Raw genomic sequence first — 72,089 nt, 5'->3', positions numbered from 1 at the left:
CAGAGCGCTCCTAATTGCGTGGAATAATTTTGGGGAACTGCACATTTTACGAAGCAATTCCTTCAGGTGTTAAAAAGAGAAGAAGAGATAAGTTTAATGAAAAGAACGGCAAAGAGGTCGGCCGGAAAGATGGATATGTGTTCTCTGCACTGGGGAAGGGGAAGAGGAGAAGAAAGAGGGTCGTGATTGGTGAAAATGTGGTCAGAAGACAGGTGAGAATACGTGCACGCACATTTGACGGCAATACAAACGTGAGTCAAGGCGCGTGTGGACAAGGCTTCCTGGCGGAAGACGAAACGTCCAACATTTTGACAGCAACCTTTGGTCGGCGCTCCTTTTTCTTTCAGCTTGAGCCTACTACCCGACCAGACGAGATGTCGTCAAACCTTAGACTGCATCGTCTGGTCGTGGTTGCATGCACGTATCATCCTTTGAAGCACGCATGTGCGCCCGCCTCCTCAAACGTACCGTACGGCTGTGTGTGATCTCGTTCCGCTCCACCTGGGCAGTGGGTAAATGCACAGATGTACACGCTCAGCTCTTGTTGTCTATAGGTATGAAAGGCAGGAGTAGCTTATCTTTCATGACCCATCGTCACAAACTTACCGACGGTTTCGAGGTGGTCGTCGTCAGTCGCTAAGAGATAAGAAAAGTGGAAAAGATGCGTCTATTGGTTCCGTAGCTAAATGGGTAAAAGTAGTTTCATTCTGTCACAAGTTAAAAATAAAAGTTTCACCATATTTGCGGCACAAACTACAGACTACTCTTGGCAAAAGTGAACGTCTATAAATAAAGCAACTGAAGTTAGCTGTTAAATCTAAATGCTGTGTTAGCTGTTAAATCAGCGCAAAGAATAATTTTAAAAAAGGAGCTGAAAAGGCACCTGCCTACAGCCAGAATATAACACAAGTATTCTGCAAATATTCTGTCTAACCTGGAATAAATGTTCAAAGAAAGAGATTAATAAGAGCAAGAAGTCGAGAGGAGAATACTCTCTGAACAGGAATGCGGCGTATGGGCGTAAAAAGGGAGTAAGCTGTCCTCTTGTGCACTCCCAATTACTCCCTTTTTACTCTGTTCTGTTTCGAGTGTACGCACGCATGTTGAGCACGAAGAAGCCGACGACACCGATGAGGATGGATACGGTGACGAAGGCACCGGCCAGTGAGGACAGCGGCCACGTGAAGCCCGGGGCGCTGCTGGACGCGCCGAGGTAAGGCCGTGGGTCCATGCCTGCCTCGACCACGCGGGGAAGACCCTGAAACGCAGGACGCGCTGATGTGAACGACAGCATAGACTTGTTGAATTTTAGGCTTTCGAAAGCTGGCTGTATACGAAGGGCATGTCCCCTTCGATTCTTCACTTTCATGTCTTACACATGGGCGGCCTTCGCTGTCAAGCAGTTACACTGTGCCTCTCACATGTCTTAGTACCATCATCTACTGGTAACAGCAATACTGGAGCTCTCACATCGTATGGTCGTTTACTGAACACAGTGACACGTATCATATTAAGGACTATGACAGCAACATAAGGGGATACCAGCCCCATGCGGTTTAAGGAGAAAATGAACACGCCAGGCCGACACTCACTGAAGTCATGCTAACATCTCTTCAGCTGAGGTTTAGATCCGAGATCCTCGGCAGGGGTTCTTTAAGCGCTAATAACACGTTACGTCGTATACTCTCATCAGTCAGACGCTTGCCCTGCTGCTAGTTCCGTGGCACCCTCCCAACACTTCATCACTTCCTGACTGTCCCTCTGCGCGGGGTTATAAGCAATAGCGAAGGGATCCGATCCTTTCATGCAATAAAATGTTTTCAGTCAATTTCACACTGTACACCGTGGTGCTTCAGATAACCAACGATTCCAGTTATGAGGTGAGAGCCCTGGCGCCTAACACGGCTAATCTGGACGTGCCCCCACTCCTCGCAATCGGCAAACGATGGAATAGACGTAAAAGACGCAAAGGAGGCGGCGAAAGAGAGCTGGTGTTTGAACGAAGCCCAGGGAGGTACCAAGGAGAGTTGTTGAGGAGCACTGGAAGGCAAAGCGCTGGCGCAGTACCATGTCTCCCGCTTGCAGCTGTCGCCATATGTCGTGGCGGTGGGCGAAGCGGGTGGCCTGCTTGCGCACGCGGTGCTGCTGCTGCGGCGCTGCAGGTGGGTGGCAGGCAGGAGCAGGCGCAGGTGCAATCACCACCACGGGAGTATCCGGTAATTCTTCAGGACCGAGTCTTTCCTCCTTTCTCTCGACGACGACGACAGCGCCAACCTCACTGTACATGAGAACGAAGAGAAACAAGCTGAGGTAAGACTGCTCTGTCTGCGGCACATAACTCGAACTCTGTCATAGGAAGTGTTCGGTATGATGGTCTGTTGGAGGAGCAAAGCGGACACCAAATGAAGAGGAACGCAGCCTGTGGTGGAAGATGCAGAGAAGAGAGAAGGAAGGCAGGGCTAAATGAGGAGTGTTGTTTTCGAAATGAGCCCAGTTTACCTTGACAGAAACCGAGAAAACCAGAAAAATTTTCTATCCACGCTAACGCATTGGATGCTGTAACGTGCCCTTAGCAACCCCAGGTGGTCGAAATTTCCAGAGCCCTTCACTACAGCGACCTTCATAGCCCGCGTCGCTTCGGGACGTTAAACGCCAATAGACCATAAATCATAACGTGAATGCTTCAGCTTAGTAGTTATTTGGCACATTTAATGTTCACCAGTTTTTGATGGGAAACTCTATGGAGGAACTTACAGCTGAACTTCAGGCTAGGAGACGCTATCCAACTCTCCGCTCTAAATTAACTAAGGAACAAAGTGTAATTTTGCGCCAGCTTCTAACGTACACGCACTGGTGCCCCTATATGCTCAGCAAAATGCACCCAACCGCGTATGTAGGCAGTTGTCCAGCATGCGTGCACACTGTATTACCCTACATGGGCCTGCCAAAGAAATACGGTGGTAGCCAACATACATAATCCTACACTGGAGCAGTGGGGGGATCAGTCAATCCTGAGGCTGCACATGGGCTATGAGACTGCGCAGTGGAGGGTTCCGGATAAATATCGACCACCTGGGGCTCTTTAACATGTGCTGACATTGCGCAGCACAAAAACATCCGTATGTTGTGTACGTTTAAGATCTTGAGGCGGTCGAAATTTACACAGAGCCCTCCACTGCGACACCTCTCTCTGCTTTGTTTTCCTTCCTTCTTCATCCTTCGTCCAGATAGAGTCGGTCACATTTGTCTCATACAGTGCTGCAATTACGGCGCATTTTCCCTTTCCTTATAATACTTGTGCATTTCCTTTTTTTTTCCTGGCGAGAAAAATCTGCCCATCTTTTTTTTTTAGCTTTGGTTTGGTCTGTAGGGGGTTTAATGACTCAAAGCGACTCAGGTTATGAGGGACGCCGTAGTGAAAGGCTCCGGCAATTCCGACCACCCGGGGTTCTTTAACGCGCACTGACATCGCGATCCCGCGCGAATAAACACGACATTACGTTGTTGTTGTAATCCGTTCTTCGACTGAAGGTAGGAAATACAGTGACGTTCGTTAGCGCAACAGAAGTGCGACTTCGGGAAAGAGGACTTTCCTCCGCAAGCTTTAATGCTTAGGCGATCAAGGCTTAAGGGCTTATGTGCTTCGGCGCTGATTGCTTAGGTGTTTGATGCTGAAGGCTCAGGTGCTTCGCTTCTTAAGTGATCAGGGCTTAGGTGCTTAGGTACTGCACTCCCTGCTTACCTGGTGACCCGCTCGCTCGGCTGCCGCACCAACGGTGTCCGAGTAGCGATGCTCGGAGGCCGCGTCTCACGGACGTCTGTGCCACGAGCGGGACGTCGGCCCGCGGCGCTTAATGCAGGACGACGCTCCGTCATTGGCCGGGAAGCTGGCTCTTCTTTGATGCTCCTCGGCTGTGGTGCTTCCTCACGAAAAGCAGATGCTTCGCAAGCAGGGCTGCGACAAGCGGCTGCTCTTCTCCTTCTTCGCCTTCGAAAAGTGAAACTGACGCGAGAAGGATAAGGCTGATGACACGTGACTGGAGGGGTTGGGATACGTATCAGAAATGAACGCCATTTGATTTTCTTATACGGGCAAAAAATTTAGAGTTTAGCTCTTTTAATCATTCTTTTTTTTTTTCTGCGTAGATATTTAAATCATTTTGTTCCATGCACTGTCTCGTTTACGTCAGCATTGCGGACAACAAAGGGTTTGCATCGTCAGTGTAAAATGCATTCTTAATCTTCACTAAGACGGCGAGTTGAGCTGGTTTATGGATAGTTAGAACAATCAGAGAACACTGAGGGAATTATTTAAGAACATTGAGATAAGTTAGGGAACTCTGAAGACAATTCGAAGTTGGCCTGCATCGACAGGGAACGGCATTCTTAACATGAAGGGAGCTCTTTCATAGGAAACGGAGATTTTATAAGCAAGGAAAGGCAAAGAAACGAAATATACGTGTCGCCACCACCGGCAGATTTCGCAAGTAAAATGCATGCATCGACACTGAGCTTTTTCGCGGACATTAGAGGCTACGGTACACCACCACTCACTTTGGGAAATGATGACAACCCTCCCTTTTCGGTAATGACGTCACGTGTTGGTATTGGCCGGCGAGAAGACCTTTAAGTATAATTTTCAACGCCAATAAATGCGTCTTTTGTTGACGGACAAACGTCAGCATAGTCAGAAAGTGAGATTGACTGAAAACAATAATTGGATTGATTTGTTCCTTGTGTTCCTTTACATCGATAGCAAAGGGGTCACCAGTGCGTGGCGTCGTTAGTATCGGCAACAGCTGCTCTTAATTCTTCCTTGACCATGTAGAGACATGTGGTGCAGCGCTGAAGGGAGTGCGCCTATGCTGTTATACCTGCTACACCAAAAACTTGATGTACTGCTTGGAAAGAGGGCATCATACGTTTTCACTTGGATGTGAACTTTCCATTCCGCACGCACGCACGCACGCACGCACACACACACACACACACACACACACACACACACACACACACACACACACACACACACACACACACACACACACACACACACACACACACACACACACACACACGCACGCACACACACGGCCGCCGCGGTGGCTCAGTGGTTACGGGGCTCGGCTGCTGACCCGAAAGACGCGGGTTCGATCCCGGCCGCGGCGGTTGAATTTCTTTGGAGGAGAAATTCTAGACGCCCGTGTACTGTGCGATGTCAGTGCACGTTAAAGAACCCCAGGTGGTCGAAATTTCCGGAGCCCTTCACTACGGCGTCTCTCATAGCCTTAGTCGCTTTGGGACGTTAAACCCCATAAACCAAACCAACCAAACCACACACACACACACACACACACGTACACACACACACACACACACACACACACACACACACACACACACACACACACACACACACACACACACACACACACACACACACACACACACGCACGCACACACACACACACACACACACACACACAAAATGCAGCCGAAAAGGCAAAACTTACTCAACACTACTTGTATTATAATGCAACCTCGATCTGAGGGCCATGAAGGCTCTGTGGGAGAAAATCATAGAACTTTAACTACGGGCGCATAATTCGGTACAGACCAGAGTGAGGACAGTGCTCAAAATTTCAGCAAGACGTGGACTGTGGTGTATGAGTTTCGGAAAGCGTACTAAGCTTTTGCGGTGCATAAGCACACGGATATAATGACATTTTGCAGCTAGGATTTACGTGTAACCACGCAAATCTTTAAGGGATTAGGTGTAACAGAAATATCTTAGGCAGTAGTTCTCAGTCTTCACAAGGGATCAATGAAATGTTTCTCGCTCTCTCTCAAACAAGAAATAGCTACCATTTATCAGCGCCGTTTCTTCTGGAACCATGTAGATAGAGCTGTGTTGGTGGATAATTGTTTTTTCTTATGATATAACAAAGATATTACGCGACAGTGCATGCAGCTCGTTCGGTTGAAAAGCCGTGGGCGTAGCAGTCGTCTCCGCGTGTAGGAAATAATCGGGGGCTGCGTAAAAACAATCGTATTATGCCAACCGTTTGCTACAGAATGTTCCGAATAGTGTCATACGATTCAGCGTTTGTGCAGCATAAACTTACTAGCTAAGTTATAGCCTAGCTCGCGGCAAGGATTCGAACCGGCGACCTATAATCGAGGGCTGCTTAAAAATATTGTATCATGCGCGGTTCGGGTGTAGAGCAAGATAAGCGAGACTGTTACTGGGTCATTTCCTTTCGTAAAAAGAAAAATCGATTTGTACAGCCAACGGGCAATGCGTTGCGCCGAACGGGTGATGGCGTTCCGAGGGCGTTACGTGGACTCCCTGGCAGCGCTGCAACACGCTGTCACGTTCCACTTTTAAAGGCGAAGCTTAAGCATCCTCCTATTGTTGAAGTTTTCCGGCTAACACTGAATGCATGACTGAGAGCATTTTCAAGTCGTTCTTTGTATTAGTAACGTCCCGACGGAGTTATAAAAAAAATTATGGAGAGCACTTAAGACTTCTTACGTGCTTTGGCGATATCATGAATGTTAATTGGTATTTTTTCCTCCCTTTCTAATGGCCCACATACTCATTAACATACAGTTGTAAGGAAACGCATGCACTAGGCTCACCTTTATCAGCCAGAATTAATGCGGTTTTGTGGCGTATGGGTTGCGTGCTCGCCTCGCGATCAGAAGGCCTTGGTTTAATTCTACGCCCCTTGGGAAAAAATTTTCTTTACTGATGACGTCAATGGGGGTCTTGCGGACCACATTTCCTGGACGCCGACAACGACGCCCGGTTCCGTTGTTAATGGGCCATATAAGGCTTTCGCCTTAAAATACGTGGTAATTGCACCCTTTGTAATGTGGTTGGCCAACGTCAGCTGGTTCGAATTCGGGCCTTTGCAAGTATTACATTTGCGTTGAATGCTGCCACACATGACCGTGTCGTCACTGTGTTCCAGTTTCGGGAGGGTTACAACGAGCGCCTTACGATGTGAAAAATGTGTTCGCACGGACTTAACACCTTGTCATGCGGCTCGTTAGCGGGCAGCGTTCCGACAGCGTTCTTCTTCTGTTCTACACGCAGCACGTTTGTGGCTCCGGGCTCCCACTTACGTGCAGCGTTGCGAGCATGACGCTCCACCCCGGCTTGTTAAGATCGGAGGACACGGACCTGGGAAGAATTAGTACCGGACGTGACTCATCGCAAGGAAAAGATGCGGCGAGGGCCGCCGACGGCGGCAGCAGCGGCGGAAGCAGACAAGACGGAGGCGGCGGTAGTGTGGCCGAGTCTGTCCTCGGGTCGCCGGACGGAGTGGTGCTGTGAAAGGTCAAGCGGTTGCTGTTGATTGAAAGGCGGCTGCGTCCTCGACAGAGGTCTCGTGCTTCGGTCATCCGGCGGGGGAGTTCGAGGACGTTCATTCACCTGCTGGGAGACTGCGGGAGACTCCTTTGCCGCGGAGGCAACGCACAAAAGACTTGCTGCAGTGACGCATCAGTGTTTGATGACTCTGTCCTCCCCTTCCCATCGGCCGAGCTGTGAGAAAGCGAGAGAGCCCAGCACCACCCCCTGCCGTGGGTGGTACCACCAGTGTCCACATGCGTCCATCTGATTGGACATCGATCTCCGAACTTTATTTCCTAGTCAGGGATCTGGGGAATCCGAAGCCTATTTAACGGGATGTTGTTTTGTGATCGAAGCTCTGCCTTCTCGACTGTAAATATGTAAAATAAACCTTCTGTACAGTTTCCTGCATAGCGGAGTTCGACACCGACCTTCGGAGCCGGGACCTGCGGGGCAGAACGAGTCAGTCATCTTCAGGGCCCCCTTCGTCACCAAAACTGGTGGCAGCGGTGAGATTGAAGCACAGTCTTCAACACTGGTTGGCAGCAGCTGGGATGGACCGTGCGACATCTGGCTTTCTCTACGGGTGAGCGTTCTGACTTTTGCTATGGGATTCGCCAGGCTTTAGATTCAGAGTATAATCTTGACTGGGAATCAAGTGTATGTCAAATGAGAGGGTTAATCTAAAGACAGTTTTAGACAGCAGAGCCAAAACGAGGAAAGCGTTGTCATGGAACTAATGAAATTGTGGAAGTCGGACTTGCTGTTCGTATGCGAGGAACTGTCGGTAGAAGTGTCTAGCAAAATAACCGAAATTGAACTATGCCAAATCATTCTTAAACACGTCAAGAATAACGATCAGCTTGCAGATACATGGAACTTGGTAGGGGAGGCTAAAGAGAAAGCCGATCAGGAGGAAAAAGCGCGTAAAGGGAAAGCTTGCCTGGAGGAAAAAGCGCGTAAGGAAGAAGCGGATCGGGAGTGGGAAAAAAAAACAACGGCGAAATTGGGAAGCTGAAAATGAAATAAGGGAACTAAAGCAGTTGGAGCTTGAAATCAAAATACGATGAAATGGTGGTAGGGCGAGAGCCGGAGCTCCTGAAAGAGCAAGCGATGCATTTGAAATTGGTCAGGAGAAAGGACCCGCGAAGTGTGACTGTAGACGAGTTGGTAAATCGCGACACCACGAAGGAAGTGGCAGAGAACGCGTTCAGCCAGTACGGTGGTCTAAGGAAAGCCGCAGAATCCGAGACCGTGTCCGGAGTAGTTAGATGAAATGCTACGAGAGAGCATTCAGAGATAGCGTCTAAAAGACAGGAGGGCGAGGATTCTGCTTCGAGTGAGGTAGGAGTGGGAACGGACACCTTTGTCGGGGCTTTAAAGAGCGGGGCCCTTTCAGGAGAGCCGATACAAGCGTCGGAGAGGCAGGGCCGCGAAAAGAGAGATTTTCCTATCGAAAAAGGTTTCCAGGTTTAAAGAAAGAAAACCCTTCAGACAGTAGTGACGGCGGTAAGGGCCAGTTGAGGTGTCACAGTGGCATCAGTGAAAAAGAATCGGGAGAGGCTACCTTTGCAATACTGGCGCGAGAAGAGTGCGAGGCTGCCGAAGAAAAGGAGAGCCGTAAAAGCCAGGCTTGCAGAGAAGAGGACTCAGCTGTAGCTGAGCACTGCAATGTAGAGAATGGCGCGCAGAGCGAGAGGCAAGCGGTAGAGGAGAACCCCCAAAGGAATGAGGCGGGGAACTCGGGAGCAGCTAGCTGTGTGGCGCTGCCACTCTGCTGCAAAGCCTAAGAGGCCAGTTTTGACTTAGAGGAACATTTCCGAGGGGCGACGGAAAAACTAGAGAGAGCTAGTTGAGATCAAGAGACGCACGCAGAACAGTCTAGGCGGAGAAAAAGGGAAAGGGCAAGGACTAAGAGAAAACGAATCAAATTTGAAGCCATAAATTCAATTGCGTGGACAGGTGCGAAAGAAAAGAATGCGATAGAAGGAAAGGCGAAGCCTTCCCGCGTTGCGCCTCGTAAACTTGCAGCTGCAGTTACTGGTCAGGCGGCACGCGCAGGTGAGTCAAAGGCTGACCGCAGTAATGAAAAGGGAAGAGCGCGTCTTCCAAGCAAACCAGGTGCGAAGTGCATCAAGGGGCATCGGCCTGCAGGGAAAACCTAGACCGCGTCGTCCTGACAGAAAGACAGTAAGAAAAAGGGCAAAGCGGCCCGAGAAAACATAAGGCGTCAGGTTGCGCGACCCTGAGCGCATTCGAGTGCAGGGATCGAGCAAGAGGGACCAGGCATGCAGGCATATTCCTCGCTCGCACTTGAGAGGGCTGCGTACTTCACTTTTGGTCCTGCATTCTAGGAAGCGTCGGTTGCATCCAATACATGCAGAGGAAGCCCATAAGATACTATTAATAACCTCAAAATTTGGTGTCTCAACCCCTTTAAGTTGTCTTTTTCCAGATTCGCCACGTCGCACTTTCGAGCCCGTCCCTCTAGAGGACAGTTGCCTCTCAGCGCACACAACCTTTGTCACTTAAAAGTGCTCAGGTCCCGGAATCTGTTAAGTTACCGCCCAACGAAACCGGCTGGAAAACAAGGAGGCACAGAAAAACGTAATGTATCAAGAGATACAGACCCAGCATAATCCGTAGCGGAAATGCATTCGCAAGTACTTTGTCTCGAAGTAATGCAAGAAAAGACCTACTGGGCGCTTGTGCATTCGCACAATTCGCGATAAAGTATCTAAAAGGTGGCTGTTACATTCGTCATAGGAGCTACGTGGCGGTAGTGACAGATGTGCGCTGCATGCGTTTGCACTGACAACGTTGTTGCAGAAAAGCGACACCGGCGTTCATTGTGTTCATTGGCGGTGGCTTTGATAACGTGCCAGACTCCGATGATTTTGAGGAAAGGAAGGGCGCATAACTGGCTCCTTGGTTCAGTGGAAGCCTCTATCGCGCTTTGAGGTACGTGGCGGTGGTAAGAGAGAGATGTGGGCTGCATGCATTAGCGCCGACAACGTTGTGGCAGACACGCGGCACTGCAGCAATACTCCGCAGCGTGATTTCACGCTGGTTATGCAAGCGTGACTTCCGCTTGCATAACCAGGGTTAGCTGAGCTAAGCTGCAGCTATTTTTTATATCAACCACACAAACAGTGATAAAGTACACCAACAAAATTTACGACACAGGTAGCACCCACAAAAACATATCGGCGCCATTGCGCATACATGAAGTAGACGAACTCTACATGAGCACAGCTGTGAGTGTCCAGAGGCAAAATATAAAGTGACACTTACGATATATAGTCCAAGCTGTCACAACGTGCCATGGAGCAATGCTGCTTCACATGCCTTGCGTGGAGTTTCTTAATATAACTCGACGGTAAGCTGGCAGCGTTACATTTCATCCACCATATTTGAAGTGAATGCCGGGAAGACCGGAAGGAATGCCGGGAAGACAAAATTTCTTAATTGGCTTGGGTACTGGGCATAAAATCCCGTAAAAATTCGACTATTCTTCTGGCAAAGCTCAATGAAATGCTGTGAAAATCTCCATACCCGCCTAAAACCGAACTTTCACCAGCTTTAAATCTATTGAATATGCGGCCGTGGTGGCTCAGTGGTTATGGCGCTCCGTTGCTAACCCGAAAGACGCTGGTTCGATCGTGGCCGCGGCAGAATTTCGATGAAGGCGAAATTTTAGAGGCCCTTGTGCTGGGCGATGTCAGTGCATGTTAAAGAACCACAGCTGGTTGAAATTTCCAGAGCCCATCCCTACGACGTCCCTCATAGCCTTCGTCGCTTTGGGACGTTAAACCCCCTAAACCATCAAATCTATTGAAGACGCGAAAAACCTAGTACTGGAATACCCTAACCTGCACACAGAGGAGAGCATCTCGGCGCAGCTACCAACTCTGAGGTACAAACCGCGCTTTCGGCCTAACACTACCCCAGCAAAACACGAAACCCTGTCTTCCCGGCCTTCCCTCCATGGATGTAGCGGTCTTTAAGAAATTCTCATAGGCGGTGGCGCTATTTGTCCCTCTAGGTAATATTTAGAAACACGCTGATACCCTGAGGTCATCGCTTCACTGAGCGCCGAATGCTTCGGATCGTAGTGTACTAGGAAGACACAAAAAGAACTTAGCGCTGGCCACACGCAGAACAAGAAAATGACGCTTCAAGAAAACTCGGAAACAGCGGTCTTAACAAACGACAATGACAAAGAAGCAATCAGAGTTCAAGACAAACACTTCGCAAGCGGTACATTTTAAGTCCTGCGAATTAAATTTATGCTATCCTAGAGAGCACCAGAGCTGATAGGCTTTACAACAGCAATGAACGACTGCCAACTACTTTGTGACAGTGTATTAACTATGGTAGTTTAGACGAACTTCTTGTTGGGCAAATTGGTGCATTGCTTTGAAGGAACCTGTCTGTCTGTCTCCTTGGCTTTTCCTGTGGCTGTCTTTTTTATAGCGCAACTCGGTTCCTTCAAAGTATTAACTATGCTTTGTAAGCGCTGCAACTTCAACAGAAATAATGCCTTCACAGTCGCGCTACCGTACAGACAGTCATTAACGGGGGCGCAATAAGTATGTTAGAAAAAAATGAATAAATTGAGCATATCGTTTACGGTAAAATGCTGTCTCATGAGAGAAAGTATCTTAATATTCAGTCTTGTTTCGTTGGTGGGCTACATTAGAATTAGCAGTTTAATGATATTATTACGAGTGTGTGCCCCCCCCCCCCCCCCCCTGCATCCTGCATGTTCGGCCCTCTTGCAGTTGCTATCCACCGCATTTGGGCCACGCCTTCGGCATCAGTCTTCGTCCGCTTTGAGTCTGGCGCAGAGATCTACCAGAAGACCACGTGATCCCCGGGTCATGACGTCTCCGCGAGGGTGACCCCGAGAAGAAAGGAGAGATTACAAGTTGCCAAATCGCAAAAGCATACAGCAGCTGTGCTGGATAAACACATTGATGGGAAGCATAGTCGTCATGGCAGTTTTTGTTTGATGGTATTTTCAGACAGTACACCGAAAGCAGACCCAAATCCATAACCTTCCAACCCCTTCCGCAAGGATCTGATGAGAACGACGAATGGAGTGCTTCAAATTCATCCATAATCCCATTGAAGTGGAGGGCGCGGGGCGGATGGAGAGCTGACTGTACTGAGACGCAAGGACACAGCACGACACGACTCGGGAAGGACGAGCTGACAATCGATATGGATGGAACGGGTTCCTCAGCTCCATCTTTCACTTTGTGCGCCGCAAGGTATTAATTAAAGTCGATCTTTTATTTATTTTGTACTCTCCTAACATTTTTGTTACTCCGAATCTTATCGTTTGCTATTACTGCAGGGAGCGGCATATGGAGGCAATTCAAGACAAACTCATTCATCTCGTTCCGCCCTCTATGCACAAACCCTACTCCGGCACTTGATCTCTTCCTTTGGGCCTTCACGCAGCCACTGGCACTAACCCCATGCTTTCTCCCACTCGTTCCTCTGTGGAAATGCTCCGCTGGCTGCTAACGCGGAAGGCAAGGCAGCCCTGGTGCACTGAGCCAAGCGGGATGCAGGCTTAAGAGGGCTCCTGAACTGAGGAGCCCTCACAGAACAGAAAGACTCCACTTATTTCCTTCAGTGAAGTTTATATTACTACAACTACTTATATGATACTCGCGTTCAAGAAATATCTCATACGCTCATGTAGTCTAGCTCACTATGATCGGAAGAACAGGAAGACCCTCCCCCTACCACCTCCTTTTTTTTTTATTGAGAAAGTAATGTGTTTGAGAAAAAATTTTCATTTCCCGAACAACTTCGCAGCAGCGTCAGACGTCAGTTACTTTGAAAATCAAGCCCATTAGGAAGCTACTGAACCTTTTTTAATTAGCAAAGTCCGATCACGGAATCGCGAGCTCGTATCCATAGAAAAGACGTCGTTCCCAGAAACGGCAGCCGCGTAGCTGGAGCTGACCATCCGTTTTATTGCAGTGAATGACGCAGCAAAATAAACTGCATGCCGCGATACAGTAGCGCAGACGGTTCGAAATGGGCGCCGTAGGTTTTGCAACACGAAACCAGCGGGCGTTGCGTATGCCCTAAACTCGAGCCTTGTGCAACGCGTGCGCTGCGTTTCGGTTTTGTGCGTAGAAAAGCATCGCAATGTATCGCGTAGGGCTATAGAGAACGAGTTTTTCTTCACTTCCAAAACTTATATGAAATCGTCTCTGCCGCGGCTACGAACTCGGCATTGGCTATAACCGCCAGTCTAATTAAAGTACAGTTAATTCAAGCTGTATTTACATCTAATTAACATTAATATAAAATTACTGACGCCCGCCACGTCTCACAATTTGCTCCTCAAAGGATAATTTGAGCCCCCTTGAAAATTGAATAATGGCTTTTTGAGAAAAGGAAATGACGCAGTAATTGTATAAAATCCCGATGGACTCCCGAACCGCGCTATAAGGGAAGGGAGGCAGGTTGGAGTGAAAGAAGAGGTGCCGCAATGGGGGACTCCGGAATAATTTAGACAACCTGCGGATATTTAACGCGCACTGAAACCGCACAGACCACGTGCGCCTTCGGTTTGCGCCTCCATCGAAACGCGGCCGTCAATGTAGGGTTCGAACCCGCGAACTCCGGCTCAGTAGCCGAGCGCTCTAACCACTCAGCCACCGCGGTGGTTGGACCACATTAATGCTGAGTTTATAAAGAATTGGCCCAGACACAAGGGTACAATTTTTTTTACTTTTATTGTCACACCACGCGAAAGCACACAGTAAAGTACACGAAAGAGAAAATGAACTGACCATTCTGAGACAAAGGTAAAGAAGCAGAAAACACGAAATACAACTTGGCAAAGATATCGCGATAGAGACAAAAAGTGCGAAAAGATACAGCAAAAAAATGTGACACTGAAAATCCGACCTATGTACAAGTGATCGTGACTGCCTCTGTCGCCGGCCCCCCCACAAAAGCCGGCTCCATCAAGATGTGCGCATTGCGTTGCGTGGTCCTCCAGCCCATTTCTCTCTCCTTAAATGTGTCCAAGATACTGTGAGTGTCCATCTTTTGCCGCTGTCCAAAACTCCCTCCGCCCCTCCTTGCCACACACACACACACAAAAAAAATCACTGCCCTGGTCGAGTGCCTCTTCGATGCGTTCGAAGCCGTGCTGTGGTGCCAGAGTTGACAGTGAGCGCCCTTTGCAGAAGCTGCGGTGGCTATGATGACCCCACCGCCCTAGACTGCATTCGGGCGCTCCGCTTTCGCCGCCGCAATCTCCTCTCACGACGTCATTCGCCAGTCCGGATACCGCAGCGAACATTCCTTCGGCAGTGCGCCCCACGGCTTGACACGTTCCTGCTTCCTTCTACGGCCTGTATTCCTCGGTCAAGGACGCCCGCACCGGTGCTGCCTTGGTGGACGTGGGCGTCGGCTGCGCCTCCCGAAACCCCGCCACCAGCCGTCCTGCAGGTTCTCCACGCTCACCCGTCAAGCGATGCAGATGCGCCCTTCCTCTGCGCTCCGCTTCAAATCGGTGTCACAGCTGGAGGAGCGGGAGAGGACGGCTTCCCCAGGATGGAGACAGCGAGCATCCTGCGCAGGTCCTCGGGGCTGATGCGGTGGACGAGGGACGCCGGAAGCCTGACCTGTGTCTCCGCCTCGGACTGCGAGCTGTTCTCGACGACGCCAGCTAGCTCGGACGCACTGGGACGCCATGACGCCGCGTAGAAGGGCGGCTCCGGCAGGAGCTGCGGCAGCCGCCACCACCGCCCCCCGGCTTGGAATGCCGCGTCAGCGCTCCGGCGCAGCGGGGGTTCGGCAATGCGCGTGCCCTCCATTTGTTTCAGCTTCGTCGTCGTCGCTTCCGCTTTGCGATCGACATCTGCAGACCGTGTCGAAGGTCCCCAAGGACGCCTTTTATTGCGCATGTTTCTGGTGTGAACAAGGAGGTCAATAGTCTTCTGTAACTACATGCTAAATTATTTTGCAAAAGGAGCAGCCATTTAGCGGAGCCAGTGGTCGCGCTAAGCTCCATATTTGCTTACTTCTTTTTTGAGGACAACTTAGCCGTTCACCGCCGAAAGGAAGCGTCAGAGTAAAGATGAAGCGTTTCTGCTCGGACGCTGTTCTGAGGCGCTCTGACAAAATCTCGCTGTTGTATCCTCGGCGGCTGTAAAGGCAAACCTTTAGAGCGGTTGGATACACGAAGTTTTCACGAGTACGTGGATACCAGCCACTAAGATGTAAGTCAAGAAACTGGTATTCTTCGACAGTTGGCAGAGGCGCTTGGCCTGACGACATGGAGAGGATCATAGGATACGATCCCAATGAGATGCAAGTTGGGAATCCTCATAAAGGAGATGAGGAAGGAAACCAAGTCCTAGATCCGACTTCGTTTCAGTGGATTGAGGCACATTCCAAGAATTTGGTGCGAAAAGCCAAAGCCGGACCGGCAGGTGTCGGCGCTGGAAAGGAGAGATGTCGTGGAAATTATCAGACCAAGCAGCGGTTTGGACTTGGGAAAATACAGAGCGAGCGTATGGAAAGTTGCAACGGCCGTTGCATCAGCCACTGGCCGGCCGGACATAAAAACCGAGATCAAAGTCGGGCTCAGTTTGGAGCAAATTACGATCGTGGTAGGGACAAAGAATATAGAAGCGGCTCGACTAATCCTCGGAGTGCAAGCGATAATGTTAGGCAGGTGCAAGTATCAAACCTGCGCGTACGCCTAACCCCCCGAGGACACGTGCAAGGGATTACTGAGGGGCATTAATCTGGAGGAAAGTGAAGACGACATTCAAAGAAATATCAGAGCCAAAGCGACGGAAATTCTGGCTGTAAGGAAATTTGGAAAAACGGCCACAGTGGCGGCGACCTTCTCGAGTAGAAGAGTTCCATTTTACGTCGACTGCAACGGAGAGAAAATTCTCTGCTACCTTTACTAGAAAATGATACCGGCAATTTCCTCGCTGGCGTCCCAGAACCCTCCTCGCAGCGCCGCCCCTCCTCCTCCTCTCTTTCTCCCTTCTCTTTTTTTCTTTCACGGCTGTTGCGCTCTTCGGTCTATATTCCTCCGGCGAGTCTGCCTCCGCGCACCGCCGCCGCGAATCTGCGCGTCTTCTGGACCACGCGGTCTGTGTTCTTTAATATTTTTCATGTTTTATAGTTTAATTTCTTTATTATTTTGTTTCTTTTCATATTTGCATTTCTTTATTTGTTTTATTTCACTCACGGAACCCGCGCGTTCACTAGATCTGCCTTTATTCTTGCTCAAACCGTGTTCGTGGCGGAATGGCAGCGACTATGAAGTGCCAAACGCCCTGGCTCGATTCCCATTCTCCAAAGTTTTCTTTTTCTTTGCCGGAACTCGAACACACTTGCTAGCATTCCCTGCTCACGACAGTATGAGGCATTAAAGGCTTTCGCCTTAATAAAGCGGTTGTGCTCGTATTTTCTTTTAGAGCTGTTCTGCTCCTGGCGAGCTTCTAGGGCGGCCGGCTCGCGATTTTCGCGTTGCCCTTCAAGCTATTTGTGTGGCCGGTACGTTCCTCGCGCAAAGAAGGCGACTGCGCACGTACTTAAAATGGCGTTAAAGGGCGATTCACACGACGGTCCGTTCGCCCGCTGCCCGCGCACTACCTGGTCTCCTTCCGTGATATTCTCTCGTATTACCGACCCAAATGAAGGGAATACGCACCCCCCGCTCCGTCCCTCACCATAGCGCAGGCTGCACATTGGCGACAACTACAAACCCGGACTGCTCAATACCCAATACTGCTGCATGCCCGATACCCAGACCAATTCTCGTCATCATGCAAACTTTTGCGGCAAACCAGGCGCCCCTACGAGTTACATCATTGGCAATAAACGTTTCCACCTCCACCTACGTGTTCATGCGTCAGCACATTGAGAGGTGCGCTGACCAGGCCGCGGTCCAGAAGACGCGCAGATTCGCGGCGGCGGTGCGCAGAGGCAGACTCGCCGGAGGAATAGACCGAAGAGCGCAACAGCCGTGAAAGAAAAAAAAGAGGAGAACGGAGAAAGAGAGGAGAGGCGGCGCTGCGAGGAGGGTTCTGGGACGCCAGCGAGGAAATTGCCATGATACCGGCCTGCTACGAGTATGTGGAGGAGGGACACAGGGCCGACGTTTGCCGTAACACTGTGATAACGAGATGTGAACTATGCGGGAGACTGGATCCTGTGGAGGGACATGAATGTGTAGTGCGCTGTTCAGTGTGTAACGGTGAACACAAGACCAACTCGAGCCTTTGTGAGCAGGAATTCAAGGCTCCGTACATTATTAAGAAGAGTTGGGCGGAGAAGCGGCGAGACCCCGGAGATGCAAAGGACATGGAATCAAGGCCCAGCACCAGGTTCGAGGCGGGCGCAGCCGACGGCCAAAGCTCAAGCAGCCACTCGCGTTCGGTCAGTTGTACTTCAATCGACAGAAGCAGACGCGGATCAACGGAGCGATGCAAGGAGAAGACCACGGAGAAAAGAGCAGAAGATGTGAGCTGGGCAGCGCGAGTTACCTCAACTCCGCAGTTGTTGGGAAACAATAATGAATGTAGAGAACTAAAAAAAAAAATAACCGGAAGAGCTTAGGAGAGATAATCTTAAACTTAAGGAGGAAAATAGGAAATTTAAAAAGAACTATGAAAATCGATAGTGCAGGGCCTGTCCCCCAAAGCTCTGAACACAAACAAACGGGGGTTGCCGAAAATAGCCTAAAAAAATCAAGGATATGATCATACAGATGAAAGCAGAATTTAGAGAGGAATTTTTGCAGATGCGTTATAGCTTGGAGCAAATGCAACTCGCCATGCAGCTGTTACAGCTCAACCAACATCAGCTCCACCAGTCGGTAGGCATAGCGCAAAATGAAATAGCGGCCATTGAGATTAAGATGGACAGGACAAATAAGGAAAAAAAAACAACGGTCAAAAGGATCTGGGGCGAGAGTTGGACTGTCAGTAGAGGTATAGACGATGATTTCGATGGGTGTCCCGAACAAGAGGGACAGTCATAATAAAAAAAATCAAATGAATAATTTGGCAATGGAACTGCAGATGATTTGGGAGAAAACAGGCCACATTACAGCAATATGTAAATATCATTGATCTCAAAACCGCGGTAATAGCGCTGCAGGAGACTAATGCTGATGCGGAGCTAATTGTATACAAGATTTTTAGTCTGCACCCAAGCACGTGCATATTAGTACCCAAAGAATACACGGCCTAAATCGTTGGTATGAAATTGCATTGGGTAGAATATACTTGCATAGAAATGTTGCCCCTTCGTAGAGAAACCAAGAGAACTTGGATCGTAAATATCTATAGCAGGCCGAAGGATGCAAGGGGTGTGTTCGAGGAAATTATTAGAAAAGACAAAATTACGTCTAATGGAGGTCCACTTCTAATTGTAGGGGACTTCAACGCCGCAAGCTACCTATGGGGCTACTCGTATGAGATTGCGAAGGGGAAACACTTAGCAGATGCAATCACGAATGAAGAGCTAACAATCCTAACGGACCCAATCGAGCCTACTAGAGTGGGCAATAGTGTCTGTAAGGACACTAGTCCGGATTTAAGCCTAAGAAAAAATCTAAGACATGCCGCCTGGGAGAATTTCAAGGCGAACTTGGGAAGCGATCATTTTATCCTGGAGACTACGGTGGAGTAAAACAAGAGCAGCAGGGATAGGGGCAGCGAGAATTACATACTGGGATACAGTCAAGGAGTGCACGAGAGAAAAGGAGGAGCACCGCATTGACGATTACGAGGCAAGGGCGAAAACACTTATGGAGGACGTGGAAACTCTCACCAAAAAAATTAAGACATCGACTGGCATTGACTGGCATATTGCACCCGTGGGAAGTGAGGAGAGGTCACACAAAGAGGTGGAGAAAGCAGAAGCTCAACAGGAACCTAAAAAAAAAAGAATAGCCGAGCTTAAGAAGCACGCTGAGCAGTGTGCCTCGAATTTGGCTAAGGCTAACTGGCACAACCACTGCGACTCTCTCAATGGCAGACCTAACCTCAAGACAACCTGGTCCATACTGAGATGCCTGATGGACCGAGGAACGAGTAGAACAGAGCGAAAAGCGAATCTCTTGAAAGCCATACACAACTTCAAGGGGAGCGGAAGGGAGCTCATTGCAGGACTCAAAAGGAGATACATACAAACGGAAGGTGTCGGTCTGGACACGGATGAATACACGAACACACAGAATGAGAAAATGAACGAGGCGATCACAACCTGGGAGGTGCGTCCCGCACTCTTGGACATGAGAAGGGATACCTGCACTGGCAGAGATATTGTGATCACCAAACTGCTAGCTAACTTGGACAAGTCGTTGGAGGCTATCACGGAATTCTTCAACAAATGCTGGTTGGAAGGAAAAATTGCTGTTTGGAAGGCAGGAGTTCTGTTTATTCCGAAACCCGGCAAAGAAATCAGTATTGAGAATTTAGGCCTATATCGACCACGTCGTGCCTCGGCAAGTTGATGGAAAAAATTATTCAGAAAAGAATTTACAGACATTTCGATAAAAACAGCTTCTTCCCAAACACTGTGTTCGGGTTTAGACCAAACCTTTCGATACGAGATGTATTTTTACTGCTAAAAGAAGAAATCATCGACAAATCTAGAGGCTGTTGAGATCGGAGCCCACGGGTCTGGGAAGAATTAGCACCAGACGTGACTCATCGCGAAGCAAAGACGCGCCGAGGGCTGGCGACGGCGGCAGAAGCGGCGGAAGCAGCGGCGACGGCGGTAGTGTGGCCGAGTCTGTCCTCGGGTCGCCGGACGGAGTGGTGCTGCTCAAGGTCAAGCGGTTGCTGTTGATTGAAAGGCGGCTGCGTCCTCGACAGAGGTCTTGTGCTTCGGTCATCCGGCGAGGGAGTTCGAGGACGTTCATTCACCTGCCGGGAGATTGCAGTAGACTCCTTTCCTGGGGAGGCAACGCCCAGAAGACTTGCCGCAGTGACGCATCAATGTTTGATGACTCTGTCTTCCCCTTCCCATCGACCGAGCTGCGAGAGAGCGAGAGAGCCTAGCACTGCCCCCTGCCGTGGGTGGTACCACAGTGTCCACATGTGCCCATCTGATTGGACATCGATCTCTGAACTTTATTCCCTAGTCAGGGATCTGGGGAATCCGAAGCCTATTTAACGGGATGTTGTTTTGTGATCTGAGCACTGCCTTCTCGACTGTAAATATGTAAAATAATCCTTCTGTACAGTTTCCTCTATAGCGGAGTTCGACACCGACCTTCGGAGCCGGGACCTGCGGGGCTGAACGAGTCAGTCATCTTCAGGGCCCCTCCGGCTCCAACAGGCTGCATCTATGGCCCTTCCACAACGCGTCTCATGTGCTTCTTCGCCAGTAGCGGCTCTATCATGACTGCTGCGTTTGCTACTGCACAGGAATGCAGAATGCTGCGTCGTCCAGTCACGGCTGATTATCTTGTGATTCGATTGACGCTGTCTCTGACGCCGTCTCGTTGCGATCGCACGCCGAACAGACGAATTACGACGAAGCTGGCGCGAGGCGCCAGCTATGCGCAAGGGGCGGTCGTGTGATCGCGGACGCTGCATCTTAAAGCCGATCTCTACGTGAAGTCGACCCTTTGTTTTAACAGGTAGCGTTGCAAAGGGGTTTGGACGCGGCGTGGCCCCCCTCAAAGTCAAAAATCAAACGTCAAGAGTAAAAAATTAAGGCAAAACATGCAATACACATGATAATAATAAATGAATCAATCGTGTCATAAAACTGATGATGGAACTTGAATACAATAAATACACTGAAAGGAACACTATATTATAAGATTATGAACAATGTTATGGTGAGATGTATGTAAACACAGAGCTCTCAGCGAAGGTAATAAATTTGTCTATGGTGCGCTGGGCTGTGACGGATGTATGCAAGCTATTCCAATCTCGGACAACTTGTGGGTAAAATAATATCGGAAAGTATTACTGTGACAAATATTATTCAAGGGTGAGTGCATGCTTGTGACGTGTTCCTCTTGTAGTGTTTATACGAACAAAGTCTCTTGGAGACACCTTTAATACGTTATTAAGCAGTAAATACAGATACTTTAGGCGGTGTAATTTGGCACGGCCGGACAGCGTGTGAAGCCCTGCCGTGTGTAAACGATATGTGGCTGAAGACATGCGGCCATAGCAGTTGAAGATAAAGCGCAAGGCTTTCCTTTGCACAATTTCAAGTGTTTTAACGTTGTTTTTAGTGTGGGGGAACCAAGCTATGTTAGCGTATTCTATGGCTGTACGGGTAAAGGTGACGTAAGCAAGAAGTTTGTATCAGATGAAGAATGACGAAGGGCCCTTTTAAGGAAAAATAATTTGTTCATTGTTTTGCTAGCTATCCTTTGAACATGCGTAGTGCAGTTTAAGTCAGAAGTGATGACTACACCCAAGTAGCGATGTTCAGTCACAGTACGGACAAAATGTTTGACAGAGTACATGTTACCGTGGTCTTACATTCAAATGCGAGGGTAAGGTCACAGCAGTCGTTGTCGTGTGTGAGCTACGACTGAAAGTGAGTGTTAGAGGTGTCAGCGTCAATTCCTTCGGTGGATTTTGTCTTGCTGCTTGTGCGTTAGGAACTTAGATATCTCCAGGATTTGCTGGGTGCTGTTTTAATGAACCCATCAAGTGTGGTGTTACAATCAGTCAGTTTAGCAATCTTATTTTTCTTTTTAATAAATTAGAGAGTGAAGGCGAGTAAGCTAGTTTCGAACCGGGCGCATTTTGTTTGATTTTCTCAGTCGTTTGATTTTATGCTTGAGGTGAATAGCCTCGCGTGCCATCCATCAATTATTTTTCTTTGTGCATTTGGTTACAGTAGTTGAATTACCCATGTAGACTAAAACTAAAGCTAGCCATGCAGGCGAGGTGCGTGCAGCAGTGGGCGCACAGCTTGCTCAGGTCGTAGTCTTTGGGCGCGGCCCTCAGAAGGCTGGACGAGTTCCAGTAGCACACTACCGCGGTCCGGCCGCCGCTCATACCGGGAACGACCGCGTTGGCGCCCAACCAGCTAGAACCTGCGACGTTGGAACAGCAGCCATAATACGGAGGAGGAAATATTGGTGAGGATACATAAGCTCCCCCTTAAGGGTATGACGCCATAGCGTAATGGGTTAAATCCTATATATGCAGATTTCACACTCCTAGATCCCTGAGAGACATCACACCCCTCCTGGCGCAGTCGTGCAGCGGTTAAGCGATGCACAACCAGGGCAGCTTAGCGCGCGCAGTGCTCACTGCGGATGCAGCAAGTTTTGGTGCCAAGGCCAATAAATGTCCGCGGATACACGCCGGAAGCAGTGCGGTATGATGGGCTGCAATTGTTTCCACAGCATTTATTGGAATTCCCCTTACGCATGGTATTCACGTAGTTTGCACAGCGCAGAGCGCTCCTAATTGCGTGGAATAATTTTGGGGAACTGCACATTTTACGAAGCAATTCCTTCAGGTGTTAAGAAGAGAAGAAGAGATAAGTTTAATGAAAAGAAAGGCAAAGAGGTCGGCCGGAAAGATGGATATGTGTTCTCTGCACTGGGGAAGGGGAAGAGGAGAAGAAAGAGGGTCGTGATTGGTGAAAATGTGGTCAGAAGACAGGTGAGAATACGTGCACGCACATTTGACGGCAATACAAACGTGAGTCAAGGCGCGTGTGGACAAGGCTTCCTTACGGTAGACGAAACGTCCAACATTTTAACAGCAACCTTTGGTCGGCGCTCCTTTTTCTTTCAACTTGAGCCTACTGCTCGACCAGACGAGATGTCGTCAAGCCTTAGATTGCATCGTCTGGTCGCGGTTGCATGCACATATCATCCTTAGAAGCGGGCATGTGTGCCCGCTTCCTCAAACGTACCGTATGGCTGTGTGTGATCTCGTTCCGCTCCACCTGGGCAGTGGGTAAATGCACAGATGTACACGGTCAGCACTTGTTGTCTATAGGTATGAAAGGGAAAAGTAGCTTATATTTCATGACCCATCATCACAAACTTACCGACGGTTTCGAGGTGGTGGTCGTCAGTGGCTAAGATATAAGAAAAGTGGAAAAGATGCGCCTATTGGTTCCGTAGCTAAATGGGTGAAAGTAGTTTCATTTTGTCCCATGCTCAAAACAAAAATTTCACCAGATTTTCAGAAAAAAACTACAGACTACTCTTGGCAAAAGTGAACTTCTATAAAGAAAACAACGGAAGTTTTGATGCTGTGTTATAATTGTGCTGAATGCGTACAGCTGTTAAATCAGCGCAAAGGATAATTAAAAAAAAGAATCCGAAAAGGCAACTGCCTACAGCCAGAATATAACACATGTATTCTGCAAATATCAGACTTAACTGTCTGTCTAACCTGGAATAAATGTTCAAAGAAAGAGATCAATAAGAGCAAGAAGGCAAGAGGAGAATACACCCTAAACAGGAATGCGGCGTATGGGCGTAAAAAGGGAGTAAGCTGTCCTCTTGTGCACTCCCAACTTACTCCCTTTTTGCTCTTTTCTGTTTCGAGTGTACGCACGCATGTTGAGCACGAAGAAGCGGACGACACCGATGAGGATGGATACGGTGACGAAGGCACCGGCCAGTGAGGACAGCGCCCACGTGAAGTCCGGGGCGCTGCTGGACACGCCGAGGTAAGGCCGTGGGTCCATGGCTGCCTCGACCACGCGGGGAAGACCCTGAAACGCAGGACGCGCTGATGTGAACGACAGCATAGACTTGTTGAATTTTAGGATTTCGAAAGCTGGCTGTATACGAAGTGCATGTCCCCGTCTGTTCTTAACTTTCATGTCTTACACATGGGCGGCCTTCGCTGTCAAGGAGTTACACTGTGCCTCTCACATGTCTTTGTACCATCATCTACTGGTAACAGCAATACTGCAGCTGTCACATCGTATGGTCGTTTACTGAACACAGTGGCACCTATCATATTAAGGACCATGACAGCAACATAAGGGGAGCCCCATGCGGTTTAAGGAGAAAATGAACACGCCAGGCCGACACTCACTGAGGTCATGGTAGCATCTCTTCAGCTGAGGTTTAGATCCGAGATCCTCGGTAGGGGTTCTTTAAGCGCTAATAACACGTTACGTCGTATGCTCTCATCAGTCAGACGCTTGCCCTGCTGCTAGTTCCGTGGCACCCTCCCAACACTTCATCCCTTCCTGACTGTCCCTCTGCGTGGGGTTGTAACGAAGAGCGAAAGGATCCGATCCTTTCATGCAATAAAACGTTTTCAGTCAATCTCACACTGCACACTGTGGTGCTTCAGATAACCAAAGATTCCATCTATGAGGTGAGAGCCCTGACGCCTAACATGACTCATCTGGCCGTGCCCCCAGTCCTCGAAATCGGCAAACGACGCAACAGACGAAAAAGACGCTAAGGAAGCGGCGAAAAATTGCCGGGGATTGAATGAAGCCCAGGGAGGTACCAATGGGAGTTGTTGAGGAGCACTGCAAGGCAAAGCGCTGGCGCAGTACCATGTCTCCCGCTTGCAGCTGTCGCCGTATGTCGTGGCGGTGGGCGAAGCGGGTGGCCTGCTTGCGCACGCGGTGCTGCTGCTGCGGCGCTGCAGGTGGGTGGGAGACAGGAGCAGGCGCAGGTGCAATCACCACCACAGGAGTATCCGGTACTCCTTCAGGACCGAGTCTTTCGTCCTTTCTCTCGACGACGACGACAGCGCCACCCTCACTGTACATGAGAACGAAGAAAAACAAACTTAGGTAAGACTGCTCGGTCTGCGGTACATTGCTCAAACTCTCTCATATATAGTGCTCGGTATGTTGGTCTGCTGGAGCAGCAAAGCGGACACCAAATGAAGGGGAACGTAGCCTGTGATGGAAGATGCAGAGAAGAGGGAACGAAGGCAGGGCTAACTGAGGAGTTTTATTTTCGAAATGAGCCGAGTTTACCTTGACAGAAACTGAGAAAACCAGAAAATTTTTCTATCCACACTAACGCATTGGATGCTGTAACGTGCCCGTACCAACGTGTACTGGGCGATGTCAGTGCACGTTAAAGAACCCCAGGTGGTCGAAATTTCCGAAGCCCTGCACTACGGCGACCTTCATAGCTCGAGTCGCTTCGGGGCGTTAAACGCCAACAGACCATAAACCATAACGTGAATGCTTGAACATGGTAGCTATTTGGCACATTTAATATTCATCAGTCTTTGTTGGGAAACTCTATGGAGGAACTTACAGCTGAACTTCAGGCTAGGAGACGCTATCCAACTCTCCGCTCTAAATTAACTCAGGAACAAAGTGCAATTTTGCGCCAGCTTCTAACGTGCACGCACCGGTGCCCCTATATGCTCAGTAAAATGCACCAAACCGCGTATGTAGGCAGTTGTCCAGCATGCGGGGAAAGGGCCACACTGCATTACACTACATGGGCCTCCCAAAGAAATACGGCGGTACCCAACATCCATAAACCTACACTGGAGCAGTGCGGAGATCAATCAATCCTGAGGCACCACATCGTCTATGAGACTCCGCAGCGGAGGGTTCCGGATAAATATCGACCACATGGGGCTCTTTAACATGTGCTGACATTGCGCAGCACAAAAACATCCGCATGCTGTGCACGTTAAAGATCTCCAGGTGGTCGAAATTTACCCGGAGCCCTCCACTGCGACACCTCTCTCTGCTTTGTTTTCCTCCCATCTTCATCCCTCGTCCAAGGAGAGTCGTTCACGATTTATCCCATATAGTGTTACAGTTACGGCGCATTTTCACTTTCCTTATAACACTTTGCATTTCTATTTTTTTTCCTCGCGAGGAAAATCTGCCCCATCTCTTTTTTTTAGCTTTGGTTTGGTCTGTAGGGGGTTTAATGTCCCAAAGTGACTCAGGTTATGAGGGCGCCGTAGTGAAGGGCTCCGGCAATTCCGACCACCCGGGGTTCTTTAACGCGCACTGACATCGCGATCCCGCGCGAACAAATACGACATTACGTTGTTGTCGTAATCCGTTCTTCGACTGAAGGTAGGAAATACGGTGACATTCGTTAGCGCAACAGAAGTGCGACTTCGGGAAAGAGGTCTTTCCTCCGCAAGCTTTAATGCTTAGGCGATCAAGGCTTAAGGGCTCATGTGCTTCGGCGCTGTGTGCTTAGGTGCTTGATGCTCAATGCTTAGGTGCTTCGCTTCGCTGCTTAAGTGATCAGGGCTTAGGTGCTTACGTACTGCACTACCTGCTTACCTGGTGACCCGCTCTTTCGGCTGCCGCACCGGCGGTGTCCGAGTAGCGATGCTCGGAGACCGCGTCTCACGGACGTCTGTGCCACGGGCGGGGCGTCGGCCCGCGGCGCTTGCTGCAGGACGACGCTCCGTCATTGGCCGTGAAGCTGGCTCTTCTTTAATGCTCCTTGGCTGTCGTGCGTCCTCACGAAAAGCAGATGCTTCGCAAGCAGGGCTGCGACAAGCGGCTGCTCTTCTCCTTCTTCGCCTTCTAAAAGTGAAACTGACGCGAGAAGGATAAGCCTGATCACACGTGACTGGAGGGGTTGGAATACGTATCAGAGATGAACGCTATTTGATTTTCTCATACGGGCTCAAAATTTAGAGTTTAGCTCTTTAAATCATTCATTTTTTTTTCTGCGTAGATATTTAAATCATTTTGTTCCATGCACTGTCTCGTTTACGTCAGCATTGCTAACAACAAAGGGTTTGCACGTCACTGTAAAATGCATTCTTAATCTTCACTAAGATGGCGAGTTGAGCTGGTTTATGGATAGTTAGAACAATTAGAGAACACTGAGGGAATAATTTAGGAGCACAGAGATCAGTTAGGGAACGCTGGAGACAATTAGAAGTTGACCTGCATCGACAGGGAACCGCATTCTTATCATGAAGGGAGCTCTTTCACCGGAAACGCAGATTTTATAAGCAGGGAAAGGCAAAGAAACGAAATATAGGTGTCGCCACCACCGGTAGATTTCGCAAGTAAAATGCATGCATACACACTGAGCTTTTTCGCGGATCTTAGAGACTACGGCACACCACCACTCACTTTGGGAAATGATGACAACCCTCTCTTTTCGGTAATGACGTCACGTGTTGGTATTGGCTGGCGAGAAGACCTTAAAGAATAATTTTCAACGCCGATAAATGCTTCTTTTGTTGACGGACAAATGTCAGCATAGTCGGAAAGTGAGATTGACCGAAAACAATAATTGGATGGATTTGTTCCCCGTGTTCATTACATCGATAGCAAAGTGGTCACCAGTGCGTGGCGCTGTTAGTATCGGCAACAGCTGCACTTGGTTTTTCCTTGAAAATGTAGAGACATGTGATGCAGCGCTGAAGGGAGAGCACCTATGCTGTTATATATAGGTATTACACGAACACTTGATGTACTTCTTGGAAAGAAGGCATCAAAAGTTTTCACTTGGACGTGAAATTTCCATTTCGCACACACACACACAAAAATGCAGCCAAAAAGGCAAAACTTACTCGACACTCCTTGTAATGTAATGTAACCTCTATATGAAGGCCCTGGAGGCTCTGTGGGAGAAAATAATAGAAAAACTACGGGCGCATAACTCGGTACAGACTAGAGTGAGGGCAGTGTTTAAAATTTTCAGCAAAACGTGGACTGCGGAGTATGGGTTTCGGAAAGCATACAAAGCTTTCGCGGTGAAAAATCACACGTGTATAGCGACATTTTGCAGCTACGATTTACGTGCAACCGCGCCAAATTTTAAGGGATTAGGTGTAACAGAAATATCTGAGGCAGCAGTTCTCAGTTTTCACAAGAGATCAATGAATTGTCTTTCTCTCTCTCTCTCTCTCTCAAACAAGAAACAACTACAATTTAACAGCGCCATTCCTGCTGGAACCATGCAGTGTCGGTGGATAATTGTTTTTACTTGTGATATATCAAAGACATTACGCGACACCGTATATATCTCGTTCGGTCGAAAAGCCGTCTTCGTAGAAGTCGGCACCGCGTGTAGGAAATAATCGGGGGCTGCGTAAAAACAATCGTATCATGCCAACAGTTTGCTAGAGAATGTTCCGGATGGTGTCATACTATTCAGCATTCGTGCAGCATAAACTTACTAGTTAAGTTAGAGCCTCGCTCGCGGCAAGGATTAGAACCGATGACCTATAATAGAGGGCTGCGTAAAAAAAAAAAATCGTATTATACGCGGTTCGGGTGTCCAGCAAGATAAGTGAGACTGTGACTGGGTCATTTCCTTTCCTCAAAAACCAATTTTCAGTTTGTACAACCAACGGATAAGACGTCGCGCCGAACGGACGATGGCGTTCTGATGGCGTTCCGTGGACCCCTGACAGCGCTGCAACACGCTGTCGCGTTCCACTCTTAAAGGCGAAGCTTAAGCGTCCTCCTATTTTTGAAGTTTTGCGGCTGATACCGAATACATGATCGAGAGCATTTTCATGTCCTTCTTTTTATTAGTAACGCCCCGACGGATTTATAAAAAAAAATTACGGAGAGCACTTAAGACTTCTTACGTGCTTTGGTGAAAGCACAAAATGTTAATTCGTATTTTTCCCTTCCTTTCTAATGACACACCTACTCATTAAAATACAGTCGTAAGGCAACGCATGCACTAGGTTCACCTTTATTAGCCAGAAGTAACGCGGTTTTGGGGCGTATGGGTTGCGTGCTCGCCTAGCGATCAGAAGGCCTTGGTTTAATTCTCCGCCCCTTCGGAAAAAATTTTCTTTACTGATGACTTCAATGGGGGTTTTGCGGACCACATTTCCTGGACGCCGACAACGACGCCGGGTTTCGTTGTTAATGGGTCACATAAGGTTTTCGCCTTGAAATAAGTGGTAATTACACCCTTTGAAATAGGGATGGTCAACGTCAGCTGGTTCTAATTCGGGCCTTTGCAAGTGTTAAATTTGCGTTGAATGCTGCCACACATTACCGTGTCATTACTGTGTTTCAGTTTCGGGAGGGTTACAACGAGCGTCCTGCGATGTGAAAAATGTGTTCGCACGGACGTAATTCCTTGTCATGTGGTTCGTTAGCGGGCAGCGTTCCGACAACGTTCGTCTTCTGTTCGACACGCAGCACATTTGTGGATCCGGCCTCCCACTTACGAGCAGCGTTGCGAAAATGACGCTCCGCCTCGGCTTGTTAAGATGGGAGGACACGGTCCTGGGAAGAATTAGTACCGGACGTGACTTATCGCAAGGAAAAGATGCGGCGAGGGCTGGCGACGGCGGCAGCAGCGGCGGAAGCAGAGACGACGGCGGCGGCGGTAGTGTGTCCGAGTCTGTCCTGGAGTCGCCGGACGGAGAGGTGCTACGCAAGGTCAAGCGGTTGCTGTTGATTGAAAGACGGCTGTGTCCTCGACAGAGGTCTCGTGCTTCGGTCATCCGGCGGGGGAGTTCGAGGACGTTCATGCACCTGCGGGGATACTGCGGGAGACTCCTTTCCCGCGGAGGCAACGCACAGAAGACTTGCCGCAGTGACGAATCAGTGTTTGATGACTCTGTCTTCCCCTTCCCATCAACCGAGCTGCCAGAGAGCGAGAGCCCAGTACCGCCCCCTGCCGTGGGTGGTACCACCAGTGTCCACATGTGCGCATCTGATTGGACGTCGATCTACGAACTTTATTCCCCAGTCAGGGATCTGGGGAATCCGAAGCCTATTTAACGGGATGTTGTTTTGTGATCGAAGCACTGCCTTCTCGACTGTAATTACGTAAAATAAACCTTCTGTACAGTTTACTCCATAGCGGAGTTCGACACCGACCTTCGGAACCCGGACCTGCGGGGCTGAACCAGTCAGTCATCTTCAGGGTCCCCTCCGTCTCCAAAACTGGTGGCAGCGGTGGGATTGAAGCACAGTCTTCAACACTGGTTGGCAGCAGCTGGGATGGACCTTGCGACATCGGGCTTTCTCTACGGTTGAGCGGTTTGGTTTTTGGTATGGGATTCGCCAGGCTTTAAATTCAGAGAATAATCTTGACTGGGAATCAAGTCTATGTCAATTGAGAGGGGTTAATCTCAAGACATTTTGAGACAGCGGAGAAAGCGTTGTCATGGAACTAATGAAATTGTGGAAGTCGGACTTGCTGTTGATATGCGAGGAACTGTCGGTAGAAGTGCCTAGCAAAACAACCAAAATTGAACTATGCCAAATCATTCTTAAACACGTCAAGAATAACGATCAGCTTGCAGATGCATGTAACTTGGTACGGGAGGCTAAAGAGAAAGCTGATCAGGAGGAAAAAGTACGTAAAGGGAAAGTTGACCAGAAGGAAAAAGCGCGTAAAGCGAAAGTCGACCAGGAGGAGAAAGCGCGTAAAAAGAAAACTGACCAGGAGGAAAAAGCGCGTAAGGAGGAAGCTGATCGCGAGTGGGAAAAAGAGAGCGAACGGCGAAATTGGGAAGCTGAAAATGAAATAAGGGAACTAAAGCGATTGGAGCTTGAAATCAAAATACAATGAGATGGTGGTAGGGCGAGAGCCGGAGCTCCTTAGAGAGCAAGCGCTGCAGACGAAATTGGTCAGGAGATAGGACCCGCAAAATCTGTGACCATAGCCGAGTTGGTAAATCGCGACACCACGAGGGAAGTGGCAGACAGCGCGTTCAGCCGGTACGGTGGTTTGAAAGCCGCAGCATCCGAGACCGTGTCCGGAGTAGTCGGATGCAATGCTAAGAGAGAGCCTTAAGATATAGCGTCTAAACGACACGAGTGCGAGGATTCTCCTCCGAGTGAGGTAGGAGTGGCAACGGACGCCTTTGTCGGGGCTATCAAGAGCGGGGTCCTTTCAGGAGAGCCGATACAAGCGTCGGATCGGCAGGACCGCGAAAAGAGATTTTCCTATCGAAAACGATTTCCAAGTTGAAACCAAGGAAAATCCTTTAGACAGAAGTGACCGCGCTAAGGGCCAGTTGTGGGGTCACAGTGGCATCAGTGACAAAGGATCGCGAGAGGCTACCTTTGCAATACTGGCGCAAGAAGGGTGCGAAGGCTGCCGAGGAAAAGGAGAGCCGTAAAAGCCAGGCTTGCAGAGAAGAGGACTCAGTTGTAGCTGAGCACTGCAATGCAGAGAATGGCGCGCAGAGCGACAAAAATGCGGTAGAGGAGAACACCCAAAGGAATGAGGCGGGGAACTCTGGAGCAGCTAGCTGTGTGGCGCTGCCACTCTGCTGCAAAGCCATAGAGGCCAGTTTTGACTTAGAGGAACATTTCCGAGGGGCGTCGGAAAAACTAGAGGGAGCTTGTTGCCTGCATCGGGTGCCTGCATCGACATCCATCCGGATGTCGATGCAGGCACAGTCACTCTTTCTGAGGCCCTAGGGTTTAACGATAACAATGGTCATGTAAATAAATCTGCAGTGGAAGTCAGCAAAAAGCGATTGGAGGATTGGTGGCTGAAAAGCAGAGATGTGGCATAAGGTTAGAATTGTAGGAAACCGTAGGCAAAGGTGATGGCGAATCTTAATGAGAATTGCAAACACAGTAAACAAAAAAATACTAAAGAAAGAAAAGCTGAGCATGGTGGCAATTGCCACCTCCCCGTTTCAAAGGGGGCGCTCCTATCCATCCATCCATCCATCCATCCATCCATCCATCCATCCATCCATCCATCCATCCATCCATCCATCCATCCATCCATCCATCCATCCATCCATCCATCCATCCATCCATCCATCCATCCATCCATCCATCCGTCCATCCGTCCGTCCGTCCGTCCGTCCGTCCGTCCGTCCGTCCGTCCGTCCGTCCGTCCGTCCATCCATCCATTCATCCATCCATCCATCCATCCATCCATCCATCCATCCATCCATCCATCCATCCATCCATCCATCCATCCATCCATCCATCCATCCTTCCATCCATCCATCCATCCATCCATCCATCCATCCATCCATCCATCCATCCATCCATCCATCCATCCATCCATCCATCCATCCATCCATCCATCCATCCATCCATCCATCCATCCATCCGTCCATCCGTCCATTCGTCCATCCGTCCATCCGTCCATCCGTCCATCCGTCCGTCCGTCCATCCATCCATCCATCCATCCATCCATCCATCCATCCATCCATCCATCCATCCATCCATCCATCCATCCATCCATCCATCCTGACGCACGCGGAACAGTCTAGGCGGAGAAAAAGGGAAAGGGCAAGGACCAAGAGAAAACGGATCAAATTTGAAGACCTAAATTCAATTGCGTGGGCAGGTGCGAAAGAAAAGAATGCGATAGAAGGAAAGGCGAAGCCTTCTTGCGTTGCGCTTCGTAAACTTGCAGCTGCAGTTACTGGTCAGACAGCACGCACAGTTGAGTCAAAGGCTGACCGCAGTAATGAAAGGGGAAGAGCGCGTCTTCCAAGCAAAACAGGCGTGAAGTGCATCAAGGGGCATCGGCCTGCAGGAAAACCTAGACCGCGCCGTCCTGACAAAAAACCAGTAAGAAAAAGGGCAAAGCGGCCCGACGAAGCAGAAGGCGCCAGGTTGCGCGACACTGACCGCATTCGAGTGCAGGGATCGAGCAAGAGGGACCAGGCATGCAGGCATATTCCGAGCTCGCACTTGAGAGGGCTGCGTCCTTCACTTCCGGTCCTGCATTCTAGGAAGCGTCGGTTGCATCCAATACTTAGCCGTGGATTACCTTATACATGCAGAGGAAGCCCATAAGAGACTATTAATAACCTCAAAATTCGAGCCCGTCCCTCTTGAGGACAGTTGCCTCTCAGCGCACACAACCTTTGTCACTTATATGTGTTCAGGTCCCGGAATCTGTTCAGTTACCGCCCAACGAAACCGGCTGGCAAACAAGGAGGCACAGAAAAACGTAATGTATCAAGAGATACAGACCCAGCATAATCCGTGGCGGAAATGCATTCGCAAGTACTTTGTCTCGAAGTAATGCAAGAAAGGACCTACTGGGAGCTGGTGTATTCGCATAATTCGCGATAAAGTATCTAAAAGATGGCTGTTACATTCGTTATTTTAAAGTTCACTATTTCACTTAAGTTCACTATTAAGGTTCACTAGCCTAGCGGCGCCGATTTCGCTGTCTGCACGAATGACATTGAACAGGAGGAGTGGAGTTGCAAGTAATCACACGACGTACCACGCAACTCGCAGCAGCCGCAGCGGCGCCCTCCGCCGTCGCCGCGGCCGCTGCGCGCTGCCTATCCAGCGTCTCGCTGTGCACGAAGCAAGTCAGCTGGTGCCGACGTCCTCCAGAGTGGGTACTCGCAGAGGTCGCGCTCAGACTGATCATCCAGTCGACACTGCCAACCGTGCGAGGGATTTAGCAATCGATAGGGAGCGTAAACGCGCTAAAAGGGCAGCCGAAACAGATGAAGAGCGGGAGCGCCATTTATTCCTCTAGGTAATAATTAGAAACACTATGAAACCGTGAGGTCATCGCTTCATAGAGTGCCGAATGCTTCAGACCGTAGTGGACTACGAAGGCACAAGAAGAACATAGCGCTGTCCACACGCAGATTAAGAAAATGACGCTTCAAGAAAACTCGGAAATAGCGGTCTTAACAAACGACAATGACAAGAAGCAATCAGAGTTCAAGACAAACACTTCGCAAACGGCAGATTTTAAGACCTGCGAATTAAATTTATGCCTTCCTAGATAGCGCCAGCGCTGATATGCTTTACGGCAGCAATGAACAACTGCCAACTACCTCTTGACAATGTATTAACTCTATGCTTTGTAAGCGCTGCAACTTCAACAGAAATAATGCCTTCACAGTCGCTACACCACACAGACACAGTCACTAACGGGAGCGCAATAAATATGTTAGAATAAAATTACTAAATTTAGCACATCGTTTATGGTAAAAGGCTCTGTCTCATAAGAGAAAGTATCTTAATATTAAGTCTTGTTTCGTTGGTGGGCTGCATTAAAATTAGCAGTTTAATGATTTTATTACGAGTGTCCCCCCCCCCCCCCCTCTGCATCCTGCATGTTCAGCCCTCTTGCAGTTGCTATCCACCGCATTTGGCCCACGCCTTCGCCATCAGTTTTAGTCCGCTTTGAGTCCGGCGCAGAGATCTACCAGTAGACCACGTGATACCCGAGTCGTGACGTCTCCGCGAGGATGCCTCGAGAAGAAAGGAGAGATTACAAGTTGCCAAATCGCAAAATTGCACATCGCAAAAGCATGCAGCAGCTGCACTGGATAAACGCATTGATGAGAAGCACTGTCGCCATGGCAGTTTTTAATTGATGGTATTTTCCGACAGTACACCGAAAGCAGACCCAAATCAATAACCTTCCGACCCCTGATATGAGGACCCTGCAAGGATCTGAGGAGAACGGGGAATGGAGTGCTTCAAATTCATGCATAATCTCATTGAAGTGGAGGGCGCGGGGCGGAGGGGGGAGTTGACTGTACTTCGCAACCGAGACGCAAGGACAAAGCACGACACGACTCGTGAAGGACGTGCTGACTATCGAGATGGATGGAGCGGGTTCCTCAACCCCATCTTTAACGTCGTGCGTCGCAAGGTATTAAATAAAGTGGGTCTTTTATTTATTTTGTACTCTCCTAACATTTTTATTACTCCGAATCTTATTGTTTGTTATTACTGCAGGGAACGGCATATGGAGGCAATTCAAGACAAACTCCATCTCGTTCCGCCCTCCATGCATTAACCCCACTCCGCAACTTGATCTCTTCCTTTGCTTCTTCTCACAGCCATTGACGCTAACTCCCATAGCTTCTCCCACTCTTTCCTCCGCGGAAATGCTCTGCTGGCCGCTAACGCGGAAGGCCAGGCAGCGCTGGTGCATTGAGCCAAGCGGGATGTAGACTCCACAGGGCTCCTGAACTGAGGAGCCCTCTCAGAACAGAAAGACTCTATATCCTTCAGTGATGTTTCTCTTACTGCAACTACTTCTATTAATCTCGCTTTGAAGAGACATCTCATACGCTCATGTAGTCTAGTTCAGTATGATCGGAAGAACAGGAAGAACCCCCTCCCCTCCTTTTTTTTTTTTTTTTGAGAAGGCAATGTGTTTGAGAAAAAAAAATTTATTTCCCGAACAACTTCGCAGCCGCGTCGGACGTCAGTTACTTTGAAAATCAAGCTCATTAAGAAGTTATTGAACTTTTTAATTAGCAAAGTCCGGTCATGGAATCGCGAGCTCGTATTCATACAAAAGACTCCTTCCCATCAACGGCAGCCGCGTAGCTGGAGGTGACCATCCATTTAATGCAGTGAGCGACGCAGCAAAATGAACTGCATGCCGCGAGAAAGCAGCGTAGACGGTTCGAAATGGGCGCCGCAGGCTTTGCAACACGAAACCAGCGGACGTTGCGTATGCCCTGAACTCGAGCCTTGTGCAACGCGTGGGCTGCCTTTCGGTTTTGTGCGTAGAAAAGCATCGCAATGTATCGCGTAGGGTTATAGAGAACGAGTTTTTCTTCACTTCAAAAACTAATATTAAATCGTCTCCGCTGCGGCTACGAACTCGCCTTTGGCTATAACCACCAGTCTAATTAAAGTACAGTTAATTCAAGCTGTATTTCTATCTAATTAACATTGATATAAAATTACTGACGTCCGCCACGTCTCACAATTTGATCCTGAAACGATAATTTGCGCCCCCTTGAAAACTGAATAATGGTTTTTTAAGAAAAGGAAATGACGCAGTAATATTCTGAAATCCCGATGGACTCCCGAATCGCGCTGTAAGGGAAGGGAGGCAGGTTGGAGTGAAAGAAGAAAGTGGTGCCGCAATGGGGGTCTCCGGAGTAATTTCGACACGCGCACTGACATCGCACAGACCACGGAGGCCTTCGGTTTTCGCCTCCATCGAAACGTGGCCGTCAAGGTGGAGTTCGAACCCGCGAACTACGTCTCAGTAGCCGAGCGCGCTAACCACTCAGCCACCGCGGTGATTGGACCACATTAATGCTGAGTTTTTAAAGAATTGGCACAGACACAAGGGTACAATTTTTTTTTTACTTTTATTGGCACACCACGCGAAAGTACACAGTAAAGCACACGAAAGAGCAAATGAACCGACCAGTCTGAGACAAAGGTAAAGAAGCAGAACACGCGAAATACAACGTGGCAAAGATATCGCGGTAAAGACAAAAAGTGCAAGAAAGATAAAGCAAGAAAATGTGGCACTGAAAATCCGAACTATGTACAAGTGATCGTGACTACCTCGGTCGCCGGCCCCCCCACAAAAGCCGGCTCCATCAAGATGATGTGCGCGTTCTGTTGCCTGGTCCTCCAGCCCATTACTCTCTCCTTAAGTGTCCAAGATAGTGTGATTGTCCATCCTGTACCGCTGTCCAGCACTCCCACCGCCCCCTCATTCCATTGCCGCACACACAAAAAAAAAGCACTGCCCTGGCCTCTTCGATGTGTTCGAAGACGCGCTGTGGTGCCAGAGTGGAATGTGGGCGCCCTTTGCAGCAGCTGCGGTGGATATATGATGACCCCACCGCCCTCGACTGCATTCGGGCGCTCCACTTTCGCCGCCGTAAACTCCTCTCGCGACGTCAGCCGCCAGTCCGGATACCGCAGCGAACATTTCTTCGGCAGTGCGCCCAACGGCTTGCAACGTTTCTGCTTCCTTCGGTGGCTTGTATCCCTCGATCAAGGACGCCTGCACCGGTGTTGCCTTGGTGGACGTGGGCGTCGGTTACACCTCCCAAAACGCCGCCACCAGCCGTGCTGCAGGTTCTCCACTCTCACCCGTCAAGCGATGTAGATACGCTCTTCCTCTGCGCTCGCTTCAGATCGGTGTCAGTGCTGAAGGAGCGGGAGAGGACGACTTCCCCAGGATGGAGACAGCGAGCACGCTGCGCAGGTCCCCGGAACTGACACGGGGGATGAGGAACGCCGGAAGCCTGACCTGTGCTTCCACCTCGGACTGGGAGCTGTTCTCGACGACGCCAGCTAGCTCGCACGCACTGGGACGCCATGACGCCGCGCAGGGCGGCTCCGGCAGGAGCTGCGGCCGCCGCCACCACAGCCCCACGGCTTGGAATGCCGCGCCAGCGTTTCGGCGCAGCGGGGGTTCGGCAATGCGTGTGCCTTCCATCTGTTTCAGCTTCGTCGTCGTCGCTTCCGCTTTGCGATCGACATCTGCAGACCGTGTCGAAGGTCCCCAAGGACGCCTTTTATTGCGCATGTTTCTGGTGTGAACAAGGAGGTCAATAGTCTTCTGTAACTGCATGCTAAATTCTTTTGCAAGAGGAGCAGCAATTTAGCGGAGCTAGTGGTCACGCTAAGCTCAATATTTGCTTACTTCTTTTTTGAGGACAACTTACATCGCCGTTCGCCACCGAAAGGAGGCGTCAGAGTAAACCTCCTCTTTTCTCTTTTTAACAGTGTAGCAGACACTTGTGAGAGAAGAAGATGAAGTGCATCTGCTCGGACGCTGTTCTGAGGCGCTCTGACAAAATCTCGCTGTCGTCTCCTCGGCGGCTGTAAAGGCAAACCTTTAGAGCGGTTGGATACACGAAGTTTTCACGAGTACGTGGATATCAACCACTAAGATGTGAGTTAAGAAACTGGTATTCTACCACAGTTGGCAGAGGCGCTTGGCGTGACGACATCGAGGGGATCGTAGGATACGATCGCAATGAGATGCAAGTTGGGAGTCCTCATAAAGGAGATTAGGAAGGAAAGCAAGTCCTGGATCCAGCTTTACTTCAGTGGATTGAGGCACATTCTAAGAATTTGATGCGAAAAGCCAAGCCGGACCGGCAGGTGTCGGAAAGAAATGAGGACGTGGAACATGCCAAGTTGAGCATAGACCAAGGTAAATCATTTCCGAGACCCCCGGCGCTGGAAACGGGAGATGTCGTGGCAACTATCAGACCAAGTAGCGGTTTGGACTTGGGAAGATACAGAGCGAACGTATGGAAATTTGCAACTGCCATTGCATCAGCCACTGGCCGGACCGACATAAAAACCGAGGTCAAAGTCAGGCTCGGTATGGAGCAAAATATCATCGTGGTAGGGACAAAGAATATAGAAGCGGCTCGACTAATCCTCGGAGTGCAAGCGATAATGTTAGGCGGGTGCAAGTATCAGGCCTGCGCGTACGCCAAATCCCCAGAGGACACAGGCAAGGGATTACTGAGGGGCATTAATCCGGAGGAAAGTGAAGATGACATTCAAAGAAATATCAGAGCCAAAGCGACGGAAATTCTGGCTGTAAGTAAATTTGGAAAAACGGCCGCAGTGGCGGCGACCTTGTCGGGTAGAAGAGTTCCATTTTACGTCGACTGCAACGGAGAGAAAATTCTCTGCTACCTTTACAAGAAAATGATACCGGCCTGCTACGGGTGTGGGGAGGTGGGACACAGGGCCGACGTTTGCCGTAACACTGTGATAATGAGATGTGAACTATGCGGGAGACTGAATCCTGTGGAGGGACATGAATGTGTAGTGTGCTGTTGAGTGTGTAACGGTGAACACCAACCCAAAACCAAACGAAACACCAAAGACCAACTCGAGCCTTTATGAGCAGAAATTCAAGACTCCGTACATTATTAAGAAGAGTTGGGCGGAGAAGCTGCGTGACCCCGGAGTTGCAGAGTACAGGGAGTCAAGGCCCAGGACCAGGTTCGAGGCGGGCCCAGCCGGCGGCCAAAGCTCAAGAAGCCACTCGCGGTCGGTCAGTTGGGCTTCAATCGACAAAAGCAGAGGCGGATGAACGGAGCGATGCAAGGAGAAGACCACGGAGAAAAGAGCAGAAAAGGTGAGCTGGGCAGCGCGAGTTACCTCGGGTCCTCAGTTGTCGGGAAACAATAATGAATACAGAGAACTGAAAAAAGAACTCGAAGAGCTTAGGAGAGATAATCGTAAACTTAAGGAGGAAATGGAAAATTTAAAAAGAATTATGAAAATCGGTAGTGCAGGGCCTGTCCCCCAAAACTCTGAACGCAAACAAACTGGGGTTGCCGAAAATAGCCTAAAAATCAAGGATATGATCATACAGATGAAAGCAGAATTTAGAGAGGAATGTTTGCAGATGCATTCTAGCCTGGAGCAAATGCAGCTCGCCATCCAGCAGTTACAGCTCAACCGACATCAGCTCCAACAGTCGGTAGGCATAGAGCAAAATGAGATCGCGGCCATTAAGATCAAGATGGACAGGAAAAATAAGGAAAAAAAAAAACAACGGTCAAAAGGACCTGGGGCGATTGTTGGACTGCCAGTAGAGTAATAAGGGAGTTACTCATTGGCATCCACCCGAGCGCTCCCATACGGCTACAAAGGAAAGCTGTACAGCTTTCTCAGAAACTTCGTAGTTAAAGAAAAATTCGTCCTAGTCCGGGGTTCGAACCCAGGACCACCGCTACACCGGAGCAGTCGCTCTACCAATTGAGCTAAACAGGACGGCAAGCTTATGGTAGGACGAGAGCGAATTGATCAATAACTCGAAGTGGGACTGTGTTGGTCGACCAACACAGTTGCAACACAGGTGCAAGCCACCAGCCGCCTGGGACAGCCAAACTCATAAGTGGCCTGGCAACCCTGACTGGCTCCGTGCGTTCCCTCTCGGAGTGCCGAGGCGGGGAGAGAGCCTTCGGCCGCGAGCAGAGACGCCGCCGTCTGTATTTCAAGCCCTTTGTTGTAACTGTTGTTCAACGGTAGAATAAATGCATCCGTGCTCCCATATGGCGCAAAAGGCATGAATGAGGCGACATAGGTCGCGCTCCTTCATGTCTCTTTGAGATGTGACATAAGGTTAGAATTGTAGGAAACCGTAGGTAAAGAGGATGGCGATTCTTAATGAGAATTGCCAACACAGTAAACGAAAAAATAATTAAGACAGAAAAGCTGAGCATGGTGGCAATTGCCACCACCTCGTTTCAAAGGGGGCGCTCCTATCGATCGATCGATCGATCGATCGATCCATCCATCCATCCATCCATCCATCCATCCATCCATCCATCCATCCATCCATCCATCCATCCATCCATCCATCCATCCATCCATCCATCCATCCATCCATCCATCCATCCATCCATCCATCCATCCATCCACCCATCCACCCATCCACCCATCCACCCATCCATCCATCCATCCACCCATCCATCCATCCATCCATCCATCCATCCATCCATCCATCCATCCATCCATCCATCCATCCATCCATCCATCCATCCATCCATCCATCCATCCATCCATCCATCCATCCGTCCATCCGTCCATCCGTCCGTCCGTCCGTCCGTCCGTCCATACATCCATCGATTGTCCCGGAACCCTGCGGATGAGGTGCGATATCGCGCCTACAACCTGCTTGAGTTTCTTGGGGGTGGTGGCGTTTTTGCCATCGTTCTGGATGTGCAGGCCCAATACGCGGAGGGTGTCAACCTCCAGTACCGGGTCACCATTCATTTCAGGGGCAATGGAGGAGCGAGGGTAACGGCAGTTCTTAGGCCGGATGATGTGCAGTTCGGACTTCTCTGCGGAGCAAGACAGTCCTATGGTCCGTGCGTAATTATGGGTGAGGGTGGCTGCTTCCTGTAAGGTGTTCTCTATGCCGCCGTTACAGCTCGTTTTGGGCAAGGAACCAATTCCCACAGCCCCAAAGATTCGCATACTGGGAATGTTTCTCACGACTTCTGGCTCTCACACTGACAGGATCCAAGCACTCCATACGCAACAGGCAACCAGGCTCATCAAACGTGTGGCACACAGAAAATCGGGCCTACGGGAACCAAACACGCTTCGACTAACACAGTCTTACATCAGCAGTAGAATAACATACGCACTACCATATCTCCCCCTCTTAGCGAAAGATAGAGAACGCTTAGACGGCCTCATTAGGAGCAGTACGCGCACAGCTTTACGCCTTCCCACATGCGCTTCCACAGAGCGCCTTCTTCGACTAGGAATACATAATACTTTTGAGGAACTCTGCGAACCCACCAAAACGGCACAACTAGCCAGACTCACACGCACCCCTACAGGACGAGCCCCCGTTCCCGTGCAGACTCTTCGCATATCGCCTGTCGGCGTTATACCTGGCACTGACACAATCCCCACTCCCATAAGGGCAGCAGTTCAGATACCCCCCCCCCCCCCCCTCCCTAAACACATGCACCCGGAGCGCGATCAAAAGCGCAGGGAGGCCCGAGCCTTAGCGCTACACAGAGCTTACGAAGAGGATCCCAATGTGTCATACACTGATGCCGCGCTCTACGCATCATCAGGCGCACAGGCAGCCATACTGGCTATTCGCAGTGACGGCCGCCCCATCACGGCAGGAACCATTCTTACCTCGTCCATAACCACGGCTGAGGAATCGCCTATCGCTCTAGCCATCTCCTCTGCAGCCGCCACCAAAATTATATCCGATTCGCAAACAGCAATCCTAAATTATAGCACTGGTCGTATCTCTCGGCAAGCCAGCACCATACTCCGACGCTGGAATCCCGCCAGAACCGTAACGCTCATCTGGGCACCAGCACATGCCGGACTACCCGGAAACGAGGAGGCGCATGCCCTCGCCCGAGATCTTACCCTCCGGGCGGGAGAGCACACCGCCTCCTCCGCATTCTCCTCCTACAACAATATCGCTCTAACAGACAGACACACGCACTTCTTCACCCATCGCTATCAAACACGCAATCAACTTTCTGGCGCAGGCTTCAAACTCGCACACTCCCATACTCGATAGTCATGCACGGACGTTTCCCTGACCTATTCTACTCCTCCTGTCGACTATGCGGCAAACCAGGCGACTTTCTGCATGTACTGCTCACCTGTTCCACTTAACCTCCCCCCCCCCCCCCCAGAGGTGGCACTTACTGGGAACAGCTGATGTCAAGTTCAGCACTCCAGACCAACGACTCACCATCACCAGTGCCTCTAACAGGCTGGCCCTCCAGGGGCTGGCACATCATTTGTAAGGGAGGAACCCGCTGTGTGGGCCCCTCCCGCAGGCTATGAGGGGGTCACTGCCACCCACCTGTAATTTGTCATGGCCAATAAAGTTTACACCACCACCACCACAGCGTTGTCCACAGCGTGATACCGTCGACATAAAGAGTGTGCTTCGGTTGGGAATACAATTTTCGGGCGAAGGGGATGAGGGTAATGTTAAACAGGAAGGGGGAAAGGACGGGTCCTTGATGGGTGCCGATGCTCTGAAGCGTGTAAGAGGGGGAAGACAGAAGGCCGAAGTGTATCTCTGCCGTGCGGTCAGTGAGGAATGCTTGAAAGTAGGTGTACGTGCGCACACCTACGTTCAAAGGGGATAGAGCAGTCATGATCGCCTGATGTTCAATGCGATCAAAAGCTTTGCAGAGATCCAAAGCTAAGACTGCCTTGGTGGGACCCGGCAGAAGCGGGTCGAATATGTCGTGTGTGAGTTGCAGCATGGCGTCCTGTGCTGGTAGATGGGGGCGGAAACCCACCATGCTATGCGGGTATAGATTGTTGTCCGCCATGTGACTTGTGAGTCTCGCTAATACAACATGCTTGAAGAGCTTCCCGAGGCATGAGGTTAGCGAAATCGGGCGAAGGTTTTGGAGTGTGAGTGGTTTGTTAGGTTTGGGTATGAATATTACCTTCGCGTGGCGCCAGGCCGGCGGGACGTTACCCTCCCTCCAGCACTGGTTGAAGTATTTCGTAATCTGGGTGATCGATTGGTCGTCCAGATTACCGAGCGTGGAGTTCGTGATCTGGTCTGCACCAGGTGCGGAGTTGGCGCGGAGAATCAGGAGGGCCGCTCTGACTTCCGTATCCGTGATTTCGGTGTCGAGGGCGGGAATGGCTTGTCCTGTGTAGTGGGGTAGAGGTGTGGGTGCACCTGGAGAGGTGTACATGGTTTGAAGTGTGTCTAGGAGGGCGTCGGGATCGTCATTGTGTTCGTGTGTGAGGCGTGTCACGTGGTGTTATGTTGCTGATTTGGTGTGTGTGAGGTCAATGAAGTGTCGGAGGAGTTGCCATGTGCGTTTGCTGGACAGGTTTCCGGCGATGCTGTCACATATCTGTCCCCAGTTGGATCGGCAGAAATCCTCAGAGTGTTGTTGGATTTGTGTCTGTAGCGCGGCAAGCCGCTTTTTAAGTGTCCTCTTATGTTTGTTGCCTTTCCAGCGTTCCAGGGGGCTGTGATAAGCCTCCCATAGGTGGGGTAGACGTGTGTCCAGGGTAGGGGTTTCGGTGGTAGTTTTAATGTGTTGTGGTGAACGTCATGCTTGAGTGATTGCATCCATGCGTCGATGTCTGCGATGGGAGTGTCTGGAAGGGCGGTGCGTGCAGCTTAAGGCATCATCCCAGTTAATGTGTTTGTGTATTGTATTTGCGTGACGGGGTGGTCTGTACCGGACAGTGATTTGTATGATGTAATAATCACTGCCCAGTCTATGTTGTGTTCTGTTCCAGGTAATACCGGGGAGGTAGCGGCTCAACGTCAGGTCAGGACTGGTGTCCATGCTGACACTGTTGCCGATCCGCGTAGGCGCCTGAAACATGTTGTGAACAGTGGGTTGGAGGTTCTGCAGGAGCAGCCAGAGCCTGCGACTTCTATGTGTCGTGGTTGTGTATCCCCACTCAATATGCTGACTGTTGAAGTCCCCACCGATGAGTAGGGGATGTTTCCCTGCTAGATGGTGTAGCTTTCGCAGAAGTGATTCTAGCGGGGCCATCGGCTAGGACGGGGGGTGGTATATATTTGCTACAAAGATTGAAGGAAGTGCATGTGTGTGATGTATAAGTTCTGTGATCACGCAGGGCATCTCAGACGTGATGAGAGGAGTTTTTAGGTGAGGCTGTGGTAGATGTGTGCGGTCGCCCTGGGTGCGCTAGTGGTATGTGAGTGTGTAGATGTGTAGCTGGAAAGGGTTGCCCGGTGTGCAGTTTCCTGGAAAGAAGTATGTGGGGTGTAGGTGTGATGATGGGAAGGAGAAGTTGCAGAGGTGCGCGCTTGTCCCGGAAGCCGCGGCAGTTAGAAGTTAAATGGGGAGATAATTAGTGTTCCATCCCGCCATATTAGATGGTGGGTGGATTGAGGAGGGTAGAGTGAGACGGGTGTCAATTGGTATGTGTTGCTCAGGAAAGGTGGTTTGAGCTTGCGGAGGTAGGATGGGGGAGTGGAGGGGGTTTGAAGTTGGGTGAAACGATGGGTAAGATTGTGTTCCATGAGCTCCAGCATCTTGGTAAGCATAGCGTCCATGCGCTGCTCAAGTTTTTCGACTGGGGTGGCTGCATGGTGATTGAATCTGGCCTCGAGGCGGGCGTCTAGCTCTTTTAGTTTGTGGCCAAATCTGGCTCCGAGTGCTGCCATGGGAGGGGTGTGGCGTCTGAGGTGCGCTGCTTCTTTGCGGCGGGGGAGTGCTCGAAGTGTCTGTGGATGATGAGGTCGGGTTTATGAGAGAGGGTGCTGGTTGAGGGGGAATGGAGGGGGCGGGGGTGCTTAGGAGGGGGAAAAGGCGGCTTACCTCGTCGCTCAAGGCCCTGAGTTCCTGGTCTCTCGGATCTGTTTGGGAGGACTGGGGTGGTGGGCGATGACGGGTGGCGTTGTCAGAAACGCGGTCTTCCCAGGTGAGACGCGAGTTCTTGCTCCCGTTCTGTCGGGATCTAGAAGATGACCGGGAAGCCGTCGAGCTGCGTCCGTTGGTTGTGGTTTGTTGATCGCAGCGGGAAAGCCGTGACGTGGGCGGGGGAGAGAGAGCATTCCTCGGGGACGCTAGTTTACGGCCTCGTGCCTTGCAGTTCCAAGTTCCGGTCATACGAGGGCCTCCGCAGAGAATGCAGCTGGGGGTGCATGAGGGCACATATTCTTTGGGATGGGACTGCCCGCAGCGGGGGCACTTTTAGGATCTTGGGTGGACACTGTTATGAACAGGATGCACACCAGCCGAAGAACATTAAGGAGCAGAGTCCATCGACAGGGATGACCACGGTAGCGGCAACAGCAGCGGCGATTTCGACAGGCCGTTTTACCCCGCGATGACCCCACCAAAAAAAAAGGATGACTGCTGGGAAGTATCTATGAGGGTCTGAACTGAATACGTTGCGGCCTGTAATTTTTATGAACTACATAGCACATACCATGCTCGAGGTATAGTACTCCGATGGCTGCTTCTGGCGATGTACTTTGTAACCATCTTGTTCATCGACATGGGCGAATAGAACCATAGCGCTTGTCGCAATTCAAGACGCTCAAAAAGCTCTGCTTCACCCTTCTTTCGAACTGTGGCAGCCTGTTTGGGGTTTTCGTTCCGTGAACTACTGTCAGAGCGCCAACCACCAGTTTGCATCCAGTGAGCTTATATACGAATTTTGCTGGGTAGGAGAGTTCTCACTTGCTTAACCTGCTCTCGTTTGTTCTCTACCGACTACCTTTTTATATTAGCGCGGAGAAAATCGCACTCTGAAGACGGGGGAACAGTGTTGCTGTACTATCGGAGACGAAAGTAAATGAACCCTCCTCCACGCCGGTCTCGACACCAGGAGTACACCACCATGTGACACTCGCCTGCAGTGCGGCACGGTTCTGAACTTGGAAAGGAGGACGTTAACTTTTGTCCGCGATTGTGCGTTCACCGATGCTATCTGCATTGTTTATTCATTATGTGCTGAATGCGTCATTATGTGGTACCGATGGACAGGTTGAACTGAGCACCGAGTTCCTTGAAGTGGTGTAAGACAGGCTTCCGGGCCCGCGACTGCTGCTCGAGGGAAGAGAACAGTTCCTGCTAAAAGCCACGTCCGCCTATAAGCGGTACGTACTAATACCTCTGAATACTACAGTAGATGAAGTGTGTTGCACTAAACGAGTTGCGAGATATTACACCCTTTATCTTATTTAGGTCAATGTTCTGTAACTAGTGTGGGGCGAAAAAAGCGACCATAAAAACGCGGAATTCGATTCTCCTATTAGGCCTCTTGCAGCTATTTGATTCGCAGACTGTTTTTTAGCCGTGGGTTGCGAAGTATCTGTTTTCGCACCAGCGAGGTCTGTAAAGAACAGAAGTAGCACGAGGTGAAGTATTACCACAATTTAGTCCTTACAGTTCGATTTCATTGACAAGCTTTCGTTAATAACGGTCTTTTGCTTGCATCACCTGCGCAGTTAAGTGACAGTACCTTATCCTTTTTCGTTGCTTGCATCACCTTCACAGTTCAGTCACAGCATTTCATCCTTTTCCGTTTCTCCAGGTACGCGATCAAGATGCGGGCGCTGCTCAAGTCGTACCTCATCGAAAGCGAGAGCGAGGCCCTCTCCGGGAATGTGTCCAAGCTCAGTACGTGAAGGAGAAGAACGACCCTACGGACATGGCCATGGTGCTCGAGAGCCAGGTCGAGCACGTGGTGCGTCGAACGCGCGAGGAGTTCTTCTCTCAGCAGCTGGACGAGGCTCGCGAGATCCTTAACGTCTCCGCCTGATACCAGCTGAGGCATCGTACGTTTTCTTTTCTGCATATAGCGCTTTCAATCTGCTATTCAGCATAGTTGTGGTCGGTGCATATCGAGGGAAGCTGGTCGTGCGAATAAACGAGCCTAGAACAGATACGGCGCACGAATGGAACGCTAAACGTTGTCACCTTATATCTCTTGTTAACAGTGTTGTATTCGTGTCACTTTCTTTGTCCTTCGCTGTTTTGTTTAGCCGTACGTAGAACTTAATGGTTGAAGCCACACTGCAGGAAGGAGTACCAGCGCCCGCAAACTTAACACGAATGACGAAGCGCGTGGCTTGGAGGACTGACACTTCGCCGCAGAGTGCTGACCGTGCTCCACGGTGTGTTTGCGGCGATGACGATAACGGGTGCCCTGTCGCCGCTATCGTCAGACAAAGCCACGCGCTTGAGCATTCGCGTTATGCTTGTGGGAGAAGTTACAGTGCAAGGAGGGAGGCGATAAATCTGTACTACAAATTAACTAATGCTTGTGGTTGATACCATTTTCCAGTGCGAGCAGCCTCCTGCCGTTTCCCGCCCCCTCCCCTTCCCAGGAATAGAAATGCGTGCATGGCTGGCGTTCAGCCTTTAGAGCGGAAGCCTGAAAGATTGCTCTGTTCCGGGAGGAGGGGGGGGGGGGGAGTTCTGTCGCCCTAGTTCGTCGTGGTGTCCCTTCGAAGCACAGCGCAATGCACATACTTGCTAAGCCGGGCTGACTAGCCGTACAATGATTCATTCTCAAGGTAGGTAGCATCCCTCCGACCAAATAGACAGATGGTTAAGACTTCATATCAACGACGGCAGTCTCCCACCTACGTTACGCAGGCTACCAGGAATAGCTTCCGAAACGTGCTTCGTTCCCTGTTATGAGCCTCTCACGTCAAAAACGAAGGATGCTTCCGTAAGGAATCTTAAGTGCCTGAACGACCGACTTGCTTAGTTGGCGTCCTAATTCTATGCGAGAGGCCGCCGGAGCACTAACACATTCGACGGCGACTCATTTGAAAAGTTTGGTGCAGTATTAATAAATAGACGATTACTATGGTCGTGGCGGGAGCATCGTGGGTACTAGCAAGCTGAACTAGTCTGCCCCTCCAACCCCTGCTCCGGGTCTCCGACAGAAAACATTCGACAAATAATGGGAAGGAATCCTTCGAGCTGGCAGCGTTATGTGCATTTGGTGCTCAGTAATGCCTCTTGATTGTGCCTCCTGCGAAAGGAAAGCTTTAAATAAAAACTGGTATAGGGACCATTCTCCCCACGTGTTTTTCAGCATCTACTGCAGACATTTCCCCACGATGCATGTTTTGACAAAGGTCCATGATCTAGTTTTAGCGTTTTTCGTTCGATGGCAGCCGTAGACTGGCTTTACACCTTACGGCGACTATGTTAATGCTAACAGCTTGTGGAGGATAAATCCTTAGAGTATTATGTGGGGTCAGGACGCAGGTGACCTACGAGCTTCAGTCCTCGGAAGGTGGCATCCAGAGCTTCCCTGGGTGGTGTCCGATGTTCTCCTGCGCATCGTGGTCAACACGCCCTCCTGCGTCCCCGTGCCGGCATCGCGCAGCAGCTTCAGCCAGCGACTCGGTGCGCTGCTGCTGGGCAGGCCGCACCCTGGTGGCGGAGACTAGGACGGCACGCAGCACGGTGACACGCAGGTGCTGACGATCCTGCTGAGGCTCATGTACGACTGGATCGACTCCAGTCGCGAGTTCCTCTTCATCAGGGACCCGCAGGAGTTGGGCCTCTACACGAACATCATGCTCGAGGCCTGCGTCAAGGTGCGTGGTGTCAGCAAAAGAACTGCGTGGGGGGGAGATCCGGGGCAACACGATCGGAAAAGGCTGGGCTCCTTTACACTCTTCGTGCATGAGAATCTTTTCTGGATCGCCGTTCACTGGCTTGCGTTCTTCGCCATCCAACACCCGTAACAAGCGGGACAGAAGAAGCAATATGGCTCGTTTACTCGAACAAAACTTAGTGTGTCTTGTTATACCGAAACATGCACAGCTACATGTGGCAGCTTTGAAACAAAGCGCCATGCACTGCTGTATGGGAAGCTGTCGAAGTGCTGGCGTTTATTCTCGTTTGACCTCACAGCTGCATCGACAGTCTACCAGGATGGCGGCGACCTTGTCATTGGATAAAAGCACCAGTTTGTGCTGATTGTGCAGTATGAATTAAAAGTTTTAACATAGCGCAAACATGCTAATGCATGTGCCGGATAAGCTGCGTTTGGCCAACGGCAAAGGACACGCACCTGCCTGCATACTTGCAGCAGGCAACCGGCAGGTACGGTTACGACTAGGCTATTAAGCCTCCGCTACCATGCTGTTATAACTTAATAATAAAGGACAGTCTTGCTACATCGATGGTTTCTCCTGCCTTATGTTCGGTTTCGTTTCGAACAATCAGGAAATGCGCACGATTGGGCGCTTAACGGTGATTAAGGTTTATGCTGTGAAAGTTTTGAGAGCTTAAGAAGGCAGAGAGGGCATTTGTAAGCACTTTCAAGGTTTTTTAATGCTCCGGGCGTGAAAAAGTGAGGGCGATTTCATGGGGTAACACAGTAATCTTATGTCACCGCACTATCCGAAACAACGTATTCATAGATAAATGCACTTAGAGTGGGTGCTATCCTGCGAGAGTCTGTATCGGAAGCTCGCTGTTCACTTTCTATCGCAGGTATCCCGCTCCCTTTCGAGGGACGTGCCGCCGCAGAAGCTGGTGATACTGTGCCTGCGCTTCGCTTGCGCATGGTACCTTAAATCTTCCAGGGTGGAAGCAACGGCGGAGAACTCATCTCCAAGGAGTGTCGGCACCGGTACTGGCTAGGGCACCTGGCCCTCATCACGCTCAACCGGCTTTCCATGTTCTGCAACCTGGCGTATCTGCGCAGGGCACCCGAGGGATGCCCCTCCACAGAGATGATCGGCTATTTCACACCTCAGTGAGTTTTTTTTTTTGTTAAACCGCATGGACACAAACTTTCGAACGCCAACAAATGATATTTGTTTCATGGGCGTAAGGAGAGGCCTTCTAACAAGTTTCAATCGCAGGCGTTGAGGGAAAAATACTTTAATGTTATTCTGAATGTTGTCCGAGGATCCGCTCGGCATTTCCACCGGCATCCAGTGACGTCAAGGTGCATTTGCCCCAAATATTGTGAAGTCACCGAACTTACCAGTGAGCAAGCAGTGCTTGGTGCTTGCCGGCGTCGCCGACGTCATTAGGAATGTGGCTCGAGAATGTGGTCACTAATGCGAAGTCCAGGTTGGCCGGTCGACCCCGACGTCGAAGTGCACTTCAGAGCCAACACCGACAGAGACCGAAACTGCCTAATAGTTTGGGCATAATAATTCACCCTGTGCACTGGTGTTTCCAGTTCATCTTCATGATTACTAGGCCCGTGGGTATCTATCATGGAAAAAAAGCGGAGACTCAGAAAGTTTTCGTCTACACCTCTTTAAAGGGCAAAACATTCGAAATAGCAGCAAACAGCTACAAGGGAATTCAGGCCGCAGCAGAGCAGGGTGACCAGACACCGGCCGTCGGGATCGATGCCGGCGGCTGATGCGACCCGTAAAGTCGCCAAGGGAAGGCACCTGGCAGGTCAAGTGCTTGTCTTGAGGAAACTCAATGTGGCTAGTGCGCGGTTTGGGCATGGTCGTCCAGCGAACGGGCAATATTTATTCATTACGCGAAAGCGTAAAGGCCCCGTGTCACAGAAAAGCCGGCATTGGCGTTGCCGTCGGCGTGACGAACAAATCTGGACTGGTCGAAAAGGTGGCTCTTACTAGAGAGCCACATCGGAAACCCCCGACTCTCGGGTCGCGAGTCAGACACGCTACCGCTACCCCACGCAGGCACAGTCGTACGGTTCGGTCAGAACGGTGCTTTATATGTATGTCGTGTATCGTGCAGTCTTCCGCATAATGATTGTGATTGTGAAAGAGGAAAGAGTGTCCGTGTCTGCGTGGGCAAGGGAAACCACTGTCGCGTTATAGCCTTAAAGGGACCATGAAAAGAATTAAAAGCCGCTTGTAAATGTTAGAAGTTATGCTCAGAAGCACTGACACCAAGTATGAGTCTTCGGAACTGAGCCGTCAATTTATTATGGCTTTTTAAAAATCGCGTTTTTTAAAATTCGCGGGCCGTTTGGTGTCTTCGTAGGGAGCGATTTTGAAACCAAAACCGGGAAAACAGACGTCACTAGTCCCATGACGTCGGTAGGCCACCACACGCTGTCATTCGCTCGAGCCGCGGCAGCTACGACGTCACGGGCACACTTCCGGTAGCGGTGAAAATCGTCTGCTCGAGGCGCCGCGCGACCCCCTCGGGCAAGCGCGGGCCAGGGCATTGCCTTCACGCATATGTTTTCAATTTACCTCTGCCGCCTCTTTCTGCCGGGAGTTCGGGAGCAAAGAAAGCGCCGAGATATATGCGTTTTCAATTTACCTCTGCCGCCTCTTTCTGCCGGGAGTTCGGGAGCAAAGAAAGCGCCGAGACCGGACAGACGCTGCCGACGCACGCTGCTCCTCGGGAGTGCGACAACCGGAAGTCGTAAAACGAACGTCAGCGAATGACGTATTCATGGGCGGAGTCAGTCCCGGAGCTGTTTTCTTTATTTTTTCTTGGTGCTCCGCGTGTATGAGTTGAGGGGGGAGAGGAGGAGCGTGATTTTTAATCGTCTATAACTTCGTTGTTATTCATGCTAGCTCGAAAATTCTTTCGCTGGGGTGACGAGTGATGGATTGTCTATCTTTACGTAATCTCACTTAACTTGTTTCATAGTCCCTTTAAAGGACTATAGACACGAGACTTTTGCTTGACTGTTTTCTCCTTTCAAACTATGCGTTAGGCATTGGTATACGCGAAGCACCCCGTGCTAGTCGCTTACGACCGCTAAATAATCTATAATAGAATTTCTGGACGCTGTTTCGTTATCATCCTCCAAACGATAGCTATGACGCGTAGTTGAAATTTAGGTCGTGTGAGGCACGAAATACGGCAGTATGACTGCTGATATACCGTTTGTTGTAATTCTAGGTCTTGAAGCAGGCTGGTTTAAGTGCTTTTGGCTGTTTCTTACCTCTTGGCTTGACTTGTTGTTTGCGTCGGCTGTGTGTTTGTTTGAACCCTGATTAAGTCAAATGTGGATACCACCGTCGTATCGAGCACATTCAAATTAACCTGGGCATCGATTTTTGTCAAAATCGATGACGGTCAAATTTCGGGGGTGTGGTGGGCCAAATTTTTGCAGTGGCCCGGATTAAATTTAGAGACTACCATCGTACTGAGCACATTCAAATTAGCCTGGACATCGGTTTGGGTTCAAATCGATGGTCTAATTTCGGGGGTGGGCCAAATTTTGAGACTGGACCGGGTCAAATTTGGAGACTACCATCGTATCGAGCTCACCGGACTGAAACTCGAGTCGAGCACTGAGTAAAGCTATCGCTCTGATGTTGCAAGAGGACGCATCCAAAGGGCTAGGATATGTAATGTATGTCGTGTCCACCTGCTACGAACGGAACAGAAACAAGCCACCGTTATCACCTCGGCTAAACTAAGAATGGCACCACGTACCGTCGCGCATGCGCACGCTTCTAGCTGTGGCATGGCACAAGGAGCACGAATGCGCGCATCTGCTCATGTGACCAATGCGCCAAAAAGGGCGTCTTCTTTTCCGCGCAGTTATTCGAGGTGTCGTTACAGTACCGGCGTGTCCGCTTGTGGAATAGGCGCCCTGTAATGGAAGGAACGCCGGAAGCGAAAGACGGGCTTGGAGCATGCCGCGCGGATTCTCAGCGGTCGCTGTCGTGCTTCAGTGTCGACGAGAACGTTCTGCACGTTCTTTGGGGTGAGTCCTCAAAGATTTTCCACGCTGGTTTATGACACCCAAGTTGTGCCTTTGGGCGTACGTTTCGAAAGACTTTAGGAGTCAGGAAGCCAGTTGCTTTGATCCTTTATTTCTACAGTTAGGTGAATGTATTAGGACGAAACGGAAACTTCTAGCGCTGCTATACTCGCGACCTTTCCAGCTAGCCCTGAGTGCCTATTGCTTATGTGCAGATGAAGAAATCTGCATGGAAGAACTGCTTGGTTTTTCCTTCGAGCACATCGACAAATTGGCTGCTCGTCGGGGCAACACCGTGACGAAGGAAGAAAAGGAGCGCCTATGGGACTACGTAAAGCGTATGCGGGTACGTGCACATCGGGCATAAGCGCTCTTGGTGCTTGCATGCCCCCTCATCGTTGTCTCGCCGCTGTGACTAAGCGGGTTTGGCATTCGTTTACTGATCATAAGGTCGCGGTAGCGAATCCCGGCAGCGGCGGCCTTTATTCGATGGAGGCGAAATACACGGGCGAAGAACGCCTGTGTTGTGCGAGGTCTGCGTACTACGTTGAACCCTAGGTGGTGTCAATTATTCCAGGACCCTCCAGTACGGCGTCCCTCATTGCCCATGCGTCGCTTCGGGACCTTGAACCTCGCATGCCGTACAGGGTCGTCCACTCTTAGTTAGAATGCGCTAGCGCATGGCATTACTCTTTGGAGGGTCACTGCGTCCGAAACGGATGCGCATCGAAGCGAAGTGGCAAATGACGCGAAGCACCACGTCCAGGTACACCTTCTGCTGCGCCACTTTGCTGCGATGAGCGACTGTGTCGCACGCGGTGGCCCTCTGAAGAGTGCGGCCATGCGGTAGCGGGTTCTAACTAAAAGTGGACCACCCTGTACATACCAAACCGAACCCTATAATTTAGTTTGTTTTCATTGTTGTTAACACGTTAGCATTAGAATGGTCTGTGCAAGCGGGAATGGAGACCGCAGTCACACGTGCTGCGGCGCGAACCTTTGCCATCTTCACAACCTGCCCACCGTAGCAGATGGCAGTTAAATCAGTGATTTGTCGCGAGAGGTTGCACAGGAAGAGCAACCTGAGTCTTACAAGCCCCACCGGTGGCTGTGTTTGAAACAGCCACCAGCCGGGGCAGTGGCGCATCGCTTAACCGCTGCACGTACTGCGCCAGGAGTGCTATAAGGACTATCAGCAATCTATGAATCTAGAGAATGACCAGTTCTGCATATATGGGCAGTTGCTAGAAAAGAATCAGCAGCAACATAAAATGCTTATTCAAACAATCCGCCGCGGATCTCGTAAGGTATTTTTTTTTTTTACCTGCGGTGGGCTGTGGAGGTTCGATAACTTTACAGGTAGCACTTGTTTATGGACAAATGCGCTGCCTGTGACCATTGCCTTGCGGCAAGTTTTTGTGTTGTCCTATACAGTTTACCAGTCTGCATGACGGGCACCTTTGGCAAGCTGAATGAGAAAAATGTCTAGAGGACGCAATTAATTGTCGTCTCGAGGGACTGGTGCATATTTCTTTGCAATGTGTCGGTAACATCCGGATGTACCGACGGCTGGGAGCGGCGCTTTTAGAACTTCCGAAAGCGGATGGCATGTGCGCGAGAACTCGATGCGTGTTTGAAAAATTTCTTGGGAAAAATTTTTCGAAGAAAAGCAGCGGCGTTCAGAGTGACTGAAAACACTCTCATTTCTCGCTGAGCCACATAGCATTACTCGTTCCTTTGTGCTATAAGTTTTAAAGCAATAGCTCAACTCAGTGCAAAACTCGTATCAGTCCATGTGCTCGTATGACCTTCAAATGCCCTTCGGTCTTGGTGGTTTCACAGCAACAGCCTTAAGTTAGATGCCGAAGCATAATTTGACTATGGCCGATGCGATGGTATCTCCCAATTAGACCCGGGTCGTTTCTCAAATGTTGCCCATCCCACCCCCAAATTTGGTTCATTCCACCCCCGAAATTTGACCTTTTTCGATTTTGACGGAAATTGGTGTCAATCTAATTTGACTATGGACATCACGGTGGCAGTCTCCAAATTTGACCCAGGTCACTCCAAAGTTTGGCCCACCCGGGCCCCCAATTTGACCTACGACTTGGACCAAACCTTGTCCAGCCTAACTTTACCTTTGTCATTACGTTGGCTTCACCTTTGAGAGGCCTTAACATTTAAACGGAATCCAAAACATGTCGTTTAACAATATTCGCGTGATAGACTACCAAGAACAGCCATGGCTCGACCATATGGTGTAAGAGTTAAACTGCCGCCAGTTTTTTCTGTGACCGAGCACGATAGCATTTCATTTCCAAGTGGAGTGTGGTTTCTGAACAACGGGCACTACGGCGCAGTGTGCATAAAATTCTGTAAATATAAAACGGAGATTTGCAAGACTTCAACGCGTGCTTGTGTGGCAAAAAGAAAGTGTGCTAAGTGCTTTGAGTAGTACAGTTGCGTTGTTACTCAGATATATAGTTTGAGCTTACTTTTGGCAAGTGCGAATTTTCAAACATTGATAAAACTCGGAGACTCGCACGTAGGGAAGTTGGACGCTTTTTGGCTGCTGTGTGCTAATAAAACACTGTTTCCACTTTCTCTAGTCCAGATAGCTCGTTTCTTTTTAGTCGATAATTTTCCCTACGTTATGTGGGCTATGAACTCTGGTAATTTGCGTTAACTATATAGACCAGAATTATCCAGATTGTATCCACTCACGCAGTTATTCGTTGGTAAAGTGAAAGCCTTGCACGCCATGCAAATGGCGCAGTGATTTCCGTGGCGCAGTGATTCATCAGTGTCATCCCTATTATAAACGGTTGCGAAGTAAACAGGCGTTTTCTAGTAATTTTTACGGCTTAAATAGGAGTCGCTGCGGGGGATTTCCATCGTTTGAAATACGAGTGAAACTCGCTGCTCACGGTAGCATTGAATACTCTGCAAATTTCAGATTGTGACTGTTTGGAGTAGTGACCCTTTTAGTGCACCCTACAACGTGAGCATAAGGCTGCTTCAAGCGTGTAGCCATATGTCCGACGGCTTAAGCGACCACTTGACAGCGTGCTTCCCGCTGAAACATGTAGCTTGGGATTCACTGGTGCCTGTCCTAATCATTTTTTTTTTCTTTTATCGCCGCTGTGAAGAACGAGGAAGATGAATGGGTCACTAAAGACTCCGTGGCCTGGGACGAGGTTGACGCCCGCTACGCGCTTCGGACCAGGTCCATTTCGCTGAGCTCTCTGCCCAACGAGCTGGTGTTCAGTGGCAGTGGTGTGCAGACGCCACCCCCACTGCTGTACTCGAGCAGAAAGCTGTATCCTCGGCAGCGGCCACAAGCTACAGGAGGAGCCAGCGGCACGGAGGTAACTTTGTGTGCTCGTCCGCTGCTGTTGATTAAACGGGAACGTTAACCATGGCACGCAGGGTCTATTACGATTCGGCAGCGCGAAGAACGAGACGGGCGACGCATGCGCTTACTTCAAACGGTTTATTTCTGTAAACGCGCGCACGTGGCGAAAGGCTAGATGCATGGTGCGTTCTAGCAGTTGCAGCGAAATGTGAACATAATACAGAATAAACGAGATGCCCCATATCGAACAGCGCAACTGAGGAAAGCCTGATAAGAGTATCATAACCCCTCTTGCAGTACTTCCGTAAAAATAAAAGGGGGGGTCTCGAGCCGAATAAAATTGAACCTGGACAGTTGTATGCCTCTTCTACCTGGCGTTTTCGTGTTCATTTGCTTATCAAACTTTGTTACGTGCCATATGCGTTCGTTGACGTTCATACTTCGCTGTGGTTTAAGGTCACATGTCGCGGGCCTGGCCTCTAGGAATAAGTGTTTACCGAATTAAACCATAGCTGAAATTTAACGCTTGTGTTGTCAGTCCCTCTTCTGCGTATTTCTTGGTTTCTTTGGTTTGAATTGGAACGGGATCCGTCGCACATAGCCCGACTTTCAATGTTTAGCAGAATCCAACATGCGTTATTGCTTCAGCATGCTACTACAACATGTGCTAGTGTTTGTTCTGTAATCAATGCTCTTGTTCAGCACTACTGGCGCACAGCCTTAATTTCTGCCCGCATCACCAAGCGAGTTATCGCGTGCTTGCCAACAGATCCTCCTCGAAACGACGCGATGCCATGCAGCCGATTAAGCGGTGTTCAGAACTGTTATAGACCGTCAAAGTGCGTTATCTACAAAGTTCTGAGCCATGGTTAAATGGAGCGCGGCCATCCGTTATGACCATTATTAACCCGACGACCACAGAGTGTTTGTGACACTATCGCAGCCGGCGAGTTGTTTTCTATTCTTTGTGGGCATAAGGTACCAAATACAAATAGTTGTCTAGCATGTCGTCCCCCCCCCCCCCCCCCCCGAGGCCAGAATGTTTTGGCATTTGCCTCGCAGAAAGTCCTAATGGAAGTGCAACCGCTCAAGGATTTAGGTGTAATTACTTACCCGCGTGAAATCTTCCACAAAATCGTAGTGCCAACTGTCACATGTTCTCCTCAGTGTCCCTCCCCCCCCCCCCCTCCCCCAGGAGAAGAAAACCCTCCGGTGGCATCTGTGCGAACATTAGTAAGAAGTAGTCCGAAACGGCGAGACATTACGCTTTCCGACGCATTTCTTGCATGTACAGCGGGGGCTGCGAACATTGTACTGTTATTCATATCACAGGGCTTGGTTTAGTGGGAGCATATTTCAGTTTAGTGACCTCTTCCGCGTTTTCTTCTCAATGCGACGAGTGCCGGTGCGCCCTTCATTTTGACTTTTGGAAGTCATTTTTAAGCCTGAAAACCAAGGCTTCAGAAGCCGCCGTGGTCTCTCAGTGGTTATAGTGCTCGGCTGCCGAACCGAAAGACGCGGATTCGATCCCGGCAGCGGCGGTTGCATTCAGATGGGGGCGAAATGCTAGAGGCCCGTGTACTGTGCGATGCCAGTGCACGTTAAAGAACCTAAGCTGATCGAATTTATCCGAAGCCTTCCGCTGTGGCGTCTCTCATAGCCTGAGTCGCTTTGGGACGCTGAGCCCCATGAACAAGACCAAACCGAGGCTTCAGATTAGTCGTGGAAGCTAAACATATTCAAAAACATAAGAACACTTGCGGAATTCCGTCGCCTATACGGCCCTCATACCTAGTGCTTTTTTTTATCTGTAAAGATTCTCCTTCACGAAGTCGTGAAAGATATAACATTGTGGTCTGTGCATGGGCATTGCACAGCATGGCGGACATCATGTCCGCCATAATGCAGTCATATAATCATCAGAATGGTCATATGATGGGATCCCGAGCGCAGCCATACCGGATGACATAGGTGAGGTTTTCGCTGCGCAAGCAGCCTAGAGGGGGGCGCGTTCGAATCTCTATAAAGGAGCTTGGACAGAAGCGTCGTGCAGCTAGCACCAAATATTACGGACGAGTTCCCAGCCTTTGTATTTTCTCTGCCTGCTTCCGGAGACACATCAGGCTGGAGCCACATTCGCTCGGTCACCTCTTGTTTGCTTCTTTCGAACATGTGCTTACATGCTAGAACACTATAGCTTCAAGAAAGGTTCCTTTCTGCCCGTTACTTCGTTCGTGGCCACATGCAAGACGATAGGCTGGGTGCGCAGTTCAGCTAAGAACTTGAACCAGAGGAAGAGAGCGATATAAATTAGGCTGGGCTATTATTCTGGATTGAGTGGCCTGTGGACGAATTATAAACACCTGAAGGAGGTAATCTGCGTTTCTGCATTAGCATATAGGGGGGGGGTTGCTTTTTCTTGATTTCCTTTTGTTATAGGCTCAACTAACTAAATCCTTCCTGTCGGGAATCTTCGCAGGTCTTGTCCGAGCTGCAGCCAGCGGAATCTCTCACTCAGTCGGAAGTGTGGGACGTCGGGTCGCCTCGCCGCCGCAATATTGCGGCCATGAAGGAGGCTTCTGCACAAAAAAAGCATGGCTGGCAGCGCATGTTGCGAAAGGTGTTCCATAGCAGTCCCAAGCAGGGAACCCCAAGCGACTGCTTCGGAGATTTCGATGAGTTTTCCACAGGCGTCGCCATGTCGTCCAGCCCCTGCCAGGTGAGCACATACCGTACAATGTATATGTATATAATTACATACAGGGGTGGCGATGCCATGTCGATGCTGCGCGATCACCGAAATAGTGTCACGTGAAAAGGATAAAATGATTAACACATTTTAAAAACTTGGAGAGCATTGCAACCTGCTGCATTGGAGAAAGGCGAAAGCATTTGCGTTTGAACGTCAAGTATTTTTTGTAAGTCACCGTTGTAACGTGAAACTTATCACGTGGCGCTTGATGACGTCAGCAACATCAATACACATCCCCAACACACTTTATCGTCATACACGCCACAACATGTTCACTTCGTGCCCCTCGAACACGCTTGAACCAACGACCCTTCGTGGCATAATGCAATAGAAAAAAAAAAAAAAAACCCTTCGTGTCAGGCCTGGGCTCGAATCCCAGTGCCTGCGATTGCTTTTTTTTTTTGCGGCCACCTGAGGCGTACCACTTCCTGCAGACAGTTTGTGGAGGCATTTTGTGGACAACTTCCGGTGCCGGGTTTTCCTTCGCATGAGGCGTATAATGTCTTCGCATTAGAAAACGAGGTGCGAATAAAACTAAGCGGTAAAAGCTGACAGTGTAAATGGCCGGGGCAAAATAAACCAGATAAAAAAAATAAAACCGTAGCCAAAACGTTGAGTGCTTGCTAGTTGACATGTCTTAGCTGTATTCTCATGTACTACACCGCTAACAGTGTTATGCCGGAAAAACTATTCTTATAACTCAAAAAGCCTACTTTTAAATTGCAGAAAGTCTTAGGTGAAACACCCTATGTACCAAGAAGACAGGGACAGTGTTAACTGGAGGAATATGATAGAGGCATTTGTCTTGCATTGGACGTAGTTGAACCGCGGCTGCTGATGATCCCAGAAGCTGCCTACATAGTATCATAAGCGCCCAATTCTTCCGAGCCGGAGAGTGGCTATCGGAGCTGTAGCGCTCTAGAGCACTATATCGGAGCTAAGTATGAACAGTGCCTTCTCAATGCTGCTCGAAGCGCAGCTGACTGGCGTGTCTTCGGCGCAGCGACCTCGCTCACTGTCTGCTTCCCCCGCTGAATTCAATGCGGAAGGCAACAGCTGCGATCTGTTCGAGACGAGCACAAGCAGAGGCACATATTACCCATACACGGTTCTGTTTTGAGTAGCTCGTGGCCAAAAATGCAGCAGCCTGTTCCCTTCAGTAAATTTGGTTAGTTCAGCTTGGGATCGCCATTCTGATCCCCCAAGAACGGTATTCGTTACGCACCTTGACTGCTAAATTGCTTGCGATGTGGGCTACAGGTCTGTTTCGGCGCTTGTTCGCGGTTTAACGAGCACGAACACCTGGCGCATCTGCAATATTTCTGGTGGACACAGACGCGCAGGAATGTATACAGCACAAACCGTAAGGTGAGCTGTATATGCGCCTAATTGAGATTCCCTCTACCTCGCCCCTTTCACCAACCATCAAGTCAACTTCGAGGCACACTAGAGTTGATATATTTCGATGCATTACTGATGAACTGGCTAATCCAATATTCGTTGAGCATATTTATCTTCTCACTTGTATTGACACACACTCTTATAGTTTTGACTGAAAACCAAATGGCCCAATTTCTCGTATTAAATTTGGTGCCTGGTCAACTCGCAACAAAAGTAAACGTTGGGCTATCGCTTTATTTTTTTGCTCTGTCCTGCAGTCATCAAACTTTTGTGAAGGAATGTATGAGAATACGTCGCTGAATGCAGTCAGCACAGCCTACAGGGAACAAGAACGTCGGCCATATCAGTGCAGGACCCTGCATATTCCATGCCCACGCTCGCTCGCGTGCTGCTGTCGGTTGCACGTTGCTCGCCACGACGAACAGGCGCGCTCTCGATGACGTTGCCCGAGTCGCTGATGTTTGGGCGTCCTACAAAGGTAATCTGATAACACGCTCGTACTACATGACACACCTGCAGTGATAGCGGTGGTGTTGGTTCTTAACACGATAGCGTCAAAGACCCTGTGTCGCAGAAAAGCCGATGTCGATATCGTTGGCCGTGAGCGGAAAATCCACGGAAAATCCCCAAAGGACAATGTAGGGTAGAGGTGGGCCACCTCTGGTCACGTGACCTCGTGACGTCATTCTAACCTGCCCTACGGATTGTGAGCAAACTGCCGACCGTGGCAGTTAATGAGCATTCACGAGCAAACCCCACTGGTGGCAGCACCTGCCATCCCAGGGCAGTAGCGCATCGCTCAACTGTTGCACCACTGCGCCAGGAGCGGTACGAGGACTCCCAGGGATATATTTGAATGTAAAGCCAAGAATGATCAATTACGCACATATCGGCATTAACCTATTAATGCTTTTGCGTCATACCTTTAAAGCCGAGCTTAAAGGGCAACTGAAGAGGTTTTAGACTTCGATGAGTTTAAATGTGTGACATGCTGATACAGCCTGCGAAATCGTTTTCCTCTAGCATTTGAAATGGTGGCGCAATTGCCGAAAAATTCAGGGGGCACTTTGACTGTCTAAAGTGGGTAGAGGCGGAAGCGTTTTCCGCACCACCTTCGCTGTTTGTGTGGCACTGGTGGCGTCACATATAATTGAGTACTAATTACTAAGTGATGACAAATCACTAATTAATGGTTAATTAGTGATCAATGCCTGAATATTAATTAATTGCTAATTAATGACCCTTAAGCTCCGCCTTTAGGAGTGGAACGCGACAGCGTGTTGTAGCGCTGCCAGGGAGTCCACGGAACGGAACGCTACCACCCGTTCGGCGCGATGCCTTGCCCTTTGAACGCAACGGTTTTTGAGGAAAGGAAACGACGCAGTAATTGTCATCTCGGTGGACACCTGAACCGCACCGTAGAGGAAGGGAGGAAGTGGGAGTGAAAGAAGATAGATAAAGAGGAGCCGTAATGAAGAAAATGAAAATTGTATTTGAGGAAAGGAAATTACGCAGTAACTGTCTCACAAAATTCAGGGGGGCATTTTTTTACCTAAAGTGTGGTCACTGATGTGTGGTTAAGATGTTAAGCTTCACCCCTAAGAGTGGAACGCGACAGCGTCTTGCAACGCTGCCAAGGAGTCCATAGAACGCCATCGCCCATTCGGTTCTACGCCTCGCTCGTCGGTAAATTGGTTTTTGAGGAAAGGAAATGCATCTGTCTCTCATTTGTCGGTGGACACCTAAACCTCACCGGAAGGGAATGGAGGAGGATGAGTGAGTGAAGACACCGTATTCACTAGACGCGCCTTTGTTCATTCCAAACCGTCGAGCTGGCATGGCGGAGTGGATAGCATGCTCGTCTCGCACGCCGAAGACCGGGGTTCGATTCCTGAGCTCGACCAATTTCTTAATCGGTTTTATTTATTTATATGGCCTGACTAGTAAAGCTAATTAGGCTAATTGGGTAATTAAGCAATTAACTAAGCTCAGTCTCACTTACTTGGAGCATCACTATACGATCCCTTCAATTGGTTGCATGGTTACTAGCCAAAGTACAATTGGCCCCGTTTGAAATTCCCGCACTGTGACGTCACGACCGTTTCCACCAATTGAAAAGCGTGACATTTTCTGTCGATAACTGCTGCTTACAACGATGAGACATTAAAGGCTTCCGCCTTAATAAAGCGGCGTCAGCGTTCAGGCTTCCCTACAGAGCCCAGAGACGGGCAGGGGCCCCGATAAAGACGTCACGTATGACGGCGCTACGTTTCCAGCGAAGAAACGGTTGTTTCATGGAAGAAGACCAACGCCATCGAAGGTGAAGCTCACGAACCATTGTTTGGCGTCATCGGACGACGCACAGCAGCATGCAGGCGAAGACAGCGGACATTTGAAATTTCGGCGACAGTGACGTCACTACGAGCTTCCCCGCATTCTCAACGCAGTGAAGCCTGAACATCGTCGCGGTTTTAATCGACGATTACGTCACCATTTTAAATGCTAATGCAAAAACTTTGCTTGCTTATTATAACCCTTGTCGTCACTACGTATAAAGTCTTAGGCCTTCCACACCACCGATCGGTTCTCACTTTATAAAATCCTGAAGAAAACTTTTCCTATATATAGTGTAAGGTGCATGATTGCCTTAGCTGCCTATGTGCTATTATACCCAACACAACACAACTTTGCTTGCTTTACCTAGAAGCTTCACAGTTTCGAATTGTTGAATAACCTCGAATACTCAAAGAAACCATTTCACCTTCCCTTTTTTAAGGCGGAAGCCTTTAATGCCTCATCGTTGTAAGCAGGAGCTGTCGACAGAAATGTCACGCTTTTCAATTGGTCGAAACGGTCGTGACGTCAAAGTGCGCGAATTTCAAACGGGGCCAATTGTACTTTGGCTACTAACCATGCAACCAATTAAAGGGATCGTATAGTGATGCTCCAAGTAAGTTTGACTGAATTTAGTAAATTGCTTACTTAACCAATTAGTCTAATTAACCAGATAAATAAATAAAACCGAGTAAGAAATTGGCCGAGCTTCGGAATCGAACCCCGGTCTCCGGAGTGCGAGTCGAGCACGCTACCACTCCGCCATGCCAGCTCAATGGTTTGGAATGAACAAAGGTGCGTCTAGTGAATACGGTGTCTTCGTTCACTCCCATCTTCCTCCCTTCTCGTTACGGCGAGGTTTAGGTGTCCAACGAGATATGAGAGAAAGATACATTTCCTTTCCTCAAAAAACAATTTACTGACGAGCAAGGCGTATTTGTCCGTGTTTCAGATTGGTCCAAATTGTCGTGACTTCACCGCGCGCGAATTTTGACGGGTGTCCACCGAAATATGTGAGACAGTTACTGCGCAACTTCCTTTCCTCAAATTCAATTTTCGACTAGTGTCTACTGAGATATGCTAGACTGTTAATGCCTAATTTCCTTTCCTCAAATACAATTTTCATTTTCTTCTTTACGGCCCCTCTTTCTTCTTTCACTCACACTTCCTCCCTTCCTGTACGGTGCGGCTCAGGTGTCCACCGAGATGACAGAGAATTACAGCCCCATTTCCTTTCCTCAAAAAACGTTGCATTCAAAGGGCAACGCATCGCGCCGAACGGGTGGTGGCGTTCCTTGGACTCCGTGGCAGCGCTACAACACGCTGTCGCGTTCCACTCCTAAAGGAGAAGCTTAAGCGTCATTAATTGGCAGTTAATGCATAAACAAAATATGCAGTGAACAATCGCGTAGCAGAATGCAGCACTCAGGCTTTCGCCTTTCACCACTTTAGCCGCTGAAGTTCCTCGTAATTTTCAACTTCTTACGCACGAAAAGAAAGTGCTTGATGGCTCGGTGACAATCTGATTCCTGGTGTCCTACATGAAAACACCGTAATTTCGCTTCCGCCATTGTGCACGCGCTTTCTTAATGAGACGTGCGACAGATCACCGAAAACACGAGGGTGTGTAGTGCCTGGACGCCGAACAGCTAGAGCCTTGCAAAGATACCACTTGCGCTGATTACATGTACAATCATGGAGAAAAGTTTACGGGGTACAGTTTCGCGGAAAAAAAAAAATAATTCTATCCTTTTAGCCTAACTAGCCACTCAGCTGGCATTCGTTCCAGCAGATGGGGCACGCTTGTTTCCTCATGCTTCCAAGCTTTTTATTGCCTTCCTTTGCCTCACTGCGCATGTATGTATTGTCAGCGGCGTAGTAGTTCAGAATACAGCTAAGACGTGCTAACTAGTGAGCTGGTTAACTCATATTGGATAGTTAACTTTTTAACTATTACTGTTAGGCTTCTTTATTATGGAGAGGCGCCGCAGTGGTGGCTCAGTGGTTACGGCGTACGGCTGCTGACCCGAAAGACGCGGGCTCGATCCCGGCCGCGGCAGCCGAATTTCGATGGGGCTTAAATTCTTGAGGCTCGTGTACTGTGCGATGTCAGTGCACGTTAAAGAACCGCAGGTGGTCGAAATTTTCGGAGCCCTTCTCTACGGCGTCCCTCATAGCCTGAGTCACTTTGGGACGTTAAACCACCGTGAACCAAACCATTATTTAGAGGTGTGTAGTCCAGCGTAAGCAATATCCATATCAGTTTTTAGAATTTCGAAAACGCGGTTACTCTCTGTGCTGTGGCCCTTCAAATTCTGGCTACATCGCGCAAAAATACATGCACTTCCGAGAAGCTTGCAGGCAAAGCAACCTCTCCAGTGCACTTAATTCGTCGAAATAGACAAAATTTGTTGAATAGCCGAAATTTGTTGGGCCAAAGCGCCGAGGGTAACCGCGTTTTCGAAATTCTAGGAACTGATATGGATATTGCGGTGTGCTAAGGTCTCTCAGTAGTTAAGGAACCTAACAGTAAGTCAGGAAGTTGACTATAGAGCATTAGGCAACCAGCTTGCTAGTTAGCACGTCTTGGTTGTGTGCTGATGTACTCCACCGCTAACAGTTCTACGGCGAAATAAACTGTTCTAACTCAAAAAGCGTATTTTTAAAAACTTTAAAGTCTTAGGTAAAGCACCCTATAGAGCATGGTTGGTCAGGCGTGTTTCCTTTTGCGTCGATTTCTCGTCACGTGAAGGCTCCCACAGAAGTGTTCGGTGCATGGAAGCCCCGTGGAAGCTTTTTCCTCTCGTGTTAGGCATGGAGCAACGATTAGAAGCGTGACTCTAAACTTTCCTGCGCGGCACTTCCCTGGGAGCTTCACAGTGCAGCCCTCAATGTCGGGATGCTCCTCCAGGCAGCGAGAGAGCTTAGATTTGTCGTCGTTTCGTTGTTCCGAAAGCTTTCTTGTTCGTGCACGGGACGTACTCGTTAGGCCCAGGAAGGGAACGCGAGAAAACTGCGTCACGCGGAGCTGTACGCAGGGATGTTGGCCCCGTCTGGGGCTTTGTGAAAATGTTCTGGAGCCTTCAACACGGTCTAATAGTGTATGTATCCCACTTTACGTCACACAGCTTTAATTCGAATCCATTGTAGTGCTATTTTATGACGCCGTGCGAGGCCACCATAGCTTGTATTTCGCTAAATCACGAGTAATTCCCCGCTATATCGCGCGAGAAAAGCTTGAAGTGTATTTTTTACATGCTTCATTATATTTTCTGCTTAGCTGCCACGAGTTCAGCGATGCCGGTTTTGTGTTTCGTATCGAATGCTGGCAATGTCTATTTGCCAGTGGACGTGTAGGTCCTATAGATAGATGTTCTAGCTTTGTAAGTTGTGTTCTGCGAAATTTGTTCCACTTACCATGACGCACCGTTAATCCTGCCCCCGATAATGGGGAGTTCTTCTTTTTAACTGATGCACTGTTTAATGCAATTCCCCCGCTTTTCTTAACATTCAGTTATGTAAAGCACAGGAAAGTTAATTGTCCTTAACTTACTGAAATATAGCTTGGGTATACTCGTCACATGCTTCCGGTGATGAGGTGAATCTTCAGCCGGTCTTTTTTTTTTGTGTGGCCGTGGCATTTTAACGTGCAACGAAGAAACACAGGCTGCATCTGCAAGACCTCCCCAGTTAATACTGAGGCCACACGAACCCCAGAAATGTGTGCTCCTGCGTGCACTCACTACACTTCAAACATTTTCAACATCTTCCGAACTAAGGAGGTCGTGCGGTCAAGTAATACGGCGAAACCTACAGGCTAGTCGGCTTCTAGTACATAATTGATGCGCGCCCTAGATTACTGCAGTTCTGCGTGCGACGGATAAGGCGACTGAAAGCGCACGAGCCCTCTAGAGCTGTGCCGGGCGCGAGGCTGGTGCGAAGCACCTTACGGGGAAATGTGTCCCACGCATTACCGGAAAGTAAACTGCAGCTCGTCGTGCAGCGTTTGTATTATGTCAGCAGAGGCCAAGTTGCGCCTGTTGGCACACAACGGACGTGCAAGATCGGGAGTGTTTCGCTTTGTTCTTTCTGTAGGCTGCTGTTGCCTCGACCACGGGTGGACCTTCGCCACCGCCGCCGGCTACTTTTGACAAGGAGCGCCCTGCGGGCTTCCTGCGCCGGTCGCTGCGCCGTGTGGCCATGGCCACCAAGAAGAAAGACGCTGCTGCGCCAACCAAGGCTGACAAAGTGTAACGCCGCGCGCATTTTAATTTTTACTTTCTTTTAACACACTTCTTGACGAATAAAGAGCTTTTTTGAGAGAGAGTTGCTGCTTTTATTGCTTCGTCAATGGAATCGCTTGGCATATTGTTCTGGGCAGCTGCAGAGTAAGTCGCGCATATATGGCGCAGTATAGCATAAAGCGCGCTGCCACCGTGTATGCATTTTGGAAAATTGCTCCGAAGCCGAAGTGTAGATAGGGCCCTTCGTTTTCTTGTTTGTTTTTTTAAGTGGGGTTTGGGGATAAACACAGCTATTCTCTTCGTTCAAGTATAAACAGAGTAATTAAAAAAAAATCTAATTTGGATTTTATCGGGCTACTTTGCTTTTCGTCAGGAAATGTCTCTGTTCGCGTTGGTTTTCCTGCAGGAAAAATTACTCATATTTTTCTAAATGTTTTCTTCAGTCATCCAGAAATAGATTGTAACACAATCTTTAAGAAGTAAACCTTTTTTTCCCCTTCTTAGTGTCACCCCTGTGTGAACTTGATCGTCTCACCTAGGAATCTCTGCCGTTGTACTCTGCGAAAATTTTCATTCACCATCGCAACAGCAGTTTTAAACACTCGGCAGCTTCGCAGCAGAACTTCTTCAGCATGAGCACAATTAAGCAAATGCGGGTTCCCGTCGTGCCTGTGTTCTGGCCTCTGGCTTCGAAAAGAAACTTTTCGAACCTGTTCTAAAACCTGATTTTTGGAGCAATAAATGTTTTTCACTCACTCACTCACTCGAACCTGTTCTGAGATTATATGCAACGCCATGTACAGCAGGCGGTACGAAAGGATTGAAATCCTCCTCATTAAATCAAAGCACAGCTCTGGCATAAGTATATGGCATCAGCTACTCTCCATGCGGTCCATTTATCAGAACTACTTTCTTGACGCCCATTTTTCAGGCTGAAGTCGGATTTCACCAGATTTTGACATTAACGCGAGGTGCCAGAAAACGAAGAGTCCTATAGTAAGCACCCGCTGACGGTGCATAAGAGGCAAAAATTTCGGACAGGGACGCGTTCGCTCGCTATGCTTTCCATTATAGGTATACTTATCAGCATAGATTTACGGTTAGGATTACAAATTAGGTACACCAGGTGGACGTCCTTAGGTTTGATTAATGAGGGGACCTTCGTGATGCAGTTTTATACATAGTGCAGGAAGTCGGCAAAAAAAAAAAAGCATATGCTGTTATCACACACGTACGCACGCTACCGCAGATTTTCTTCTCTTTCAGAACGTTACCGCCACCGATGCTTGGCCTTATTCTTTTCATAGCGATAGCTGTTTGTATGACGTTTCGCGGAAATGCATGGCTGGGCGACACACTATGCCACAGCGCGTCCTCACAGGTATGAGTTTGCCATGATTTTTGAGGAGGACTTCATGGCATAAATTGTGGTCGGCCGGGTGGCGGCGCAGTCTGTTAATAACTGTCGCAACGAATTGTCGTCCAATAGCGCTGGGTTAGGCGTTTATCTTTTCTTTCGTTTCCTGCGAATCGAAAAGAGGTATGAGAGATCGGACGTCATAAAATTGACGTAGCGCTGCCCTTCGTTGCGTAGGGTAGTAAATACGCATATGGAGAAAATGGTGACTTCATTTCTGATTTTCCTCTGCAACGAAGTCACCTACTCGCACATAAACTACGTTGGAAACGTTCCCTACGGATAATTTGTCTATCTTGCGCAGCTTCTTTCTTATCTACAGATGAAAACGGCGCTTGTACAGGACTGAGCAGTAGGGACAAAACACGGCGCTGATTAACAGCCACGATTTCTTTTTTCGCGGCAGTAGCTTAGATGCATCTCGATCGCGCAAGGAAAGGGATATAGTTTAGTTTAGTTTATGCGGTTTAACGTCCCAAAGCGACTAAGGCTATGAGAGACGCCGTAGTGGAGGGCTCCGGATAATTTCGACCACCTGGGGTTCTTTAACGTGCACTGACATCGCACAGTACACGGGCCTCTAGAATTTCTCCTCCAAAGAAATTCTAGCCGCCGCGGCCGGGATCGAACCCGCGTCTTTTGGGTCAGCAGCCGAGCACCATAGCCACTGAGCCACAGCGTCGGCTTGGAAAAGGATATACGAAAATACAAATCTATGCTTGTGATTACTAATATATATATATATATATATATATATATATATATATATATATATATACATACACGCACGCGCACACACACGCGCACACGCACATGCATTCCAAGTACCCAAGCACTTGGATTTTCCTACTGCATATTTTGTTTGCCTATACGCCGCGCCTTATGCGACCGAGGTATACTTAACCCACGACCGTCGTTACTAAGTCGGCACTGTGTTGTGTCCCTTCTGCTCTGCACCGTATAAGCGCTTTTGTCACCTGAAGATCATGCGCCAACCAGCTTCAATTTTCACCTTTTCAACCTTTTTTTTTTTGGTGGTGGTGGTAGTGGTTTATTTAAAAAAAAGTAAATAAATAATAAATAAATAAAAAAGATGAAGCAAAAGAGTGTTGCCGGCCGCGGCAATTGCTATCTAATATCTTAAGCACCCGAGCTGCAGCCGGCGGAAATGAAAGGGAAAGGATAGTGAGGAGAAGTATAGAGGGGAGCGACAGCGAGAAAGGACAGGGGAGAGCTTTGTACACTATTTACAAAATACAAAAGTAATCAAGTTCGCGCCGCTCGCGCGCTAATGTCCAAGCATTGTCCGAAAATAAGTGCGCGCGAGCGGCCACTGCGCACAATTACTTACACAAGAAGTAAACTGTATGTACATAGCCGCGCGCACGTAGCGTCCTGTCTCGGACTATTCGCGCGCGCGGCACACTGCACTAGCGTCCGGGGTGGGGCGCCCGACCGCGTATACCGTCCGAGGCAGCACCCACGGAGCGTTCGTGTCACGCGTGCACTACCTGGCGTAGAGCAAGCGGGAAGTCAAATCCGCCTGCTCGATGAACGCACAGAGGCCTTTTTTTTTAGAATATTTCCTTTGAGTGTGCCTCCAGTGTGCCCTGAGGGCTCCAGGTGCAGGTCAGCTGCACGTGCGCTGCGGCGGAACGCGGTAGCGGTACGCGCTATGCTAGAAGTGTTATTTCTCAAACTGCTGCATATTCTTTCTGAGAAAGTCATGAAGACAATAGCGTGTAAACAAGAAACCGAATACTGCAGTCGACCTTCACATATTGACAAACTATTGTTCCAGACTGCTACTTACCTGGCCGTTTCCAACCTGCAGACACTACAGTGCAAAACGATGCATTAATTTTTAATAAGCAGCCCGCAGTGAAGTGTGGGCGGGTTTGAGGAAGCTGCGGGGAGCAGTTTTACTTCTCCCAAAACCCGTTCATGACAGCAGCAGCGCGGGAATAAGAGGGCGCAGATAAAAGCAAAAGCAAAGCAGCACAAAGAATGCAGAACGAAACATGAAGAAAACAAGCAAGTTACATGAACTGACGAAAATGGCAGTTAAAAAAGTAGTAATCAATATAGCACTTAAATAAATCACTGGATACATACTAATAGCACGGAATTTTCGTAGTGGTTATGCGGCAAAACTATGTTCACAAACCTCTCAAATAATTAGCACGACGGACACCCGGCAGTAAAAGTAATTGTAGGGATTAGATTATGTCGGAAGGGAGGTATCAATATTTTGTATTCAGCAGGACAGGCAATGAGTAACCAATCATTTGCTTACCGTAAGCAGTGCGTGGGTATATCGTGTTTGTTAATGAATTGCATTTTCCTTTAGATTGGCTATTGAATGAATATGAAGATTACTCGATTTGGAATCCTTATATATGCATGTGATAATATTTAATTGTACAGGTTGTGCACTTCAGGTATCTTAGGCTCTTGAACCAGAGGTTCACTTGGGGAATCAATCCCACGGCGCATCACATGTGGCGCGTAAAAACTGTGTGTGAAGCATAAACAGCCGATTTGTTTAGTGGTAGATGTAGTAGCCTTAAATTAGGCGACAATAATTCAGGTGACTCAAAAAAAGAGTTGTATATAAGCCCCTTTGCATTTCGTGGAAGATACCTAAGGGTGAAGATTAGTCCAACTATACCAGTTATAATTTACTGGCAAGTAAAAGTGCGTAGCTATTTCATGACATATCGTGGAACAGTATACCTTCTGTTTTAGTTGTGTTGATTACGAGACCGTTTACGGTGGACCATATGTGAACTTTATCTAAGATCGAATTAGCAGTACTTAGGAATTTTGAGGCATCATTAGAAGAAAATAGTAGCGTGGTGTCATCAGGGTGTATTATGTACTTAGTGTCATGGTCAACGCTAACAATGTCATTAACGTAAATAATGAAAAGAAGGGGCTAAGTATGCTCCCCTGAGACACTCCAATTTTTATGTTTTTTTATGTGGGAAGAAATTTCGTTAAGTTATTAATAATGAGCTCCAGAGTATAATTAATTTAAGGGCAGCGCCATGAAATGCATAGTAGGTTATTTGATAGAATTTACTGGTTAATGCAGTCGAAGCGTTTTGAAAAATCTATCAATACTGCAGTGGTAAGCACGCGTTCCTCAATATTCCCGGGGATAAATTCTTTTTGTTCTAACAGGGCAAGTTGAGTTGCCAATTTTTTACGGAAGGCGTACTGACAGATCATTATTTTCCACGAACAGTGAAAGGCGCTTAAAGATGACTTTTTGTAGACCTTTTTTGAAAATACTGCCAAAATATATATCGATCTGTCGTCAGTTACTTGTCCTGTCACTATGTTTGAAAATGGGAATAACTTTAACAAGTTGAACTTTGCGCGGAAAAACTCCGGAATTGAGGCGTAAGTAGTATACATATGTCAGCACTGGAGCATTAATGTCCATGGTGCATTTAATTGGTTTTATCTGCTGGTTATCCGCATCTACACTGACTGGCACGCCTTCCGCGCTAATCTCGCCTCTGACTCCTTTCAATTCTACGACGACTCGACGTCGCGCATCGCTGCAGCGCTCACGTCCAGTAGCCGTCGCGTTCACTCTCGTCACCCAGTCGCAGACCCAGATCATCACCTTCTTCGTTTACGGCTTCGCCGTAAACTTCTTCAACACTCCTTTCGCTCCCAACCCCACAATGCCCAACTTTCCTCCTGGATCACTGCTCTGCGGGCCGAGATCATCGCCCACTGCGCCACACTCGAGCACTCTCGTTGGAGCGCTCTTTGTGACCGTCTTGACTCTGCATTGCACTCGCGATCCACGTGGTCTCTCTTCAAATCCCTCCTTGGCACTAAGCCTGCCCTTGCTCCCACTCTAGCTAAAGACTTCACTCAGGGGACGCCCTCCGATGTTTTTGATTTTTGATCAGCCACGGCCGGTCTCGACGCGC

At 49.3% G+C, this 72,089-nt stretch overlaps 1 protein-coding gene and 1 pseudogene across 1 annotated transcript; both read left to right on the top strand.

The window, feature by feature from the left end:
- Nucleotides 1-44,486: 44,486 nt before the first annotated feature.
- LOC149353321 (uncharacterized) lies at nucleotides 44,487-49,727 on the top strand (annotated as a pseudogene).
- Nucleotides 49,728-52,527: 2,800 nt separating this feature from the next.
- On the top strand, nucleotides 52,528-66,729 carry LOC149353320 (uncharacterized). Its single transcript, XM_089575803.1, has 5 exons — nucleotides 52,528-52,636; nucleotides 52,849-52,979; nucleotides 55,783-56,001; nucleotides 58,468-58,707; nucleotides 66,571-66,729. Exons 1-5 carry the CDS (start codon nucleotides 52,528-52,530, stop codon nucleotides 66,727-66,729), a joined length of 858 nt encoding a protein of 285 aa, XP_089431929.1.
- The last annotated feature ends 5,360 nt before the right edge of the window (nucleotides 66,730-72,089 follow it).

The sequence above is a fragment of the Amblyomma mixtum genome, chromosome 3 (genome assembly GCF_055824585.1).
Source record: "Amblyomma mixtum isolate Tamu chromosome 3, ASM5582458v1, whole genome shotgun sequence".
Lineage (NCBI taxonomy): Eukaryota > Metazoa > Arthropoda > Arachnida > Ixodida > Ixodidae > Amblyomma > Amblyomma mixtum.
Note: the sequence above shows the minus strand (reverse complement) of the source record. Positions and strands in the feature narration are given on the sequence as shown.

Excerpts from the sequence above, each read along its gene's own strand:
- LOC149353320 (XM_089575803.1), top strand. The coding sequence starts at position 52,528 with ATGGAAGGAACGCCGGAAGCGAAAGACGGGCTTGGAGCATGCCGCGCG. Across the intron at positions 52,637-52,848 it reads CGTTCTGCACGTTCTTTGGG|ATGAAGAAATCTGCATGGAA; the intron begins GTGAGTCCTCAA and ends GCTTATGTGCAG. Across the intron at positions 56,002-58,467 it reads GAGGAGCCAGCGGCACGGAG|GTCTTGTCCGAGCTGCAGCC; the intron begins GTAACTTTGTGT and ends GAATCTTCGCAG.